This window comes from Mya arenaria, chromosome 6 (genome assembly GCF_026914265.1).
Source record: "Mya arenaria isolate MELC-2E11 chromosome 6, ASM2691426v1".
Lineage (NCBI taxonomy): Eukaryota > Metazoa > Mollusca > Bivalvia > Myida > Myidae > Mya > Mya arenaria.
Window position 1 is genome coordinate 44492450 of NC_069127.1, and position 72089 is coordinate 44564538.

The following is a 72089-nucleotide window of genomic DNA, read 5'->3' on the forward strand; positions in this document are numbered from 1 at the left end:
TGTGTATTTTGAAGTGCTGAATTAGAAAAATAGGCACTATAGATGACTATATGGCTAATTTGTTCTAGTCATGTTAGTCAGGACACAATGTAAAATGGGGCGAAATGAACTGATAAATAAAAAGTGGTATTTTTATTCAAAATTTGAAATTGAAACAATATAAATGTAAGTTAAAAAAAGAAGTGATTAGAAATGAGTGTGACATGATATTCAGAATGAAATCAACAATATATGGTTTTGAAACACAGATATGTGTCCTTCAAGTATGAAATATGCAACATACTAATAAAAAACTGAGAAATAGCAAACTTAGTCTTAAATTAATACACTGTAGTTTGAAATGGGAAAAATGGATGTTAATATAGTGCTTATTTATACCATTCAGACGATTGCACTTGTTGTCGGTGCGAACGACATTGGCCGTAGATCAACAGTGTGTGTATAAATGCTACGTCGGAAGGCAATATTTTGCTTCGAATGAAGACTTAAAACAAAAATAACTTCACTGTTTCTTCAGCATTTTCGATGAAACAGTTTACGCCTCTTAAGGAGCCCCGCCTTCGGTCTTTTACCAGAATTTGATTGAGAGTTTGGTTTCTTCAAACACTTAAACAAACCTTTTCACAATAATGCACCACTGTCAAAACATTATTTTGGAAACAGGTTTGTCGAAGTGTTCGATTAAACTATTTACCTTATCACACTTCGGTAATAAAACGAAGGCGGGGCTCTTTAAGCGGCATAGACTGCCCTTTGTTTGATTTAAAATGATGTAGTAAAAGAAAGGTTATCTTTGATTTAAGTCTTCATTTTAAGCAAATTATTGCCTTCAGACGTACGATATATGACTGCATATATCACGTGGTATACACACACTGGATGAGCGGCTGCAATTGTAGAGGGGAAAAATGGAGAGCCAGAAGGAAAGCCACTTAATTGTCAGACCTGGTGAACGTTCAGTAATTAATCACATGCCGTCAGTTAACAACGAATTAACGAAACAACGCAATAACTCAATCCGTAAAAGAAAGCATTAGTTACATATCCGTTTTTGTTTCAGCTTCTTCAATCAGAATGAAAATTCCGGACCAACTGAAATCTCCGAACTGTTACGAAAATCGTTCGGAAGTTTACCTAATTTCCGGACCAAATTAGAATACGCATTTCTATGTTTCATATATATTTGATTTATTTATCAATATATTTTATTATGTAAGGTTACAATAAAAATAATAATAATAATAATAATAATAATAATAATAATAATAATAATAATACAGAAAGGCAGACGCACAAACAGACAATCATACATACATACAGACAGTTATTCATACAGACGCACAGACAGTTTCACAGACAATCAAACATACGGACATACATACATACGGACGCACAGACAGACATATATACATACAGACAGACATACATATAGACAGACAGACATATTTACATGCGCACAGACAGCCGCACAGACAGCCTCACATACAGATGCACGTACAGATGCACATACAGACATACATACAGACAGACACACAGACAGACATAATAAATTATAATTTTATAATAGATTCAATATCTATAAAACATAGCAATGCGTAATATTATTTGGTCCGGTCCGGCCAGTCTTTTTATACCAACACAAAATTAGGAAAATTTCGAACGATTTCTGTAACAGTTCGAAAATTTCCGTTTGTCCGGATATGGTCCGGTCCGGCCAGTCTTATACCCAACCATTCTTTGCGCATGCTCAAAAATTGAAAGGAGTTATTGACCTCCGGGCCTTTGTTTATACGCCTCAAATTGCATTATTTATTTACACCTTTTGCCAATTAGGTTAAAGAAAAACATTTTTGCAAAAGATAAATCGAAATCACTCTTACAGTAGTCAAAAAAGTATCATTCTCTAATTCTAAATTTTCAACAACACTTGTCTGTGCATACACTTACAATCGAAAGGCTAAAATCAATCATTTCCGTCTTCAGTACGACCTCATAAACCAATCACTAAAAAGGCTAACGAGAAAGGTTACTGGTCATAACACCTAGCTCAGGCCAGCCTGGTGACAATTCCTCAGGCCAGTTGGAGCAGAGAAGACAACAGCGCGTCACTTTGGGAGACGACGTTACCCGGACTTGCCAAAATTGTGGGCGGAAACACCAACATCAACGCCAGTGTCCCGCAAAGGGAAAACAATGTCAAAAATGGAACCACTTTGCATCAGTGTAAATGAAGTTATTGACAATAACAATTCTGGTACTCACGATTTCAAGGATTTAGTGATTGACAATGTGGAGGAATGTTAGGAATGGTCAGGTGCTTGCAGAGTTCAGGGTAGGTCCTTCCAATTTGTCCGTACAGTTCAAGATTGATACTGGTAGTCAAGTGAATATATTGCCATACAAAACCTTTAGAGACATGGGCATAAAGTCAGTTCTGGAAGCTTCACATTCAAAGCTTTCAGCCTATGACGGAAGTACGTTAAATGTAAAGGGATACATTATTTAAGGTGTAATCATCCTGGAACTGGCCAAATAAAGGCTGTTTACTTTCATGTAGTTGACACACATTCAAGTCCTTTGCTTAGTTTCCAATCATCCCTTGACTTTGACCTCATAAATCTCACATACACAGTTATGTCAGATTACCAGGTCAAACCCCTCACTAAAGACATGGTATTAAAAGAATACAAGGAAGTATTTGATGGCATTGGTCTGCTAGCCGGTGAATGCAAGCTTTACATTGATCCCACTGTCCAGCCTGTGGTGCATCCCTCAAGAAAGGTCCCTATAGCATTACAAGAAAAAGTCAAGGATGAGTTACTCCGCATGGAGTCATTAGGTGTCATCGAAAAGGTCAATGAACCCACTGACTGGTTTAGTTCAATGGTCGTTGCCGAAAAAGCCAATGGCAAAATTCGTATATGTCTTGATCCGCGTGACGTGAATAAGGCCATTCAAGGTCCACATTACCCTTTAAGAACTCTGGATGATATATATTGCCTCAGCTTTTAGGCGCAAAGTACTTCACGAAGCTTGATGCTAGGATCGAGTGGTTATTGGGCATTGAAACTTCAGAGAGAGTCAGCGTTTCTTACATGTTTCAACACCTTATATGGAAGGTACCGATATATCCGAGTTCCCTTTGGTCTGAAGTCAAGCGGTGATCTTTTGTCCAAAAGATTGATGCTTGTCTTAAAGGTCTTAGTGGCGTAGCTCACGGTCATCGTGGATGACATACTAGTGTATGAGTCATCTAGAGAGGAACATGACTCCAATCTTAGGGCAGTTCTAAAGAGGTCTCATGATGAAGGCATTCGTTTTAACAATACCAAACTCGAGGTCGGGGTATCAGAAGCTAGTAGACTACTTTGGTCACTTTCTCACATCAGAAGGTTTGAAAATATCAACCACAAACACAGAGGCTATACAGAAAATGAAGCCACCCAGAAATAAATCAAAACTTGAAACCATATTAGGTATGGTAAACTATCTGTCCAGATTTGCCCCAAACTTAGCAGATGTAACAGCCCCTCTGAGACAACTACTGTCTAAAGAAGTTGAATTCTGTTGGGAAACTGCACAAAGTGATGCATTTGACAAAATGAAACAAATCATCACAGACCCGGATCAGGTTTTATCCTAGTATGACAAAAGCAAGCCATTAACACTGCAAGTTGATGCCTCCAAGTTTAGTCTCCGGGCAACCATAACGCAAGACGGGAAGCCACTTGCATATATGCACCAAAATCATTCACACAAACTGAGGTAAATTACGCACAAAAATTAAAAGGAAATGTTTGCTATTTTGTTCGGCTGCAAGCGGTTCCACCATTTTGTTTATGGTCACAAAGTCAACGTGCAAACTGATCATTTGCCGTTAATTTCTATTTTCAAAAAAAACAAAACAACAATCAACACAGCTCCTGCACGATTGCAGCGTATGCTACTACAGCTACAGAAATATGATCTTGACATCAAACATTATCCATCTTAACAAGTACCAGTTGCAGACACACACTGAGCAGAAACTTTCTAAATGGCGTGAGACCACAGTTATTTTTACTATATGTTTCATATAGACACTAACCTGGCTTTTGACTTTATACACACCCCAATTGAAAAACAAGGACATGGCATCTCTAGAACAATTCAAGACACAAAATATAATCACAAGAAAACACCATGTTGACCATTGACCCTGACTGTCAAAATTGAGTTCAAATACATAACCCTTCCGCCAGGGAGTCAATCGGCTACAAACAACTAATTTTCAGACTTCCACAAGCTATGATTTTTCCAATATTTACATTGAAAACTATCAATTTCATGCAATAGAGTGTCAAATTCAGTCAAGTTCTCTGCAAAAAGAACATTTTTTGCTTCTTTTTCATTCAATTTCAATAAAATATTGATACTTGAACACAAGCACTCTTTGTTTCTGTATTCACATCCGGATCTTGGTCAACGGGGTGCAGATAACTGTGGTCTTGAGCCTATTTAAGCAACATTTTTTCATTGTTTTAAAAACCCTAATTTATTGCTTATTTTAATAGCCAGCCTGGTTGCTGTAGCCACAGAGGAATTTTCAAGGACAAGAACCAGTGCTGGTAAAACTGGGTCTCGTGTGGTTTTCCATACCGGCTCTCGGCAAGGATTTTCAAGAAAGGAATACCATCTCCAAGTAAGAAGAAATTCTAAGCATGTCTGGTTTGAATGCTTGCAAAATGCATCTGGGTACTCAATAAGATGAGGATTTACCTTTGAGTTGTTAAAAACTGATTGCAAAATGTCCAAAAGACTATATATTCTATTAAATTTGTCCTGAAAATCTTTGAATTCATGAACTTTTCTGCATATTTATCACATTTATGACTATATTAAAGGTTGTGTATGCCTCAAATGAGTGTTTACAGGCCTTTTTCAAACTTTAACAGTAGTGGCAGATAGTTTTATTTGTGTAAAACATTGCTTTTGTGTCTTGCTTGCAGATCATGATGTGCCAATAAGCTCCAGTTAGCTGCGGCCTTTTCCCCAGGCGGTAGTCCTGCAATCTGAATCCAGGAGATGCAGCTCTGAATCCAATATTTCAGAAGAATGAAGATGTTAGTCAACTCTGTAGTAGCTTGTTTGTGTGTAAATGATTCCAATGAGTGAGATTTATAGCAAATCAGGTGTAAATAAGCATCTTATAGACAATAGTGAAGTGCTGTACTCTGAATTTAATGCCAAATCTAGCCTTCAAAACAGATTCTTAAAGTAATTTTTTTTAAAAATGGGCATAATAATGCTATCTCTGCATTTTCTACATCATGTAGCCACCTCATACATGAAAACACTAGCAGTTGTCATGAATCTTTAAGTTTTGGTGTGTTTTTTGCCATTTCCTTTGTTGCGCCATTTGTCCCGGAAGCCAACAATTTGGCATATAGTGTTGTTTAGACTGTCTATTAACACATTATCACTAAATTTCTTGTGTTAAACTGAACAGTTCTGTTACCTTTGTATATAAGTGGACCAGAAAAGCAAAAGTTTTGACAAGTTGAGGCATTTCAGTTGGGCTCTATGTCATTTTTTATATAAAACACTAAGCCGATGAAGTGGAAAAACCTTATTTTGCTTAGAAAAAATCTTAAAAGAGTAGGCAGGCCAGTTTTGTGGTGCTGTTCTATAGACACCATTAAAAGCTACAAGGAAAACTTTACTTGGTCAAATTATTCCAATGCATAAGGAAATAATGGCTCTTCAAAGGTTTGCGGCTTAACATTTGAGGGAAATGGCTGTTTCTGCTTTTTATGAAAATACCACAGGTGCTAATACTTGTCTCATTCATTTAGTGTTTGATATATCATTGCCAAACTTTCAGTATGTGTTGCATATAGCCTGAAGCTGAACTATAGGAGTTTTGAAGTCTGTTTCTGAAAAAATGTTGCTTTGATATAGAGGAAGCTTTTGGAGGGGTGGCCTATTTTAAATTGTTATAAATTCTTAATTTATACAGCTATCTGGTTGAAATTTGGCCAGTTGACAGTGCTTAGCCATAGAATATTGGTGTTTGAGTATGAAATGTGAAAATCTTATATTACATAATATAAATTAATAATATATAATTTTCTTATATATTTTTGACATTTTTAAAAAAAAACTACTTTCACTTTCAATTTAATGTTTGGAAATAGTTCCAAATGATGGTAACTAATGAATGAAAGCCTCACTTTCAATTCCAAAGTATAAATGGAGGGATTTTTTTAACATAGGAAGCAGACCCAGGAGGAACTGTCTGTTGAAGAACCCCCCCCCCCCCCCACCAAGCTGCCCACCAGAGGCCAAGCTGTACTTGGTGTTTGCCAACATGCTGTAATTTGTAAGTACTTCAAGATAATATATTAGAAAATGGTATCCAAACTGAAGTACAAAGTGAGACAGTTTGGTCATAAAAGCCCATTGAGACTGTTTGTTCCATTCCTAAATGAATTTCTTTCATGTTGTCAATCATTTCTGATGTGGCTTTGATAATAATATTATTTTCTAATGAAACTGCTGACTTGTATCAGTCTTTGGTCTGTATTGTGCATCTATTCACACATTTTGTTTGCTCTTTTAAGCAAACATTACAATAATTGCAAATTCTATAAGCAATTAAACAAAACTTACTGCACATAGGATGCAGAATGATGTTTTATTTAGTGTGCATATGATTTTCAGCTTATGGACAAGAAAACATATACTTTAACAATCACAGCAACACAATGAGATCCCAATTTTAAAGAAATAATGCCACCTTTCATTAATTCATTAATTCATTCTATCAATCATTCATATATATTCATTAATTCATTCATTTATTCAAGTTTATTCATTGAAAAACTTGACATTTCTCAAGGCAAAATAAATAAAAAGTGAGCAGCTTTCATAAAGAATAGAGCCTTTTCCCTTAATGCATTAAAAAACACAACCTTAATACAGTATAAATGTTTTAAAAACCCTAATTTATTGCTTATTTTAATAGCCAGCCTGGTTGCTGTAGCCACAGAGGAATTTTCAAGGACAAGAACCAGTGCTGGTAAAACTGTGGTCTCGTGTGGTTTTCCATACCGGCTCTCGGCAAGGATTTTCAAGAAAGGAATACCATCTCCAAGTAAGAAGAAATTCTAAGCATGTCTGGTTTGAATGCTTGCAAAATGCATCTGGGTACTCAATAAGATGAGGTTTACCTTTGAGTTGTTAAAAACTGATTGCAAAATGTCCAAAAGACTATATATTCTATTAAATTTGTCCTGAAAATCTTTGAATTCATGAACTTTTCTGCATATTTATCACATTTATGACTATATTAAAGGTTGTGTATGCCTCAAATGAGTGTTTACAGGCCTTTTTCAAACTTTAACAGTAGTGGCAGATAGTTTTATTTGTGTAAAACATTGCTTTTGTGTCTTGCTTGCAGATCATGATGTGCCAATAAGCTCCAGTTAGCTGCGGCCTTTTCCCCAGGCGGTAGTCCTGCAATCTGAATCCAGGAGATGCAGCTCTGAATCCAATATTTCAGAAGAATGAAGATGTTAGTCAACTCTGTAGTGCTTGTTTGTGTGTAAATGATTCCAATGAGTGAGATTTATAGCAAATCAGGTGTAAATAAGCATCTTATAGACAATAGTGAAGTGCTGTACTCTGAATTTAATGCCAAATCTAGCCTTCAAAACAGATTCTTAAAGTAATTTTTTTTAAAAATGGGCATAATAATGCTATCTCTGCATTTTCTACATCATGTAGCCACCTCATACATGAAAACACTAGCAGTTGTCATGAATCTTTAAGTTTTGGTGTGTTTTTTGCCATTTCCTTTGTTGCGCCATTTGTCCCGGAAGCCAACAATTTGGCATATAGTGTTGTTTAGACTGTCTATTAACACATTATCACTAAATTTCTTGTGTTAAACTGAACAGTTCTGTTACCTTTGTATATAAGTGGACCAGAAAAGCAAAATTTTGACAAGTTGAGGCATTTCAGTTGGGCTCTATGTCATTTTTTATATAAAACACTAAGCCGATGAAGTGGAAAAACCTTATTTTGCTTAGAAAAAATCTTAAAAGAGTAGGCAGGCCAGTTTTGTGGTGCTGTTCTATAGACACCATTAAAAGCTACAAGGAAAACTTTACTTGGTCAAATTATTCCAATGCATAAGGAAATAATGGCTCTTCAAAGGTTTGCGGCTTAACATTTGAGGGAAATGGCTGTTTCTGCTTTTTATGAAAATACCACAGGTGCTAATACTTGTCTCATTCATTTAGTGTTTGATATATCATTGCCAAACTTTCAGTATGTGTTGCATATAGCCTGAAGCTGAACTATAGGAGTTTTGAAGTCTGTTTCTGAAAAAAATGTTGCTTAAATAGGCTCAAGACCACAGTTATCTGCCCCCCGTTGACCAAGATCCGGATGTGAATACAGAAACAAAGAGTGCTTGTGTTCAAGTATCAATATTTTATTAAAATTGAATGAAAAAGAAGCAAAAAATGTTCTTTTTGCAGAGAACTTGACTGAATTTGACACTCTATTGCAGAAATTGATAGTTTTCAATGTAAATATTGGAAAAATCATAGCTTGTGGAAGTCTGAAAATTAGTTGTTTGTAGCCGATTGACTCCCTGGCGGAAGGGTTATGTATTTGAACTCAATTTTGACAGTCGGGTCAATGGTCAACATGGTGTTTTCTTGTGATTATATTTTGTGTCTTGAATTGTTCTAGAGATGCCATGTCCTTGTTTTTCAATTGGGGTGTGTATAAAGTCAAAAGCCAGGTTAGTGTCTATATGAAACATATAGTAAAAATAACTGTGGTCTCACGCCATATATAATCATTAGTACCTATGCTTTGCCAAAATTCTAAGTGATCTTTTAATCTGCCCTTAACAATCATATGTTTCTGACCCTGTTCATACTCGTAAAAATCATGAGTAAAGCGTCTATAATCATACTCATCTTTTAATGTCACATCAGAATTCTCGTTTTCTGGAACCGGAAGGCTGGTCGCCTTGGGCACCTGCCCGAACGTGGGGGCGGTTCCGCCGGAAGTGGGTGGTCTCTCCACAAGCGAAGCATGGGCCGGGCGCGGGTGGTCTGCCGAAGCCTGCGACTGCGTTGTAGCCGAAAACGGAAGTGGATCCTGGACCGTAACCGGAAGCGTTGCTGAAGGACCCGTATGGACGAAAACGACCTCGCCCACCTCCCGTAAGAAAGGGCGACTGCACAGGCTGACGAGTGTTAGCAAAATCACGCCCCTTACCCCTTGAAGAGCGTTTCTTCTTGAGAGCTCTGCTCTCAGCTCGGTGAATCTTGGTCTCATCTTCACTATCACTCGCTACCGGATTCGACTCGTACTGTCGTACCATCTCCCATCCGCCCTCGGAACTATCAGCAATCCTAATTAACTTATTCCTCTTTTGCAATTTGTCCGAAAACTCGCTTAATTGTTCAATACAATATTCCCTCTTTCCATGTTCTAACGCCCAAGTTGCTTGTTTTACAGCATCCAACAATTCATTGTTAAAGTTAAACTGAACTTTGTTTCCTTCAAAACGCCACTTTATGTCTTGCTCAGTTTTTAACTTTTTCACTTCTGATGACACTGAATAACTGTTACCATGTACTTCTTGTTTTAAGCTGCTTAACTCCGCTAAAATAGTACTTAATTGCAACTGGATAGGGTTCGAATCTCCACAACTCGTATCCTCAGTACTTAGAATGGACTCCGAAGTCATAATCTACCACGTGGTCGCCCACAGTGTAATCAAAACCGGTTTTCAAAAATTAACAAAGAAAGTTAAGTCTTGTCCGTTTGACTGTCCGAAACTGAATGACCAATTCACTGACCAATACCTCGTTTTCCTCGTGCTAACTTACAACGCCACCTAGCGTTCATTTCATTTAACTAAGGAACTTAATTTACTTCTAATTCGTAAACTCAAACTAAGTAAATTACATTGTAACATATTATACGGCAATGAATTAATTCCTCCCGCTATTTATAATTCACGTTGTATAATAAGGCCAGCCAGCCAACACAGGCGGTCAGTTTATCTCTAGCAGTCAGAGCTGTACCATCCTCTTCAATATCATATGTATCAATAATAAATAGTTAGAACACATATATGCAGTCGTTCTTCATAACATAACATATTCGACTTATACAAGTGTATGTACATCGTCGTAATACATATTATAGTTATATATATATATAAACATGTCACGTATCTATAAACTTAAAAACATAATATTATATAATATAATTTACTGAATGAAAATAATAGTTTATGTAAATTGAATTAAAGATAATTGTTATGTTAACATTGGCAGTGAGGAAAATTATCATAACTATACTATACAAATGTGTATTATTAAATGAGTTACGTATAACAAATGCTTTTTCATGTATTACAAACATTCATAACTTCCTTTTTATCACATGATGTCAATAATTGATGGAATTTGAATAAAGATGGATCAACGTGGTAATGTATGTACATGTATATGGTCCGCAACTCTTTGGATTGTACTGTAGCCTTAAATCTATCTGAAACATCATTAACTGACAATCTATTTCAACAGTTTATATTTTCAACCATATCATCGAAAACAGGTTATTTCGTGATAAATCCCATTGCGAAATTGTTCACGTAGCGTACTATCCCAATTAAATTTCACATCAGTGTGTGTTTCGTAACTGGGTGGAAAATTGTAACAATATAATGAAAAATGTTTGATATCATTGAAAGTTACCGTATATGCATGGGTCAATGAGTAATCTGTTATGGAATACCCGTTATGAAAGTAATAAGTATGTTTACAACTGTCACCATTTATATAATGTGAATACATGTAGATTTACAAAGATTTAACAATTTAATCCCATAGTCTAAATCGTCATAACAAGTGAAGTCAGCGCCCGGACGAATAACAAATATTATGTGGTGATTCGATCCAGAGGAATTTTGGGGGAGGATAATGTAATTGTAAAAAGAAACCTTAAACATAAATTTAATTAACATGTCCAGTGCATTTTGTTGGATGCATTTTGTTTGGATGCATACCTTGATATTTAATCAAATATACGACTTTGTGATGTTTGTATGTGTATTTAAAGCTTTATGCTTTATCCGTGGCAGTGCATTTCTTTTATGAAACCAAAGTTCCAGATAAGGTTTCATATGCAATTGAGTATTACTCCCTAATTAAGTAATTTTTGGGTTTTCTACACATTAAGTGAGTGTTTCAAGAGTCTGATACACCTTGGTTTTGATTTAATTGAGTATCAGCATAAAACTCTACTGGACTGTACTGAATAAGTATTTATGAAGGAATTAATGATCGAGCATGCACATTAAACTGTATCTTTAATAGATGTTTAAGTCAATTTGATTTACAATTTCATGACTTGACTCACAGAACGTAGCAGGTCAAAGGCCTTTCAATATAGTAAACGCTTTATCAGTGTGTGTATACCACGTGATAAATTGCGTCATAAATGCTACGTCAAACGGCAATATTTTGATTTGAAAAGTCTTAAAACAATGAATCTTCTTAAAACTTCACTATTTCTTCACGATTTTTAATGAAACATAGCGCAGTCTACGCCGCTTATGGAGCCACACCTTCAGTCTTTACTGTAACCAGAATTTGATTGCAAGTTTAGTTTCTTTAAACACTTCGACAAACCGTTTCATATTACGGCCGTCTGACGGAACACTGTCAAAACATTATTTTGGAAAAAGTTTTGTCGAAGTGTTTGAAGAAACTAATGTACTCATCAAATTTAGGAGTCAAAAACAATTGTGGGGCTCTTTAAGCGGCATAGACTGCCCGTTGTTTCATTTAAAATGGTTTTGTAAATGAAAAGTTATCTTTGATTTAAGTCTTCGTTTTTTAAAAGCAAATTATTGCCTTCCGATGTAGCATATATAACGTCATTTATCACGTGGTTTATACACAGCGCGTGGTCAGATGATTGTGCATTGCAACCGATATTTACATTTCTTTGGAATTTTCATTTGTAGTGGTGTCCTGTTCTAAAAATATCATCTATTTTTACGTGCAGCCAATCAAATCACATCAATACGCTGAAGTCACGTTGAACTAGGCATGGGAAATGTTTTGTAGCTGAATTTAGTTTAAGGTTCAAATTAGAGACGAATACATTGTGCATGTAACATATTTCCACATAGTATACCAACATGGGATAATGGAAGAAACGCCAAAAAGCCATGTTTTACATTGGTTCAGAAAAGGACTAAGACTTCATGACAATCCGGCTTTAAAGTCGGCACTCGACTGTGCTCATACATTCAGATGTGTTTACATTTTAGATCCATGGTTCGCGGGTGTATCGCAAGTCGGTATCAACAGATGGAGGTAAATTTACATTCATGTAATGAACGAATGTGTTTAAGGGTTTACATTAATTTATTTTTAAGTGTGTCATAATATAAGAAAATCGGCGCAGGCTTGCATGTAAGCACCTTTAGGTCATTATCTCAGCAAATGCATGATGTATTGCATTGAAACTTTAGATATGTTTTCCCAACTATCCAACCTAATTAATTAACAAAGTTAGATAACTCTAGTTTGCAATTAATGCAAATAATTGCCCTTCATTAATTTACTTAAAATTCTCAGGGTTCCCCCTGGGTTCTAAAAAGTTGTCGCCACTTTTTCGCAGGGGGTTAAGGGGGCTGCGAAAGGCCCCCTTACGGATCCAGGGCATCGTCCTTGTGGGGGCCAAGGGGGCAAAGCCCCCTGAAGCTCATGGGGTTTAAGCATTTAAAGAGCCTTAAATTGCATTTAATAAGCACATTGTCGTGCCAAAATATAGCATTTTGTTGTAAATGAAGCACAAGATATAGCAAATTGTTATTCTATTGACAAAATACTGTATGGACGAATTACGGACACTACGGACCATGGTCATTACGGACCAGACATTACGGACCAGATTTAGGGGCACTACGGACCAGATTTAAGGACATTACTGACCATCTTCAGAAACTTACAGACCATGATTTAAACAATGTTTAAAACTGGCAATTTCTGTTGCCTTAATTAGTGTTTATAAGTTATAATTGTACCAGTAATAATCGGCGGTATTTTACAAAAGAAACAAACATTATACTGACAACCTTTAATTGGCAATCATGAAAGTGTGAAAACCCATTGTGATGGCGCACTTTCACTGAACCTTTTAATTACAGCAGATGAAACGGAAAACAAACAAATTTGACGATCCAAAGTTTAATTCAGACTCACGCAATCGATATATACTCTTTATTTCTGGAAATACCGCAAAATCCATTGGTGCAAAATCTGGTGAGTATGGGGGATGCGTGACGGTCTCCAGGTCAAAGAGGCTGAGCTCAAGCTGGGTGGATGCAGCAGTGTGTGCTGGGGCATTGTCCACTTGCAGTAAAAACTGATCCAAGTTTACACCCGGCCTCTTTTTCGCGATCGCATGTGCCAGTTCTCTGCGAATAACCTTTGGATTATAAAGAAATAACATAATAAAAACGATTGCGTTTTTGAATAATATCATTTCAATTTTAATTGCAATTAATAATAGTGATAATAATAATAATAATAAAAACAATAATAATTATACCTTTGCAAAGTATTCTGCATTGACCGTTTGACCCTTTGGTACAACGTGGCTGAGAAGCATTCCCTTTCTATCCATGAACATGATGAACATGTACTTGGCTCCAGACTTGTTTACTCTGGCTTTTTCTGGAGGTGGTGACGGAAGAGGCTCTCTTCCAAACAGAGGATTGTTGCTTTGTCTCCGGATCGTAAAACCATAACCAGGTTTCATCGGTAGTAATGATCCGGTTCGTAAATTGTTCACCTTCTCGAGCATATCTTGGCAAAAATGCATTTGAGTCACGCACACGTTTTTCTCTCTCGTCTTCACGTAACAATCGAGGGACCCATCTCGCACAAACTTTTCTCATGCCTTAATCGTCCGTTAAAATCCTTTGGACAATTCTGTACCCCGCCCCGACAGCGCTTGCTACATCACGGACAGTCAAGCGGCGATCTCCTACGATGACGTTTTTCACCGACGTCACTAACGTCATACCCCTCGTTTTCTTCCGTCCTCTTCCCTTATTGTCGTCTAAGGAATCTCGCCCTTCCCTATAGCATTGGTGCCAGTTGAAGATTAATGAACGGCCCACAGCTGTTTCATTTTCGCCATCTACAAAGTCTGATGACGCCAAATTGTATCCAAGACTGTGCTTGTAATGATAATCAGATCAGAAAATAACGACTTTTAAACGGAAATGACGTCAGAAATTTGAACAGTATATTCGTTTGACGTCAGCGTTATATGTGACGTAAATTGGCGGAATTTCCTAGACGAAAGAAAAACATGTTGAGATAGAAAGAATTAAGATAAAAAAGGTTGTAAACGTAAATGTTTGAATTTTTAAATGATTTAGACGAAAAATATAGAAAATATGTAAAAAGTCCACGTAATTCTTGATTAGCCCTCGTAAGCACACATAGGTTAATATCTCAGCAACTACTTGATGTACATTTGTATTGCATTTAGACTTTATATACAATGGTACTCAACCATCCAACTTATTTAATTAACCTAGTTAGATAACTCTAGTTTGCCTTAAATTCAAATAATGGCCATTTTAAAAAAAATATAAATTCTGGTTAAGGTTTTGCATGTAACCACATTTTGAACAGTATATTCGTAACATCTCAGCAAATACATCATGTATTGCATTGAAACTTTAAACACAGGTTCCAAACCATTCAACCGTCTTAATTAATCAAGTAAGATTACTCTATCTTGCATATTATATATTTTTTGCCCCTTCATTATGCAACTTAGAAATTCTGGTTAAGGCTTTGCATGTTAGCACACATAAGTTATTAATCTCAGCAACTACTAGATATATTGCATTGAGACTTTTTACAATAGTTCTCAACCACCCAACCTCCTTAATTAATCAAGTGAGATAACTCTATCTTGCATATAATATATATTTTGCCCCTTTATTATTTTACTTAGAAATTCTGGTCAAGGTTTTGCATGTAAGCACATATATGTTAATATCTCACCAACTACTTGATTTATTGAATTGAGACAGTGATCCATGCATGTTTCGCTAAAACTATTCAATTCTTACAATAAAAAGGGGCGGAATAGTGGAGCGCGCTGTCTCTGTGACAGGTCTTGTTTTGTTTTATGAAAGCGCCACACCCAAATAAAAATTAAAATTCGAAGATCTTTTTTTTAAAAGTGTTCATAGCATAAATCAAAGGGTGATTTACTCTCAGTAAAATGAAAGTATTTCCACCAGCACCATGCCATTTTGAAATCCTCGCTTAAACCCAATATTTACTAAACAAAGTAGTGAAGTGGTTAGGAGAGCACAAGGCCACACTCTCTTCCAAGAGTGAAAAGTTTGAAATACAAACTTTACAAGTAAACATATCTTTTCATAAAAAATGTTTAAACAAATAAACAACTATGAAAATATAAAGCCATTTAGTAAAATTCAAATAATGACAACAGGCAAGGTGTTTCACAAAATGTTGATAGCAGCTGCAGAATTGGCAAATCATTTTGTCTTGTAAAATTTCCAATAAAACTGTTAACAAAGAGCATTCTTGAAATTGTGATTCAAACTTTTTCACACATTTTGTACATGTTTTTCATGTGAAAAACGTATGTCATTGTTAAACTGTTATATACTTCTGCTTCTGTCATCGCTTATATAACGGGAATAGGGAGTGGGAGGCAATGTCATTTCATCAAAATTAATTCCTAATGTTGTATTATTATTGGTTTCTGAATGAACACTTCACATATATTGTAAGTATCATTATTGTTTTCTATTTTATTTATATAAAATATATTTTGTGTCTTTGTCTGCTTGGGTTTCCTGTATTGTGCCGGACTGATATTGAATGTATAGTTTAAGCCCAGAATTTTGCTGGGTTCTGATGAAGCCATTATCTTATCTCTAAAATGACCATGAGGCAATTATGGGTCAGTTTGTTGATAGACAACATGTTGCCACTTAAGTTATGATCAGAGTTAGATAGTTTCCAATACTGCAGATTTATATATGTAATTTATTTGGAAAGAAGGAATTCAATATGAAATGGTAGATCATTACTTTAATACCGAGACCACTCACTACAACTCCAAAATCAGTTATGTTTCTTATCTGATATTTAATGTTTATTATGGTCACACCAGATGTCGCGAAAGTTCAGAAAAAGTCTGGGTCATTCAGACCGACAGCCTATGTTATTTTGTCAGTCCGAAAGAAAATTTGCTGGTCTGACAATTTTTGTTTGAAAACTTGCTTTTTCAAAGCCTTTGTTGCTAATTTTACATTTACAAGAAATATAAATGTATTAAGATATTAACCAGTCAGTGTTTTTTTTGTGCTATTTACTGCCTTCTAAAGGCCCTTGCGAACAAATGTCCATTTTTCCCAATTTTTTCCCAATTTGATTAATGTAGATTACGTTAATGAATATAAAAAGAAATAAATTTCTTGAAATATAAACAAAATCTTGACGATACTTACTCTTTCACTGCATAATGTATGTAAAAAAGTTAGAACATGTATATTTACCCTTATATTAGCTTTTATGGCCTGACTTTGTATTTTCCCAAATAATTCCGAAAAAAATCACTGCCAGTTAAACTTGAACACAAATGGCAGTTCACAGAGCTTTATTTGACAAAATATTATTAAACCAGCTTTTGCCAGGTTTTGCCCCGGAATAAAATGTTAAGGTAGCCATTTTTTCGACACTTGCACTCAATCGTAATGAAAATTCTGATTGGTCGATTTGTTGGCAATTTGTATTTTCTGGACCATACCGTTACCAGTTTCGTAATTAATAACGTGTTCCAAAGGATAAGATTATTGTTTGGAACATTCAATGGAACTAACATTTTAAACATTCAAATGTTCATGACAAAAGTTTTATCATTTTGGCGTTTCGCGCGATATATACACAGTAGTAAACATTATTTGGAAATGTATTGCAAAGGGAGGCAAATGCTGCATGGTGTTTGACTTAGTGAGGTATGCATTGTGACATCCACACTACCTGAAAATAACATTGGATTCGTAAACAAATGGTTATATGACAATATCATTGATAAAAAACTTGATTTTCTGTTAAACAAAATAAATTATTCTTAATTTATGAGCTGTTTGGTAATTGATAAAGATTAAATCTTCATGATTTTTTACATCTTGCCGTTGAAACTGTCGGTCAGACGGACTGATCCCATCACAAATTTAGTCGGACCGAGTCAAAATTTACCGGTCAGGACCGTAGGACCGACGGTTTTCGCGATGTCTGTCACACTAGGCTATAATCAAAACCCCCCACATAGCAATCAGTCCCTTATTTTCTGAGAATTCTTGGTCAATGTGGGCTTATATTATACTATAGAGTGTAGGTGCACCTGTAAGTGTTGACACCCAAGTTTGGATAGCCATAAAGAGCCAGTTTTGCCTCTTGGCAGGTTGCTTCTACCCAGTGGCCTAAAACCCCTTGCTAAAATGGTTTCAGGGCTAGTTTGAGACCCAGACTCAGAGATGCAATTATGATATTATTGTTTTAATTTATCAAAAATCAATTTATGTCATTAGTCTGGTTTATAAAGGTCAGAGTACACATGCTCGTGTCCGTGCTATAACTTACTTATGCATTGATGGATTACTATATTACTTGGTACAATTGTTGTCCTCATTGAGACGATGTGCAGTGACCTTGACCAGGGTCCATATCTCAAAGGTCAAGGTCACACAAGACATTTAAAGGTCAGAGTACACATGCTCGTGTCCGCGCTATAACTTACTTATGCATTGATGGATTACCATATTACTTTATCAAAAATACTTAAGGCTTGCTATTTCATGATTGTTTTAAATGAAGGACTTATTTTCCTTCTTTTTTTAGCCAAAATAACCTTGACATTGATCTTACCTACACTAAACACAATATGAATTACTTTAACAAACATCCTTTTATAATATGTTCATATATCCAAGAATATTAAGGTTACCGATCAAACAACTTGTATTTCCTATATTCTTAATCTTGACCAGTGGTTGTGTACAATTTTGGTCAGATTCAACGTACCAATATATATATATAAAGTTGTTTAAGTTAGAATTTGCTATGAAAAATCATGTGTTCCCACAAAATCTGATTTTACTTTAGTTTACTTTAGGGGTTACTTTAGTTGGCAGCACAGTGGCGGCTGCGGTCGCGTCCCGTTTTCACTTGTCTGGAGCATATCTCGTAAACTATTAGTTGTATCAACCTGAAATTTCATATGTAGATAGAGCACAAGAACTCTTACTCTTGCTTCCGTAATTATAGAGTTATTGCCCTTTGTTAATTTCATGCCTAAAGTTTTGTCCGGGACATATCTTGTAGAATATAAGAGTTATCAACTTGAAACTTCATATGTAGATAGATCTCATGGAGGGCAAGTGCAGTGCACAATAACAGTAACTATTGCTTTCTTAGTTTTAGAGTAATTGCCCTTTGTTAATTTTCATGCTTAAAGTTTTGTCCAGGGCATATCTTAAAGAGTTCAAGAGGTATCAATTTGATACTTTATAGCTAGATAGATCTCATTGAAGGCAAGTGCAGTGCCCAAGAACCGTCACTCTTGCTTCTGTATTTTTAAAGTTATTGACCTTTGTTGGTGTCCGCATCCTGTTTTCACTTGTCCGGGGCATATCTGGTTAACTATTAGTGGTATCGACTTGAAATTTCATATGTAGATAGATCTCATTAAGGGCAAGTGCAGTGCACTATAACAGTTACACTTAGTTTTAGAGTAATAGATCTTTGTTAATTTTCATGCTTAAAGTTTTGTCCGGGGCATATTTTGAAGATTGTAAGAGGTATCAACTTAAAACTTCAAACATGTAGCTGGATAGATCTTATTGAGGGCAACTGCAGTGTACAAGAACCATAACTCTTGCATCTATATGTTTAGAGTTATTGCCCTTTATTGATTTTCAAGCTTAAATTTTGTCAGGGGCATATATAGTAAACTATAAGAGGTATCAACCTGAAACTTAATAGGTAGATAGGTCTCATTGAGGGCAAGTGCAGTGTACAAGAACCATATCTCTTGCTTCCTATATCTTTAGAGTTATAACCCTTTGTTAATTTTTGTTGTTAATTTTTGTCCGACTTAACGTTTTTACCTTCAGTTCAAATGCCACCTACACTTGAAATTTAATTGGCAAAATCTTTGTCTATAAATAAATAAAATGCCAATCCGTTACAGCTAAAATGTCGACAGTATATAATTCGTCAGGCGACACATCCGACTCGCGGAGTTCTAGTTAAATTATAGAAATAAAAAAATCTTACAATAACAGTTGCAAGATCCCAAATATAAATTCCCTCAAAAATGTTACAAATTAATTTTACTGTATGTGAAATAGTAGATGGTTTTAATGTTGAAAAAATTCAGACAATTCTTTACATTTTTTTTCCATCTGTTGCCAGGTTCTTACTACAGTGTCTTGAAGATCTTGACTCCAGCTTACGCAAGTTAAATTCGCGTCTTTATGTGGTGCGTGGCCAGCCGGCTGATGTGTTTCCAAAGCTCTTCAAGGTATGCCTTACACTGAATTGTGTTGTATTTTGTCTTCCCTTTGACTAAATGTGTCTCCTCTGAAAGGAGACATGAATGGATTGTTCCTTCCTCCACCAAACGTGTCTAAAGCAGAACTCAGAAACTACATCAAGGAATTGATTGAATTTTGAAATGTTGATGGCTATGTGAAATTGTGCACAGTGTAATCATTATAACTGAGGGGCATTTTTAAAAAGGTTTTAAAATAATTTAAAGAAACTTGCAACATACTTATATGATAAGGCCTAATGAAAATGATGTTTTGATTCCAGATGTTGAGAAAAAAGACTAGGCACATAGGAAAACATTTTAATGTTATCCATCTGTCATTAATACCAAAAAACAGCTAGAGCGGGTGCAGGTTTTGCCGAATGTGCTTGCTTTTCCGACCATTATTTTCAATGCATTAAATAAGTTTATGAAACATGAATAATTTCATCGATGATGTAAAATTATTACGTCATACCCATTTTCCTATCGATTCGCCATTTTTTATTGGACACTAACTTTTGAATTCAACAGATTGCAGGATTTGAAGATTTTTGCATTCGGAGGTAGGTTTTGCTTATCATATTTGCTAATTTAGGTGGTTGTGGTTTTTAAGATTTTTCTATTTTAAAGGGTGTTAAAAAAGAAGTGCTTTTTTATCTATTTAAGGCCAAATAAAAAATAGGTACGTTTCAGGTAACGCTGCCAAAAAAAATAGGGTAGGTAGGTCGGAATATTTTATTATTTTTTTTGATTTTTTTTTTTTGATATATTGATTTCAGTAACTGTTGACTCAGAAAGTAACAAAAATAAAAGTAATCAATTTTCAGGTTTATCAGTAGTTTTTAAACATGTTCCATGCCTTAAAGGAAACATTCTGTATTTGTCTGGTAAATACTTTGACAATGATGGTTGGATTTCAACTAAGTTATGGTACACCACTCTGCTATTATTTAAGACTTTCCAGGAACGTTTTTACTTTTCTTTATGCACCCTTTTGCTTTCAATCACCCTCTGTAGAATGCTAACCTCCCTGTAACATAATTATATAAAGTGTGGGACAGCAAATTTACCATATAAGCCATCAGCCAAGGAAACCTCAATGCTGTCAAGAGGACCTGGGTGTTCAGGTTTTAAGAACAAGTAACATGCAGGTTTTATTGCCAAAATTGCACACTTAGTCTGACATATCAATCCGAAAGTCAGTATCTGACTCATTTGTATCTGACAAGAAAATATATTTCAAGAATTGAAATATACCTGCCACACAAGCACAAACTACCCGTAATTCACCTTAGAGTTCGGACAATCTGAAAATTCAGACAGCCATTATTATTTTCAAAACTAATTTATTTTAGGTACCTATTTTTTCGGACACCCAAAGGACATCAATCATAACTTTCACAGTTACCAAGTCTCACAGACAAATATTATTGATCTTTATCTTACAATGCCTGGCTAGATTACCTAACCGTTTACATCACTGTGATAAGTTAGTTAGTTACTACCCATCCTAAACGATTTATTGCCTGTTGAAAAGGATGTGTGATATATTTAATGGAGGATTAAAGAAAAAACAAGGACAATCAAGAGATTAAGAAAACACAGACATGACATGTTTGTAAAACGATCCGCCAATAAACTTTGAAACTTGTACCACACTTTTAATATAGACTTTATGAAGCAATAATCGTACAGTAATACTCATTGTAACATCAATAGAACAATAAAAATCAACACATTCAATGATTCAGGTACATGTAACTATTTAATGTGATGAATTAAAGTTAGAAATGCAATACTTAAGTTACAATCGACAACACCACTCAGAAACATTAATCCTGTATAGCAATATCCATGCTCTCCATGAGATCCTCGTGGGTATAACTGAGAGTTATGTGACGTCACATAATGTGACTGTTTGATCTGAAGCCGATAAAAGGTGTTTATTCATTTCAATGCATGTATAAAATAGTGTTGAATGGGATTTTAATTAACTTGATGAAGGAGTTGCTCTTATAGGCATAATAACCATTGATAACTACGGATAAATTAATAAGTGGTTTAGTAAAATGATATAATAACAACATTTTAATTTCTATTGCAGAAATGAGTTGATAATTTGGGCTAAAACGACAAAAGTATTCACCTTAGATTTTAGAGGAAGCAGCTGGGTTGGTGCGTGCTAAATCCATCAGCTTAGATCAAGCATCACAGAAATATGGTGTCCCTAAAATAACTCTGCAGAATGTGGTTCACTTTAAGTATGGTGGTCATAAGGTTGGTCACAAGACTGTCCTTGCTGAGTCTGAGGAAAGAAGGATTCCTGACTGGGCGATTCACATGGCCCGCATAGGTTATGGACGCACTCACCAAGAGCTGACAAATACAGTCAAGAAAATCCTTGATGACGATGGCAGAACTAGTCCTTTTAAGGATAACAAGCCCGGCAAGGAATGGCTCTCTGGCTTCTTCAGGAGACACCCTGAGGTTTCACTTAGAACCACTATCCAGTTAGGCAAGGAGCGCGCAATTATCACAACTGAAAAAATTAACATATGGTTTGAAGTTTTTTAATCTTACAGTGAAGATGAAGTTGGTGATAAGGATCTCCTTACGATCCATCAAGAATTAACAACACCGATGAATCAGGGGTTAGTCTTTGCTTGAAGGGGAACCAGGTAATTGGCTTCAAGAGGCACCTGTTTTATACCACTTTGGTAATTCGGACAAGACAAAGCTTACAACTATGGCAGCATGTAGTGCAACAGGACACTATGTGCAGCCTATGATCATATTCCCAGGGAAACACTTCTCCTACAATCCACTTGATGGCTTTGAAGAAGCTCCTCTAGGCCGCCCAGACACCAGTTGGATGGACTCAGAGGTGTTATACAACTGGCTTCAAAATGTTTTCATTCCAGTTATAAATGAGGGACATGTAAAGAAGCCAGTTTTGCTCCTAATTGATGGTCATACCACTCATGTTACCATGGAAGCCTCTGATATATGCATTCAAAATGGAGTCGAGCTGTATTGTCTGTTAGAACATGTATCCCATGTCCTTAAGGCTCTAAAGTTCACTCAAGAAATCCTGGAAACAAGCTGTCAGAGACTGGCAATCTGACAATGTCGGTCAGTATGTGACAAAACAGGCATTTGCACGAGTCTTTAAGAATGCTTGGACGAAAAGCACTACAGTAGAAGCTGCCGTGAAAGGTTTTCAGGAAGCTGGCTTGTTTCCTTTGGACCCATCTGTTGTCACCAAGTCAGTGATATTGGAGCCAAGCAAAGTATTCAACGCCGTTAAATCCTCAATTACCAATGTACCCCACCAGAATTCATCACACATTGCTATGAAAGGGCCAGAAAATAACATGGTCACAATTGCTGTAGGAAGTATTCAAGACAATATGAATAATGAAGAAGCTGAAAATGCCACTGAAACAGAACATCAGACAGAACTTCCAGAAAACATAGGAGACAAACCAACACATTCGGCAACACTGCAGACACCGACATTTGAAAAGTGTCGCAAAACAGCCATCCTTCCCTGTGTTCAAAGCATTTAGTAATGCCATCACCAAAATCAATTAATTCTAAATCAAAAGTTGTAAGGAAAATAAGCATGCCAAAAGCTATCATGGGAACTGCATATAGGAAGCTCATGGAGGAGGAACAGGCAAGAAAGGAGGAGGAAGAAAAGAAAAAGGAAAGAAGAAAAACAGGAGGGAACAGGAGTATAAACGGAAACTCAAGGAAGAAGAAAAGATCAAAGAAAAGGCCAAGACTGAATCTAAACATAGGAAACTGGCTGAAGAAAAACAGAAGAACAGGAATTACATGAATCTGATTGTGAGTCAGATGATGCGTTGCATATTGAAAGAAGCAAATGTTATGCCTGTGAAAATTCATCCACAACAGAGTATATTGAGTGTGTTCTTTGATTGCGCAGATTTCACATAGAGTGTGTAGAAGACGAATACCTGAATATTGAAGGGTTACCTTTTTAATGCAAATATTGGTAAATATGCGATGAGATGATGTATCAGTTGTTATCCCCCGCCGAATCGAAGATTTCAGGAGGGGGATATTGTTTTAACGTTGTCCGTCCGTCATTCTGTCCTTCCATCCGTCCGTTTGGTACCATATCTTGGTAGGCATTGATCAGAAAAGGTTCAAACTTGGTCAGAATGTTCCCCTTGATCATATCTCGACCATTTTTAAAAGTGGGTCACATGGGTCAAAAACTAGGTCACTAGGTCAAATCTTAGAAAAGTCTTTGGAACATACTAGAGGCATTATACATGGTCAAATATTCATGAAACTTAATCAGAATGTTTTCCTTGATAAAATCTTGGACTTATTTAAAACTGGGTCACATATGATTGAAAATTAGGTCACAAGGTCAGGTCTTAGAATTTTTTTGTCCGGAATGGAAATGATTGGTCGGATTATGTTCAAACTTGGACATATCTTACAGAATCTTTGAAACACTCTAGAGGCAATACATCTGCTCTATTTTCCATGAAACTTAAACAGAATGCCTCGATGAAATCTTGGAATAGTTTGAAACTAGTATGACACGTGGGGTCAAAAAAAGGTCACTGAGTCAAATCTTAAAAAAAACTTGTGGACACTCTAGAGGCTATATTTTCCAAATAACTGGACCGATCTTCATGAAACTTGATCAGAATGTTTGCCTTGATAAAATCTTAGATTAGTTTGGAACTGGGTAGCATGGAGTTATAAACTAGGTTTCTTAGTCAATTCTAAATGTTACGTTATATACAATATTTTTTTTTATTTCAAACAGTTGCAATCAAACTCATATATATATATATGTATATATATATTTCATCAACAATTGATTTCCATTCCTTGACTTAGCCCAATCAGGCGGGGGATATCAATTCAACGAATTTGCTTGTTAAATACAATCTCACTGTTTGTTTACATTTGTTAATTACCATGAATTTGTTACATAAATATTGTAACTAAAGTTATGATAGTTTTTTTTTCAGATTTCATTCGTCATTTTTTTAAAAACATTTGAGTGGTCGGATAAACAAGCACATGTGTTTGGAATTACAAGCATTGTTTGGTTTTGCAAGCCATTAGGTCCCTGATTTTATAATGACCTATCTATCTTAACTTTACTCATATATCGATAACTTTTTACACCAAAATGTTGCTTATAACCTGTTTTAACAATTTTATGACGAATTTCAATCTCAGAGGCTGGTATTACCGAACATAACATTTTTTCAACCTAAGCGTTCGGAAATACCTGCACCCGCTCTACTGGTTAAGTTTCATTTTAACATTTTGGATTTTTTAAAAGTTTTTACCGAGAGCTTTTTAAGCTCGACTATGAGCCTTTTTAAGCTCAACTATTTGAAGAGTAAGAGATATACTACTCGCCCAAGTGTTGGTACCACACCTTGGTTAAACATCATGGGTCGTTTTTATGAGATGTAAAACAGACTACTGTACTGGGACTTGATCTATTTGCTTGATGAACCAGGATATTCCTTCCATATTTATGTGTATTATATACTGGAACATCAATCATCGGCTTTTTAATCAGGAAATGTTTTTTTTTTATTATGAGAGGTATAAAAAATTGATCAATCCCAGCATTTTTTGACCAATTGATTGAATGAAATTATGAACATTCAAAGTACTGGTTTGGAGTCCATCCTCGAAATGCATTTACAGATGAAACAAAATCATTTAGTATTTTATCATTGACACAATTCATTGGATTATTTAATTATTTGTTATATATTTTCACATAAAAAAGATTTGACCACAATTAATGCCATTAATATTGATCTTATGGTCATACTGGTATATAAATTTGCACTTTTCCAATTTCCCTATTTAAATTTTTTTTTTTACAGATAATTAAATTATCTAATAGATGGTGTCAATGGAGTCAATGGTGAAATATTTGTAAATGCATTTCCAAGATGGACTTGTACTATTACTTTGAAATGTCATCATTTCATTCAATCAAGGGGTAAAAGAATGCTGGGATCGATCTAAATATTATTACCCCTTTCATAAAAAAGACCCATCGGGATATAAAAGCTGACCATTTATGTTTAATTAAGTGAATACACAGAAAGATGGCAGGAATATCGTTTGTCATCCAGCAGATTGATCAAGTCCTGGGTGTCTGTTTTATCATGATGTCCAGTGTCACAATGTTTAGGGTTATTATACCCCCGACAAACGAAGTTTGAAGGGGGTATATTGGAGTCACCCTGTGGTTGGTCGGTCAGTCCGTCGGTTTGTCGGTCGGTCCCTTGCAATTTCCTTGTCCGGAGCATAACTTAAAAACTACTTGATGGAATTGGATTAAACTTCATACAATGATAGAGCATAATGAGAGGAAGTGCAGTGTACAATAACCATAACTCTAATCTTGCTTATTACTGAGTTATTGCTCTTTGTTACTTTTTTTGTCTGGAGTATAACTTGAAAAGTACTGGATGGAATTCATTGAAACTTCATTCAATAGTAAAGCACAATGAGAGGAAGTGCAGGGTTCAAGAACCATAACGCTACTTCAGCTTATTACTGAGTTATAGCCCTTTATTTGTTTTTTGTAACTAATAGATGGAATTTATTAAAACTTCATACAATGGTAAAGCACAATGAGAGGAAGTGCAGTGCACAAGAACCATAACTCTTTTTCAGCTTATTACAGAGTTACTGCTCTTTGTTACTTTTTTCTTGTCCGGAGCATAACTTGAAAACTATTGGATGGAATTTAATAATACTTTATACAGTGATAGATCATAATGAGAGGGAGTGCAATGTACAGTAACCACAATTCTATTTCAGCTAATTACAGACTTACTGCCCTTTGTTACTTTTTCTTGTCCGGAGCATAACTTGAAAACTATTGGATGGAATTTAATCAAACTTCAGACAGTGATAGATCATAATGAGAGGGACTGCAGTGTACAGGAACCGCAATTCTATTTCAGCTAATTACAGAGATACTGCCCTTTGTTACTTTTTCTTGTCCAGAGCATAACTTGAAAACTATTGGATGGAATTTAATAAATCTTCATACAGTGATAGATCATAATGAGAGGAAGTGTAGTGTACAGGAACCGCAATTCTATTTCAGCCAATTACAGAGTTATTGCCCTTTGTTACTTTTTTCTTGTCCGGAGCATAACTTGAAAACTACGGGATGGAATGTAATAAAACTTTATACAATGGTACAGCACAATGAGAAGGAGTTATTGCCTTTTTCTGTGTTGTTTTTTTTTTTGTCAAACTTTTGTCCGCACAGTAACTTGAAAACTACTAGATGGAATAGCATAAAACTTCATATAATGATAAATCATAATGAGAGGCAGCGTTCGGGGGTATTAATCACCTTCAGTGATAGCTCTAGTTTTGTTTTGTTTTTAAAGTATATTTTTGTAAAGTTAATGTATATCTTTCTATTCTCATAGAACGTAATAAAACCTCATCTATTAAAATATCATAATTATGGTTACATAAAGTGTATAATAAAAGAAATGAAAAGTATAAAGTCACAGCGCGTGACTCATCATCTGGCATGGGGGTGCCAGATGGAGTTTTCCAGTAGGCTGAATTCACCGGAAATGTCTATCTGGTATGCTAGCAAAATTGTTTACCTGACCTATTTTGCTGGACATGTATCAGCTTCACAGCGAATTTATTCATTATTTTCTCAGCTACATATTATTTCTATTGTTTTTTAATCAAAATTTAATCTTAAAATAATTATAATCTTTATTTATTTTAGTGCTAAAGGGATCTGAAGTTATATATTAGATGATTTACGCATCAATGAATTTGGGGGATTTTCAATATGGCCGGGCCTTGTGCTCTTATCTCACAATGGAATATCACACCAGTCCTGTGATTGGCAGTATAAATAATTAACTTCTAATTTTATGAGCCGATATTTCCAAGGGAAATTCGATACCTATAAGCTTTACTTTTATAAACATCCGGATATTGTTTACAAAAAGAAAGATGCAAAATCGAAATATTAAAATGACCCTTTTGAAACACAGGCGATGCTTACATCCAGTAGAAGATAGAGGTGGCCAAATGCATACGTATACATGCGCTAATGGGCAATGTCGGCCAAACTTGTATGCATGCGCTAAAGGGTTAATGTCATTGGGCCGTGATATACTTGATAATCTATTTACCTTGCAGTTGCAAAGATAAACAGTAAATCTGATATAGTTCATGTATTACAAAGGAATTGAACTTTTCCCTACAATTTCTTATGTTTCCTTAAAATAAATTTGTTTGATTTGTAATACATAGACAATATATAATAATGTAGGTATGTCGGTAGTCCAGGTCTTGTTTGCACAATTATTTGAGAGCTCTTCATGTAACTTCAGTGGTAGGTTGCCCTTGGTCAGCAGATGACCTCAATCATTTTTTAGGTCAGTAGGTCAAAGGTCATAGTCATGGTAAAATATCTTATGAAAGTCTTGTTCACACAATAACACAACATTATTTGGACCTAGGTCCAAGAAATTTCAGTGTTAGGTTGTCCATGACCAGCAGATACTGAAAAGTTTGGCCGCAAAGTAATTAAAAAAAGCTTGTCACCTAGAACCATTAAATTGGTAGGTTCCATGCAGTTTAAAGTTCAAAATGTTTGTCTTTCCCTTCATAAAAACTTTGAGCAAACTATTATTAATCAGTGCATTTTTTTTAAACAGCTTTTTAAATCTTCCATATTTTATTGGCAAAGCACTTTATGTTATTTTGGACATGAATCTTCACCTACAGGAATGGGGAATCACAGTTTTGTCGTTTGAAGAGGATCCAGAACCTTTTGGTCGGAGTCGGGATGCTGCAATTACGGCCCTTGCACAAGATGTAGGGGTCAAGGTCATAGCTAAAATATCCCACACCTTGTACGACCTTCAGAAGTAAGTAAAAGCTCTCGGAAATAAAAAAATAAGGAGGATTTAAACAAACATTATTGGTTAAAATTAATAATGCATATGTCAAATGATTGTAAGGCTTGTTGAAATTCATGGAGTTTTATAAAGCTACAGAATTACAGATAAAGTGTGTATTAATTTGTCAATGCACAATTAAAATGAAAGAAAACTCAGTTATTTTAAAAATGGCCATGTTACAAAAAATGCATTAAAGGAGGCAAAATACGCAAATAAATTGAAATAGATTTGTAAAGAATTAGAAATAAAAACTGGAAACTAAATTCGTCTTATTCAGTAAACTTGACAAATAGAAATAAAAACTGGAAACTAAATTCGTCTTATTCAGTAAACTTGACTTATTTAACCTCAGTTAATAATAGGTCATCGTTTCTGATATTGGCTATCGCTTTTGTAAGCCAATCAAAATAATCGGATACCCCGGTGTTGGACTTCAAAAGCTTTTTGTTGATTACCGAGTAAATATGCTGCTTTGTGATAATAGATGGATTCAGGCAGAAAATCAAATGTTTTTATGCAAGCTTTCCCTCAAAACTGTCAAAAGAAAGAGGATGAAAAAAAAGTAGTAAAAAACAATAATATGATTGGACAAATTCTTTGATCCAAACATAATTTGAGATGATAGTAGGGAACATCTTAGACAAATTCATAATTAGCTTGTGCCTGTTTTCTATCAAAGTAATAAAATACATTTGTTTTTGTTGATGCTCAATTAAAATCAAAACAATGGGGTAATGAAAAACAATGTGGTTATAAAACATGATATATTAATTGATAAAGTGACATACCCAATTTATTTCGAAAGTGTGGAGTAATACTCATTTACATAGGACATCTCATCTGTTACTCTGTAGCTAGACTTTTTATCTTTTTAAAGCCATGTATTTTTTTTAAGGGAAATCTGGGATTCTATTTTTTTAATGATTGATCAGTTTGACAGAACTTAGGGTTTAAAAAGACAGAACTTAGGGTTTAAAATTGTCTTTGGTGGACACAGTACCGGTACTTACCATTACCGCTTTCGTCTCAGGACCGACATTTTCGGCCTGAAATGGACTTGAGAAAAACTGATAAAATCCTCATAGCATAGAAAGGACACAGGCAATTTTTTAGATGATAATCTGGGGTAAAAAGGTGCATCCTATGCATAGTATAATACGGTAGCTCAAGGTTGACAGTTGAAAGCATCCATAATATTATGAGTGTGAAATTCCATGAAGGACCATGATGACCAAGTCTTAAAATTATTGAAATAAGAGTGTGTTTCTATATTTATCCTTATATCATTAATATAGATATTGCGCTTTATTTCACTTGAGTAAAAATCCCCTGGTGTAATATCAAAATCCCCTGGAATTTAGACCAAATTCACCTGGGAAGACTCAGAAATATGGCATGTATGAACCAGGTTTTCGAAAAATTTAAACCTTTTAATTAGGATAATGTTCATTGTTGTTGGGACGGACAATCGGCCTCAAACTTACCTTTGGTATTGAATATTTAAAGTAAGGTTTGACATAAAGTGTCCAAACTTGGTAAAAGAGTTTATGGAGACATTCCATAGGATTGCGTTAAGGGCCCCTAGGGTCAATGTCAAGGTCACTGTTACTTAAAATAGAAAAATTGCTGCTACTGAATAACTTTAGCTCGGGTTGACATATTGCGACCAATTTTGGTATATAAGAAGAGTTTATGGGGACCTTATAAGGGATTGCATTCAGGGTCACTGTTACTAAATATAGGAAAACATTTGGTACTGAATAGCTTTAGTTGACATATTGGGACCATACTTGAAACACCTATAGGAAAAGTTTATGTAAAACTTTTCACAGGAATGCATTTTGGGCCCCAAGGGTTAAAGTCAAGAACATGTTACTAAAATAGAAAAAAAGGCTGGAACTGGATAACTAGGGTTGACATATTGTGACCAAACTTGATTTATAGGAACAGTTTAAGACTTACATAGGATCCTTTTGGGACCCCTAGGGTCAAGGTTAAGGTAACTGTTACTTTAAAAAGAAAGAGTTGAAACTGAATCTCACAATGAAGACTAAAGTTCTTCAGTCAATCATTGAACAACTGTTTTTGTCGCATTGCGGCATTTCTTGTTTACATATTTATTTTAATGTGTATATGGTATTAGTCATTTAAGATTTAATTATTGTCACAGCATTGTCATACTTGTTTGTTAATCTTAGGCTATTGCCAGAAAGCGTTAAGTCCACTGTATGATGGTGAATTTCATCAAAGGATCTGCTTGTAATTGGAGATGACAGAAATATCAGAAAACGTTAATTATTAAGCTAAGCTGATATTGTCTTCAAATTCTGAGACAGTAATTCCACAATTGTAATAACACTCACACTTTCAGAATTATCCAGGAGAACAATGGAATGCCTCCGCTCACATTCAAACGTTTCCAGACAGTTCTGTCTCGTATGAACCCGCCTCCAAAACCAGAAGACCAGATCACCCTGGAAACCATTGGTCAGTGCCAGACCCCTCTGGGCCTGGACCACGATGACAAATATGGAGTGCCTTCTCTTGAAGAGCTGGGTACGTGATAGTCATGATAATCATGGCTTAGTTTGTACCAAAATAATATCATGGTCATCAGTTTTTTTTGCTTAATGAAGATTTTGGAGAGAGCAAAGAAGTGATGAATAAAAAAATAATCTTAGTAATTATTGAAATAGCATGATTTTATACTCAAGTTAATTTAATTATATTGTATATCAGTTTATCAGTAAGAAAGTTCAACATACATGTACTCTGAGTCATTTCAAAACAAAATATAACCAGTTTTCAGTAACTGTTAGTCTCAGTTTTGTGTGAATTTCTATTTTTGTGTCGCCTGACTAGGCGACATATAGGGGATACTTTTGTCGGCAGTGGCGTCCGCGTCCCATTTTCACTTGTCCGGAGCATATCTTGTAAATTATTAGTGGTATCAACTTAAAATTTCTTATGTAGATAGATCTCATTGAGAGCAAAATTTTTGTCAGGGGCATATATCGTAATCTATAAGAGGTATCAACCTGAAACTTAATAGGTAGATAGATCTCATTGAGGGCAAGTGCAGTGCCCAAGAACCCTTACTCCTGCTTCCATATTTTTAGAGTTTTTGCCCTTTGTTAATTTTTGTTGTTAATTTTCGTCTGGAGCATATCTCGATATATCTATAAGAAAATGCCAATCCAACAGCTATAATATCGACAGTAAATAATTCATCAGGCGACACATCCGACTCGCGGAGTTCTAGTTAGTTTATAAGAATGGTAATGTTTGATATGCCCTGGCACACATTTGAACTTAACGGGTAAGCTGAAATTCACATAATTCCAATGGAGTTTGTGTTTTTTCTATGGGAATAATTGTGTTCAGCAAAAGGCAATATTACAGTTTTCATTTTGTTGGCTCATCTGTTTTTCAAGGAAAAGAGTTCAGGTACTTTAATAGCCTAGGTGTTGACAATGTCTTAAAAAAAATTAAATGTTGTCCATAACTCAAAAAGAGTTTAAGATGTTTAAATGAATCTGGGAATACATTATGCCAAAGGCAACACTTAAAGCAAGGCCCATAACTCATCACTTAAATAGTTGTTCAGTTATTCCCCTTTTTCAAAAAACAAAACAGAAGCGTTCACTACAGGTTATTTTTTGGTTCAATTTCATTCACATGTATGTCATATGTAAAAACTTTAACATAAGTGATAGTTGAATTGCATACTCTAATAACATTGAAGATATACATTCTTTTAACATTTCTGCTAAACATTCTAACAATAAATTCACATTTGAGGTCATATCTTGCTAAAAATCCATTGAAAATGGCAAAATAAATTGAAATATTTGTTTCATGGCAAATATGATTCCAAGAAAGGAAACTTCATTATCAAATTATATTACACGGAAGTTTCTCAGTGTTATCAAGTTGAATGTGAAAGATGATCTATCTCCAGTAAATTATGTCTATTTCACACAAAATTACGGGTTCCCTATAAAATTCACCCTGTCTGTCTGTGCGTCCATCCATCGGTCTGTCTGTCAACATTTTCTATGATTTTAGCTCTACTGGCCAAAGGCCAGAAGAGTTAATGCAATGGCGCAGTGTCCGTCATCAGAACGTCTGTCTTTCTGTAACCAATTGCTTGTGAAAGTGAAAGAGTCTTTAGTTTTGTTTGTATCTTAATCAAACTTATACAGAAGCAAGATACCTATGAGAGCTCTGTTCCTTTCGAAAACCAGTCTAAGAGAGACAACCTCTTTTCAGAGAGTGCTGTTGGTTTTTAACCAATTTTTCAACAAAGACCAGAATATAAGAATGGGGATGTTGCTGGGCAGGCTACAAACATTGGTTTCTGCCCAATAACTTAAGCTAGCAATGATGGATAGTAATGAAAGTTGGTGTGTAGGTAGCTTATTATGTTAAGAGCTTGATTAAGATTGCTTTTTAGGGGTGTGTGGTCAAGGTCATGGTCACTGTAACTAAAAATCGAAAAATGGTTTCCGCCCAATAACTTATAACTTGACATATTTTGTTTCTCCATATTTAGGGTTTGACACAACCGGTTTCATCATCAAGGTGTTTCGGGGTGGAGAATCGGAGGCTTTACAGAGGCTGCATCGGCACCTGGAGAGAAAGGTGGGTGTTGCCAACAAATGGCTTCTTTGAACTGTTTTTTTATGCTCTGTGTTGAAGAATTATATGTTATTTATGAGTAAAAAAGGACCATGGTTTGATTATATTCTTTGACCAAACAACGTTTGGCTCACGCAAATGGCCTAAGTTTTTTAGTGTTTTTTTTTTGACATTGGATGGATTGGAATTTGTGGGGATTTTTCTCCCCCACTGTGGGATATGGCATGTGTCAAAGGCATAACAACTACATTTCAAATGTATTACTTTTCATTTTTGTATGCTTTTCTTGAATTATTTGAGGAATTAATGCCATTATTCATTTCAAGTAATATTTTACTATTTTTAGCCGTTATTATTAAGGCATTCAAATAAGAAATATCTACATTTGGTCTGAGACTAGAATTACAAAATGATATTGGTTAAAATCAAAGTAAACAGTTATATTACTCTGGATTCAATGAAAACAAATGCCCCCATGGGATTGTTTAAAATCTCATGTTTTTCTTGTCAGAAACCACTATATCTTTATGTGGTACACAGTGGAAATTTCTCATAAAAGATCTGCCTGAAGCTACTAAAAAGGTGTTTTTTTTCCCATCATTGGAAAACTTCTGCAAGCTTACCAAGGAAAAATCAATTGTGAATCTAAATTTGCTTACTCTAATGACATCAGCTGAAGAATATTGACATTCTACACATTCACTCATTTTGTTTCCCATTATCACCCTTTTGTTACAGTTTCTTTGAACCGAATGAATTAGTTTTCTAAATAAATAAATCAGCTAATTGTTTAATATGCGACTGTAATAGCATCTTTCATGTTATTTATGGTGAAATAGTTAAATGAAAATAGACATTGAAATATAGACATATATGACAATGACAGACAGTGCAGTGCACAAAAGCCATTATCCTGACCAATATATTTCTTTAATTATCTCCCCTTAACCTGATCTTTTTCGGAAATGGGTTCTTGTTCGGGCCATGTCTTGGAAAATAGTTATGGGATTGAAATGAAACAAATTAATTGAAACAGATAGATGACAATGAGAGGTGCATAAGAACTAAAATCATCCGCGACAGTGTCGCTGATTTTTCTGTCCTTGTTCTTTTCATTTCGTACTTATAATAATTTATCAAAATTAATAATCAATTGATATTTAATAGAAAATTTGCTCCAAATTTTTGCCAAATGACATCATACCAGAAATGACAAAAAATGGTTTCTCTTCCCAACACTGTGTGCGATACGTTTGTTGTTTACTGTGAAACAGTATAAATAAGTGAGAAAGTGATATTATATTTTGATAAACTTACTGTTTCAAACATTGAATTTATCAGGATATAATCCATTTCATTTTTTTTTTATGAAACCACCGTAAAGCATGATGTTATTGAATAAATTTAGAAGCATAACAGTTCAAAATAAAACAAATTTGATTAAATAATAAGATAAAGTAGGGTTTTTTTTCAAATGTAAGATAGGCAACAATCTTTGGTTACTGCAAGATCACTGAGGCATCAATATGTAACGAGTGTTTTAAAACAAGATAAACAAAATTCATGATAATATCAGAATTTCTCAACAGCAAAATTTGATAACATTCAAATGTTTATTTTTCACAGGTTAAGTCAACCTCATTTATATCAAGTTTTCTTTTTTGGTTACACTTTTTACTACCGGGCAGGAATGTTATAAGAAGTGTTTAAGAGGTCTTATGCAACCAGAAGTTATTTTGTTTTTTCTTGAATACAAATAAACATAATAACCAAAAGCAAGAGTGAAGATTAATTAATAAAAAAGGACTTGATTTACAAATAATTATTCATATATCAATTGATGTATTACGACGTTTTTTTTTTAAATTTACAGAATTTTTAATGTGAAAAATCCCAAAACATTAATGTTTTTGCGCAATTATTCAGGCGTGGGTGGCCAGCTTTGAGAAGCCCAAGATGACTGCCCAGTCCCTGTTTCCGAGCCAAACAACATTAAGCCCATACCTGCGGTTTGGCTGTATATCTCCCAGACTTTTCTACTGGAAACTACATGAACTATACAGAAAGGTAAGTAACTACAGCACGTGCATATCCATATCGGTACCCTCTTTGCGAAATCTACTGAAACGGTACCCTCTTTGCACATGCCCCGGTCATTCTCTGCTGAAAACAAATCGGCGATGGACAACAAGCCAGTAAATGTTCATTCAACTGATGAAAGGAGGTATGTCATGTGCAAAAGAAGTATACCACAGAACACTAGAATGTTATAGCTATGTCTTATTTAGTAATGTGCCCATTTTTCAATTACTGCAACTCCACAATAAGCTACACAATATTGATATGTCTTGCCTCGCCTACCGCCTCTGCATGTTCTGCGGGCTTAAATGAATCACTGGTTTGATTATGTACACCCCATACATATGACATGTATTCATTTATATAACATATTCATACAAATGGCAATTAACAGTCTAAAATATGTGGTAAATTCATAAAAACACCCTTCTTTCGGTTTTGCAGCGGCACAGGATTTTGCTTTATCAGAGAGCCCATCTACATGGGTTAAAGTTCTGCTGGATTTTCCTTTTTTCCTGGTCTCGAAGGGTCGTTTTTCCAAAACATATGGGGTATTACTGAAATTCTTTATTTCAAAAGATAATATTACTCAAAGGTCATGAAAAGTTTTGATTTATTTTGTTATGGAGAAAAGCAATACTATCGGACTTCCAACAAAATTGATTGAATGCTATTAGGTGGAAAGATTTTAGCACAAATAGCTGAGCATGATTAGATGCAGTGCAAGTGTTAGTAGCTGTCAGAAGATTCAAATATTTTGATCACATGTTGCCAAAATTTTTTAGTAGGGAGGTCATTCAGAGTTAAATTAAACATGAATGGGCTCCCTTTATGACCTTTTTGTAACCTTTATCTTCAACCACCACCATCACCACCATCTCCTGAATGCTATTTTAATGCCATGATGATTACAAGAAAGACCATTGATGCAAAGCATGAAAGGGCGCCGTTTAATAGTTTATGCATTTGTTATATGTTGAAAAACAAGGAATAGTCAAGGCCAACAAGCATATTATGGTGCATCAAACCGCATCCATGAAATTCTCAAAATAGTTGTAGTATTCTGCTTAACAACATAAGTAAAAGCATTAAAGTTGAAGAGTTTTCAAGTTGAAGATATCATTAAGGGTGATACATTAATGAACATGCCAGAATCAGGGTGCTTGTGCACTGTACTTTTTGTCATTGCCACCTACCCATATACAAGTTTTATTACAATACCATAAGTAGTTTTAAAGAAATGCTCTGGTCAAGAAAAAGCGGCAAAGGGTAAAAATTATGTAATTAGCTGAAATACAGCTATAGTTATTGTGCACTGCACTTCCTCTCGTTGTCCTTTACCATTGAATGATGCTTAATGAAATTCCAAACAGTAGTTTTCTAGTTATGCCCCGGCAAGGGGGGGGGGGGGGGCACGTCACCATGCTGGAATGACAACTTGAAGGGAAAATAAGTTTCCTCTTTATATTGGGGATTCATCGTGAAGGGCTGATGTGAAATAACAATTTAACAATTAATAACAATTTTCGAAGTACTTTAATAAACATTATTCTTTCGTCTGAAAGTTGCAAACATAAAAAGTAACAATATATATAACAGGAAATCTATATATGAAAACAATACTCCTTAAAGGTCATTATTATTTAAACTGAATTAATGAAAGTGAAAGATTTATGAAGTTCCCGCGAAAACATCTTATCACATGACTTACTCGTTTTGTGCGCACTGTGTAGTGTTCTAAAAATAAAACCACTCGGGGGCAATCGTAATGAAATTTTACTAATGTCACCTTCAACACATTAACAAATAAAGTTAGGTGAACATTTTCTTCCGATATTGTTTAAATTAAAGAAAACAGCTTACCTCATGGTTTATCAATGCAGTAAACATAACAAAACAAAATAAAACATAATCATTCACATTCACATAATTACCGGTCCACACATTTTACATTTCCGGCACATGATTACAGGTAACCAATCGGAAAACGTAAACGAATCGGGAACAATTATGAAACTTATTTGTCGTTTTTCCGAAATAATGTTTTGAGGATAAATTAAAGACAATCTATTCAACCATAAATAGCATTTTTTAACACCCATGCAATCGCCATCTTTTTGCATTTTTTAATCATAATAAAATAACAATAAAACCCAACTGTCAATCAAATTAAAAACCGCTCCCACCACTAACTAAAATAAATTCCCATTCCATAAAAGGCGCCCACTTCAGTGCGGCGCCAATAAAATAATGTTGAATTCTTCAGTGTCCCACTCACCCAATATAGAAATTTCTGGCCAAACCAAGAAATTAGCTCTTTTTTTACCAATTGCCATATTAAAAAAATAACGAAGTACATTGTTTTCACCAAATACCATATAAGGCCACACCAAATTAATTTTCTGTTCTCACGACTTTTAAGAAAAATGAAAACTGCATTCTGAAGGTCAGCAAAAAGTTGTATATATTTTTTACCTTCAAATATTTTATGCAAAACACATTTTACTCTGATGTCTGCAGGTTTTGCATATCACCATTATTTATACAGGTACAGCATGACATCAAATCACCATAGCAGAGGTTTTACATGAATAGTGCGCTTAAAATTGAAAGAACACTTCACTAAGGCCTTATTTTTAGCTCACCTGTCACGTAGTGACAAGGTGAGCTTTTGTGATCACTCTTCGTCCGTCGTCCGTCCGTCCGATCGTCCGTCCATCCGTCCGTTCACAATTGCTTGTGAACACAATAGAGGTCACAATTTTGACCTAATCTTTATGAAACTTGGTCACACTGATCATCTCTATAAAATCTAGGTCAAGTTCGATATTGGGTCATCTGGGGTCAAAAACTAGGTCACTAGGTCAATTAGTAGAAAAACCTTGTGAACACAATAGAGGTCACAATTTTAGCCTAATCTCAATGCAACTTGGTCAGAATGGTCATCTCTATAAAATCTAGGTCAAGTTCGATATTGGGTCATCCGCGGTCAATAATTAGGTCACTAGGTCAATTAGTAGAAAAACCTTGTGAACACAATAGAGGTCACAATTTTAGCCTAATCTCAATGCAACTTGGTCAGAATGATCATCTCTATAAAATCTAGGTCAAGTTCGATATTGGGTCATCCGCGGTCAACAACTAGGTCACTAGGTCAATTCGTACAAAAACCTTGTGAACACAATAGAGGTCACAATTTTAGCCTAATCTCAATGCAACTTGGTCAGAATAATCATCTCTATAAAATCTAGGTCAAGTTCGATATTGGGTCATCCTCAGTCAATAACTAGGTCACTAGGTCAATTATTAGAAAAACCTTGTGAACACAACAGAGGTCACAATTTTGACCTAATCTTTATGAAACTTGGTCAGACTGATCATCTCTATGAAATCTAGGTCAAGTTCGATATTGGGTCATCTGGGGTCAAAAACTACGTCAGTAGGTCAATTAGTAGAAATACCTTGTGAACACATTAGAGGTCACAATTTTAGCCTAATCTCAATGCAACTTGGTCAGAATGATCATCTCTATAAAATCTAGGTCAAGTTCGATATTGGGTCATCCGCGGTCAATAACTAGGTCACTAGGTCAATTAGTAGAAAAACCTTGTGAACACAATAGAGGTCACAATTTTAGCCTAATCTCAATGCAAATTGGTCAGAATGATCATCGCTGTAAAATGTAGGTCAAGTTTGATATTGGGTCATTCACGGTCAATAACTAGGTCACTAGGTCAATTAGTACAAAAACCTTGTGAACACAATAGAGGTCACAATTTTAGCCTAATCTCAATGCAACTTGGTCAGAATGATCATCTCTATAAAATCTAGGTCAAGTTCGATATTGGGTCATCCGCGGTCAATAACTAGGTCACTAGGTCAATTAGTACAAAAACCTTGTGAACACAATAGAGGTCACAATTTTAGGCTAATCTTAATGCAACTTGGTCAGAATGATCATCTCTATAAAATCTGGGTCAAGTTCGATATTGGGTCATACGCAGTCAATAACTAGGTCACTAGGTCAATTATTAGAAAAACCTTGTGAACAAAATAGAGGTCACAATTTTAGCCTTATCGTAATGAAACTTGGTCAGAATGATCATCTTAACATAAGCTAGGTCAAGTTCCATATTGGGTCAACCCAGGTCAAAAACTAGGTCACTAGGTCAATTAGTAGAAAAACCTTGTGAACACAATAGAGGTCACAATTTTAGCCTAATCTCAATGCAACTTGGTCAGAATGATCATCTCTATAAAATGTAGGTCAAGGTCGATATTGGGTCATCCACGGTCAACAACTAGGTCACTAGGTCAATTAGTACAAAAACCTTGTGAACACAATAGAGGTCACAATTTTAGCCTAATCTCAATGCAAGTTGGTCAGAATAATCATCTCTATAAAATCTAGGTCAAGTTCGATATTGGGTCATCTGCAGTCAATAACTAGGTCACTAGGTCAATTATTAGAAAAACCTTGTGAACACAACAGAGGTCACAATTTTGACCTAATCTTTATGAAACTTGGTCAGACTGATCATCTCTATGAAATCTAGGTCAAGTTCGATATTGGGTCATCTGGGGTCAAAAACTAGGTCAGTAGGTCAATTAGTAGAAATACCTTGTGAACACATTAGAGGTCACAATTTTAGCCTAATCTCAATGCAACTTGGTCAGAATGATCATCTCTATAAAATCTAGGTCAAGTTCGATATTGGGTCATCCGCGGTCAATAACTAGGTCACTTGGTCAATTAGTAGAAAAACCTTGTGAACACAATAGAGGTCACAATTTTAGCCTAATCTCAATGCAAATTGGTCAGAATGATCATCGCTGTAAAATGTAGGTCAAGTTTGATATTGGGTCATTCACGGTCAATAACTAGGTCACTAGGTCAATTAGTACAAAAACCTTGTGAACACAATAGAGGTCACAATTTTAGCCTAATCTTAATGAAACTTGGTCAGAATGATCATCTTAACATAAGCTAGGTCAAGTTCCATATTGGGTCAACCCAGGTCAAAAACTAGGTCACTAGGTAAATTAGTAGAAAAACCTTGTGAACACAATAGAGGTCACAATTTTAGGCTTATCTCAATTCAACTTGGTCAGAATGATCATCTCTAGAACAATATAGGTCAAGTTCGATATTGGGTCATTCGCGGTCAATAACTAGGTCACTAGGTCAATTAGTAGAAAAACCTTGTGAACACAACAGAGGTCACAACTTAAGCCTTATCTTAATGTTACTTGGTCAGAATGATCATCTCTATAAAATCTAGGTCAAGTTCGATATTGGGTCAATTACCGTCAATAACTAGGTCACTAGGTCAATTAGTAGAAAAACCTTGTGAACACGTTAAAACTTTTGTGTCTGTTCCAATCTACTGGTAGTTTTGCTAGAATCTTAACAGTAGTATGTAAATACATAAATGTTGTCTATGTTACTGTGCATTCAATTATATGCTGACAACTTAAAGGTCACCAAGTCATCATTGGATAACACACGTGTTAATGTTAAGTTAGTAATATGCTAGCAAAACAACAGAACATCAGATATTATAATATCATGTGACCTTCACATGACAAAATGATAATACACTTGAGAACATTTGGATAACCTCAAATGATCCTCTTTGCCCAAGTGGTTCAAGTCGCTGACTTCTCTTCTCATCACTTGTCTTTCACTGCTATTGGTTCAAGTCTTACTCGGGGCAGATGATTCATGTGAAAAACTATCCAACTACCTTACAATGGGTTAGTGGTTCTACCAAGGTGCCTAAGCAATTAAGGTCTTTTTCCACTATCAAAACTGGAATGTCACCATATGACCTAATAGTGTGTTGGTGCTGCGTAAAACCGAATCCAAAAAAAAAACATTGGGTTACCTCAACCCATTTTTACTAAGAAGGACAGGTATATCAATAAACTAACCATACCTGCTGGCAATATGCACTTGTCAAACTTTGCCAAAATAAATCTAGATAAAATAATTAACATTCATTCTAATGCACTGTCAAGAAACTTCCTGAAATGACTAGAGGATACAAACTTTTCTTCCAGTTACTCTCGTGCAGAGAGAACATAAATGTTGTCATTAAGTTACAGTTACTCTTATGTTAAAACTCGTTAAATATTTCCTGTCAAGTATAGTTTTGAATCATTGTTAATGAGTAACTCTGATACATTAGCTCTATTTTCTGTTAAACAACATCTAACCATTACTTTGTTGTTTAACACCCTCCAGGTCGGATGTATGTAAATATAAAGTACTTATACTTCTTTCAGTTGTTATAATAGAAAATTTTCCGCATGTGTGTATAGTTTACTAGGTCATTTAAATGAACATACATCTGCCACTGGTGTTTTACTGAATTCATTTTGGCTCCGCTGGCCGAAGGCCATAGAACTTACGTTGTCACAGATCGTCCGTCGTGAGTTCCTGTGTGTATGCGTAGACTTTTACTTTAAACAACATATCCTCTGAAACCAATAAGCAGATTTTGACAAACCTTCACAGAAATGTTCCTTAGGTGGTCCGCTGCACAACATAGCTGCCAGAGCTGAAAGATGAAAAAGCCTTTAAACGACTTCTCCTGAGAAACCAATGATCAGATTTTGATGACACTTTGACAAGTGTTCCTTGGGTGGTCCTTGACCAAAATTGCTCAAATGGCTCCGGTTGGCTGCACAACATGGCCGCCAGAGCTAAAAATAGAAAAACCCTTTTTTGACTTCTCGTCAGAAACCAATGATCATATTTTGATGAAACCTGACAGAAATGTTCATTTAGTAATCCTTAACTCAAATTGCCCATATGGTTCCAGTCCACTGCACAACATGGCCGCCAGAAATAGAAAAATCTTTAAACGACTTGTTTTCAGAAACCGATTATCAGATTTTGATGAAACTTTGCAGAAATGTTCCTTGGGTGGTCCCTGACCAAAATTGCTCAAATGGTTCTGGTCAGCTGTACAACATGCCTGCCAAAACTAAAAATAGAAACCCTTTAACGACTTCTGGTCAGAAACCGATGATCATATTTTTATGAAACTTGGCAGAAATGTTCCTTGAATGGTCCTATACCAAAATTGCCCGAATGGTTCCAGTAGGCTTCACAACATAGCCGCCAGAACTAAAAATAGAAAAACCTTAAATGACTTCTCCTCATAAACCAATGATCAGATTTTGATGAAACTTGACAGAAATGTTCCTTGGGCAGTTCTTAACCAAAATTCCCCAAATGGTTCCAGTCCGCTGCACAACATGGCGGCCAGAAGTAAAATAGCAAAATCTTTAAACGACATTTCTGAAACAGATAGGCAGATTTTAACAAAAACTTGACAGAAATGTTGCTGGGGTGGTCCTTGACCGAAATTGCCTAAATGTTTCTGGTCCACTGCATAACATGGCGGCGCAGCTAAAAATAGAAAAAGTTTTAAACGACATCTTTTCAGAAATCGATGATCAGATTTTGATTAGACTTAACATAAATGTTCCTTGGGTGGTCCTTAACCAAAATCTATCAAATGGGTCCATTCCGCTGCACAACATGGCCGCCAAGACTAAAAAATGGAAAAACCTTTAAACAACTTCATCAAAAACCAATAATCTTATCTCAGTAAACTTGACAGAAATGTTCCTTTGGTGGTCCTTGTTAACTCAAATTGCCAAACCGTTCTGGTCCGCTGCACAACATGGCCATCAGAGCTAAAAATAGAAAAATCTTTAAATGACTTTTCTTCAGAAACCGATGATTGTATTTCTATTTAACTTGGCGAAAATGTTTGTTAGGTGGCCTTTGCTTGAGCCTGTAGGCCAGTGCAGCACAGGCACTGATGTGCCTCTTGTTTGCAAAAATCTTAAAAATATGTCACCAATGTGCTACTATTCAATATAATTTCATGTTCTCATTTGCAATTGGCTGACTACTATTGAACGTTTCACATTTGTACTCAACAGTATGTGCAGTCTACACAAATAATAGTGTACATATTTGTACATTTTTGTTAGCCTATCTGTCTGTCATAGTTACCTTGGCACAAGAATACTATTACTGACACATTTAAAACATTCAAAAACCAAAGAACTTAGAGCTCAGTTGTTTCCTGGAAAAAGTAAAAATGTTGTCACCAACTACATTGTGTCTGCATTGATGTTATCATTGTCATTATTGATGTAGTTCCCATTCACTTACAATTGTGACCATCACCTTCATGTTACCTTGACGTTAAAAGTCCAGTGTTAGAACTGTTAATGCCCTCAGTATTTGCAGCTAATACCAATCCCTATTCAACAAAACATTTCTTCATATCATTCCCTTGAACCCATCTTTTCCATCATACTTTTCAAGGTTTGTTCCCACAACTTTTTGATGCATTCTGTTGATTTTGAAGATGTTTGTTTTTATAGAAAATTTGGCACAAGTAAATGTTTAATAAACACATTAATAAAACCCTTTGAAGATGTTGTTTGTATTTTGTTTGCTCATTAATATACTATGACAACTTCCATTCATTCATGATTGTTAACAACAAAGTAAACTTGTCGCCTGGTGGCATCCATTAATTACTAACAATTAAGGAAGAACCAGTAACTCAAAATATTGATGCATTGCAATCCTGAAAGTCCCAATAGTATGGATCGATGGCAGGTAAGCGATACAGGGCCACCATGGCCCTATGGTTAGCTCACCTGTCACGCAGTGACATAATGAGCTTTTGTGACCGCTTGATGTACGTCGTTCGTCAACATTTTGCTTCGAACAACATCTCCTTAACCCCTTGGCCAATCATGATGAAACTTGGCAGGGATGTTCCTTGCATGAAGCTCTACCAAAGTTGTTCAAAGACATGGATTCCATGCGAAACTCTGGTTGCCATGGTAACCGATAAGAAAAACTTAAAAAAAATTCTCCTCCAAAACCACAAGGCCTAGAGCTTTGATATTTGATATGTAGCATCACCTAATGGACCTCTACCAAGATTGTTCAAATTATGCCCCTGGGGTCAAAAATGACCCCGCCCCGGGTCACGTGGTTTACATAGACTTAGATATGGAAAACTTAACAAATCTTCTCCAAAACTAGAAGTCCTAGGGCTTTGATATTTGGCATGTATAATTACTTTATGGACATCTACCAAGATTGTTCTAATTATGCCTCTGGAGTGATAAGAGGCCCTGCCCGGGGGTCGCAAGTTTTACATAGGCTTATTTAGTGAAAACTTAAAATCTTGTCTAAAACCACAAGGCCTAGGCATTTGATATATGGTATGTAGCTTTACCTTGTGGTTCTCTACCGAGATTATTCAAATTATGCCCCTGAAGTGATAAGAGGCCCCACCTAGGGGGTCACAAGTTTTACATAGGCTTATATAAGGAAAGTGTTTAAAAATCTTCTTGTCTGAAAATGCAAGGCCTACGCATTCAATATTTGGTATGTATCATAACCAAGTGGTCCTCTACCAAGATTTTTCAATTTATGCCCCTGGGGAGAAGAGGCCCTATCCTGGGGGGAGTCACAAGTTTTGCATAGGCTTATATAGAACAAAAAACTTCTTGTCTAAACCAACAAGACATTGGCATTTTATATGTGGCATAACCTAGTGGCCCGCTACCAAGATTGTTCAATTTGTGCACCTGTGGTGAAAAGAGGCCTCACCCTGGGTGTCACAAGTTTTACATAGGCTTATATAGGAAAAAACTTTAAAATTTTCTTGTCTGAAGCCACAAGGACTAGGTCTTAAATATTTGGTTTGAAGCATTGCCTACTGATAGGGTCATGTGGGGTAAAAAACTAGGTCAGTGGGACAAATAAAAGAGTGGCCTCTAGGGGCCATACTTTTCATTGGATCTTTATGATAATAGGTCAGAATGTTCACTTTATTTAGCAAAGCTACAGGTGAGCGATACAGGGCCATCATGGCCCTCTTGTTATTTTTTCTGCTGCCCGTTTCTTCGATCTCCGATAGAAAATGAAAGTTAGTGTTATTTAACCTAATAATAATTTCACAACAAAAAATTATGCGCTCAATTTTCAAGATGGCGGAAGCCATTGTTCATTGCTTATTTATCATCAAGTAAGCGCTTTTAAGGAAATAGAGGATATTTGTTGAATTCAGTGTAAGATCTTTTTTTATTTCATGAGTGGTCACAGAAAAAATATTTTAACGAGTGGCGTAGCCACAAGTGGAAATATTATTTTTCTGTGACCACGAGAGCATATTAAGACGATGTGTTCCTACCTTGAAGGTAAAGTCACACTGAGTGTTTAAATACTATGGAATGCTGCATATAAGGACAGAGAGTATAGGTGGTCATGTCTGGGCTGTAACTTTCTCATGTTTGGACAGATTTTAAGATAACATGCCAGACGTGTTTGACATACCAAGATGACATGGCGTGCAAGACCTGTGTCTGTACCTCCAAGGTCAAGGTCGGACTAAGTATTTGAATACTTTGGAATGCTGCAAATGAGACATAGAGTATAGGTGGTCTTTTCCAGACTGCAACTTTTTTGTGTATAGACAGATTTTAAAATAACTTGCCAAGTGTGTTTGACATACCTAGATGTCGTGTCACATGTAAGACCCTTGTCCCTACCTCTAAGGTCAAGGTCACACTTAGTGTTTGAATACTATGGAATTCTGCATATAAGGACATAGAGTATAGGTGGTCGTGTCTGGGCTGTAGCTTTCTCTTGTATGGACAGATTTTAAAACAACTTGCCACATACCAAGATCACGTGACACATGCAAGACTAGTGTCCCTACCTCTTAAGTCACATGTAGTGTTTATTCACAATGTATACATGTATCGTTAATGACGTATATTGTGCGTTGGTCGTATTATTGGTCATTTCACCTTTAAAGTAAAGTAAACTTTCATTACGTATTTTTACTATTTTAACAAGCGCCAGGCAAGGGAGCTACTTGTACCAGCTTTTAACGTCTTTCGGTATGATGCGGTCCGGGATCGAACCCACAACCTCCCGCTCCGTAGTCGAACGCTTAACCACAAGGCCAAGGAGACGGTTTCGTACTGTGTAATTGTTGTTCACTTCATTGATATTCATAATTCTTGATTTAAAATATCAACCAATCAATTGTGATAATCATTGCAAAAATAGTTAAAATACGCCCATTAAGATATCAATTCTCGTAACGGTCGATACTCTGTCGCTCGTTAGCGTCCATTGTTTGGTGAAAGGTCTCTAATTGGTATACAATAGAATTGTTAGGTGAAAGTACCGCTATCAAAACTTCGCTAATTGACATCAGTGCTAATTTGAAATAGGGGTCATTTGTTGAGAGTTTGCAACTATCACAACAACTGTCAACTAATTGATTGAGGTCAATTGTGTACACAGCGGGGATTAGAGGGACCGTAAATTGTCCTCTTGGCAACTAACCAGATCTGATATTTTGTCTGTAAATCGTGTATTTGGTGATTTTTATAGATTTTTTTCCGAGTACTCGAGTACCAAATCACTACTCGAGTACTCGGAAAAAAATCGATGTTCGATCGAGTACTCGGGTACTGGTTGCCATCCCTATTTATTAGGAATGCTGCATGTGAGGACATAGAGTATAGTTGGTGGTGTCCTGGCTGTAACTTTCTCTTGTATGGACAGATTTTAAAATAACTTGCCACATGTTTTTGACATATAAAGACGATGTGTGGTGTGTAAGACCCATGTCCGTACCTCTAAGGTCAAGGTCACACTTAGTGTTATTCACAATGGAATGCTGCATATATAAGGACATAGAGTATAGGTTGTCGTGTCTGGGCTGTTACTTTCTCTTGTATGGACAGATTTTAAAATGACTTGCCACATGTGTTCAACATACCAAGACGATGTGTGGTGTGTAAGACCCATGTCTGTACCTCTAAGGTCAAGGTCGTGCAGGCAAAAAAAAATTCTTTTTTGCATTTTGGAAAAAAGAGGTTCGGTTAATCCAACGAACAAGTGAACAGTCTGTTGTGGCCTATATAAAACTGAGTTAAAATTTTTACCAACTGCACTATCAGTTGATGAAAAATGGAAATTACGTACTATGTAAGTGGCAGTTGGTCAAAATTTTTTTTATCATTTTTCTTTAAATGCTGCACTAAACCATGGCATTTATGGTAGAAGTTGGTGGCAAATGAAGGGAAGAGTTATCAGTGTATAAACAGTATACCAAAAGAAGAGTTTACATTGGCATTATCTCACTCAAACAGTTTGTGCATGCCAAGAGGAACTGATATAGATATTTCTGCCAAGATACATGCTATAACTTTATGCGCTGCTGTTGCTATAAAATGCTTCTCGTATTACATGCAATATTTTCAATTCTATTTATGACCACACAACACAAGTAACTATATAATGACATAAATGTCACCAGTCGCATTGAAACTAGTTGGGCAAATAATCTATGTGATCAACATCTATTCTGCAAGTGAACAAACTTGAAAAAATTAGATGAAGCATTTATTTACCTATAGATCATTAATAAGGACATACAAACAAATCCATTATATTGATACATTAACTTCACCTCAGATAAAGAAGCAGAGTGACCCGCCCCTTTCCCTTCATGGCCAGCTGTTGTGGCGGGAGTTTTTCTACACTGCAGCCACAAACAACCCAAACTTTGACAAGATGGAAGGAAATGCCATGTGTGTACAGGTGCCCTGGGATAAAAACCCAGAGGCTCTTGCTAAATGGGCAGAGGTAGGCTTCTTATAACAAGTGTGTAACCTGTAATTTAATTGAAATTCTGGTCAGATCTTTTATTAAAATGATGGATTGCTCAAACTCTATATAAATTTAGCTTAAACTTATGAAGGAGCAGAACCAATATGAAGTGAAGATCACAAGAACCAATAACCCAATTAAATGATATTCAATTTCCAAGTATTTGTATCCAGGGTAAGACCGGTTTCCCGTGGATTGATGCAATAATGGTGCAGTTGCGAGAGGTTGGCTGGATCCACCATCTTGCCCGTTACGCCATCGCCTGCTTTCTCACCCGTGGTGACCTCTGGATCTCCTGGGAGGAGGGATTTAAGGTTGGTAATAAATTGACACATCAAGGCTAGGTGTCATGTGCAAGACCTCGAAGTTCAAGGCATCTCAGACAATTGGCTACTTTCCCCCTTTATATGATTCCTGACTGGTTTGTGATTTCAAAAACAGGTTGAACATGCTGGATCTACTTTTTTCACAATGTTTTTACATGAAACCTGTTTATTAGAATGGCGTATGTGTCTATGTTCTGGCAGGCGGGCAGGCAGCAGGTGGTCTCAAACTTACCTTTGAAACTGAATAACTTTTGTTAGGGCTGACATGTCTTGTCCAAACTTTGTATATAGGAAGAGATTATGGAAAAGTTTCATGGGATTGTGTTTGGGGCCCCTATGGTCAAGGTCAAATAAAATTGTTTCGTAAAAATAAATGAAAATGATACTGTATCTGATTGTATTGACGAAAACACTCCCCCTTGAACACAGGTAAATATGTGGTTATCGAACAGCTGGTAATGCAAATAAATGAGAATACCAAATGAAGTTTTATAACTTGGGGTTCATTGACATAGAGGTTCTGTCAAAGACAGAGGAAGAACACGTGCCTCCTAAGACTGTCAATGCATGTGATGTTATGATGTCAATGACTAAGACATTTTTTTGAAGTTTTAAATTATTAATATTAGATTATTGACTATCGATTCCTATCTTACAAAAAAATTAAAATAAGATTTTGAAATTTTATTTCTAATTTGATTTCCTCTTCCTACATATTCATTACTGGCGGTTCGTTAGACAAACAATACCTGTTCACACATGAAAAGCAAGTGTCACACTAAAGACACTAAATCACTCAAAAGGTCAAGGTCAAAATTACCTGTTTGGTGTGTATTGTGTAATGGTTTACTTAGGATGCATTTTTTCCTGCAAATGACAGTTCTTGTTAAGTGTTGTGAGTTCAAATGGTATTGTTTTTAAAGAGATCGTTTACCTGCAGGTGTTTGATGAGTTATTGCTTGACGCCGACTGGTCGGTGAATGCTGGCATGTGGCTTTGGCTCTCGTGCAGCTCTTTCTTCCAGCAGTTCCTCAACTGCTACTGTCCTGTCGGCTTTGGCAAACAGGCAGACCCAACTGGGGACTTTATCAGGTACTTGTTAATATACAATGTAAATTCTAAAGAGAGATGTCCACTGTTGGAAGTGCTATGGTGGCTATTTCAATAAACTGAGTCATCAGGTTACTTTATAAAGTACTGTATGTGTTGTAACAAAAAAAGAACTGCAGAATTACGAGAGAAGTTGACTTGGAGTTTGTTAAGTGTTGTAGAAAAATCAGTGCTTAATTATAATGTGAACATGGAATAAAATTCCCTATGAAAACATGATCTGAAATATTATTAGTAGTTGTTAATTTGGACAAACGTTTGGTGTTTAAGTTGTATGAAGAATTGTGTTGTTTAGTATGTGTTTATTATTGATTATGGATGCTTCATGATTTTACTTTGACTTATTAACCACATAGGCATTACTTGCCAATACTGAAGGGCTACCCACCTCAGTACATCTATGAGCCCTGGAATGCGCCTGAGAGCGTGCAGGTGGCTGCCAAATGCATCGTGGGCAAGGACTACCCGGTGCCCATGGTGAACCACGCTGACTCCAGCAAGCTGTGCATGGATCGCATGAAGCAGGTCTACCAGATGCTGCTCAAGAGGAGAGCTAAAGGTACTTGATGTAGTTAATAACTTGCCCATCATAAAGTTAGAGAATGATCATAACTTAAAAAAATGTTCATAATATTCTTATGAAATCTGAGTTTACTTGCAAGAAAATGTTCATTCAGTTATTTTGATAAAAAATATTAATTCTTCTGTAATATCACCCTAAAATTTCATTTTGTCATTTGGTTTAAGTTAATTTAATATTAAAAATGGTAAAAAATGATGATTTCATTTTGAGAACAGCTTATTCATACAGATTTAAGAGCTGGCTTGAATCTTCAGAATGGGATGCTGATGATTCCAGCTCCTAAACTCTGAACTGGTTTCTCAAGTATGCAACACATATAAACATCTATTTCCTTCATTGCTTTTATTTACAGTACAACTACCAAAGCAGATTGTGTACAACTCAGACCAGGATATATCAGAGGATAAGCCCACAAAAGGTACTTCACATTGTATCTTTGCTGTGAAACTCTTCATATATATTTACTTTTTGCGTAGGTCTGCAAAGCCTGCACAGGTAATAAGTTTCATGGGATTATTTGCCAATATATCATTCAGGTCCCTATTTTTGCTGCTGCAATACAGAATTGCCCTTATACCAAAAACTGTGTATTGTTGTTATTTAAAATCCTGGAATTACCATATAATGCTTGTTGCATTTTAGCTCTTTTTTTCCAAAGAAAAAATGAGAGATTGTCATAGCCTTGTTGGCGTCGTCAGATTGCAAAAACTTCAAATGAAACTTGGTTTACATGTAGCCTTAAACAATATGCACATATACATCAATGACCATAACTCTGGTTTTAATGAACGTTTAGTTATACCACTTTCAAATGAAAAAACTACACACAGCAGTAGGATGAAAGGTGGAGTTCACTCTGCAGCATTCAGCTGTTGAAGTTATATAATACTCATGGCTGTTGTTCCAAGAATCTAGCATCAAAGACTGTTCTGGAATACATCCAGAATGAAGTGATGTACATAATTATACTATAATGGCAAAACAAATATTTATGCAGTAACAAACTAGAAAAGAATGGTAATCTTCGTCTAGAATTGGAATTAAACTTGTAATTGAGAACACTGAAAGGAACGTACACCATCATGCATTCATTTCTAGCTTAATGTTAAAAAAAGCAGCAGAAAGTTTAAATACATTACTTTTGTCAGTAAAACATGCTATTAAAGAGATTAATGTTACAGTATTGAAGACAAGATTTTCATACATGACCTTTTAATATTTCCACAGTTAAAGCTATTGTTTATAGCTATAATAAATCTGTTAATTGAATTAATTCCACAGTTTATATCTGTAATAGGTCTGTTTAGTGAATTAATTCCAAATTAAAGCTATAATAGGTGTGTTTAAGTCGCATTATGTTTTAGTGATGTAAACTTATTGTTTTGTATGTATATCAAAAAAATTCTCTTAACCATTTTGAACCTCCAGAATAAAAAAAAAAGATGCACTTATCGTAATTTCAAAATGCAACAAAACCGAATATATAATCTAAATTTAGTGCACACAAGGTCATTTCGAAATTTGCTTATCATAAGACTTTCTGAATACCTAAAATTCTATGTTGCTCTATACACTAATTATTTGCATTTTTTTAACTTAAGTTTTGTGGTATGATAGGAATATTGCAGAAAAAAACAAACACTTTATATTTGGGTTTTAGTGGGGTGTGAACCCATACCGGTAAAGTCAAGAAAACATAATCAAAACAACACCTGAAACACTAGACGACGACTAGACGACGAAGACTTTCATACATCTGGTTGATATTTTGACCTCAAGATTCAGTTTCATCTAAGAACTTGAATAAGGCAGTTTTCTGTTGGTCAGTGCTGCTAATAACATGCATCATGTACATTAGGGCTGTCACCATATACCGCAGCCTACATAAATGTACCAGTATTTTGCAGTATTTTCATTTAACCCTTGAGCACATAGGCAAGTGGCCAGATAACACCTACCAGTCAATTGCCAACTTACTGATAAGCAGTCCTTATTATACCCCCCAAAACAAAGTTTGTTATACCCCCCAAAACAAAGTTTGGGGGGGGGGTATACTGGAATCGGGTTGTCCGTCTGTCTGTCCGTCTGTCCGTCCGTTTTTTTTTGTCCGGGATTCATCTTTGTCGTTATTGAACAAATCTTTTTCATACTTTCAAATATTAATGACCATGATGAAAACCTGTGCCTCCGTGGATTTGGTCAGAGTCGCATGATCCTGAGTGGAGTTGTGGCCCCTTAATGAGTTAAATTGGGCAAAATTAGCTTTGTCCAGGATTCTTCTTTGAAGCTATTGAGCAAATCTTTTTCAAACTTTCAAATATTAATGGCCATGATGTAAACCTTTGCCTCCATGAATTTGGTGGGAGTCACATGATCCTGAGTGGAGTTGTGGCCCCTTAATGAGTTAAATTGGGTAAAATTAGTTTTGTTCGTCCTACTCCTTCGTCATTTTTGAATGAATCTTTTTCAAACTTTTAGCCATGGTGAGAACATTTGCCCCTGTGATTGTGGTTGGAATCACATGATCATGTCTCCAATTATGGCCCCTGAATAAGTTAAAATAGGCAAAAATTATACAGCTTTGTCTAGCCTAATCCTTGGTCATTTTTTCTCATTTTTTCTATAAATCTTTTTCAAACTTTCAGATGTCAATGACCATGATATGAACTGTTGAATATGTGATTTGGTGCACCTGTATTAATCAGAATGTTTGCATGGCCTTAAAAAGACCTTTAATTGATTTTGTCCTTAAAAAGACCATCAAAAGTCCTGAAGTTAGGTGCATACAGGCCTTAAATTTGTTACAATATTCGCTTTGGTGGCCCACTCCTTTGTCATTTTTCAATATATTTTTCTCAAACTTTCAGCTATCCATGACCATGATGTGAACCTTTGTATATGTGATTTTGTGCACCTGTATTATTTCCTTGGTACTCATGTGTGGGGGGGAGGTGGTGGGGGTGGGTAAACAGAAATTGGGTTGGCAGACTGTCAAATTCACCCATCCACCTTCATTTTGGAATATCCTGTCAGGAGTCATGACCCCTTTATGGTGAAAATGAGAGAAACAGGTTTGTTATCTCCCCTGAGGTGGGTGGGAGTGGGGTAATATTCGCTTTGGTGGCCTACTCCTTTGTCATTTTTCATCATGACCCCTTTATGGTGAAAATGAGAGAAACAGGTTTGTTATCTCCCCTGAGGTGGGTGGGAGTGGGGTAATATTCGCTTTGGTGGCCTTTCTAATGATACCATAACTAAGGCCAGGGCAAACAACCTAGACAGGGAAGGGTTGGGGGGTATTCGTTAGCCTTTGGCTTACAGTTCTAGTTTGTATAGGCCCATTTTAGGCATACTGGAAAAAGTGCATTTCTTTTTACCAGTTTGACCTGAGATCAATTTAACTCACAGTAATTGTGGCCAAATCTGTTTTATGTGAATATATTTTTTTTACAGGTAATTAAATAATCTAATAAATGGTGTCAATGATAAAATATTAAATTATTTCATTTCTTCTGTAAATGTTTTTTAAAGATAGACTTGTACCATTACTTTGAAACTTCATTATTTAATTAAATCAATGGGTAAAAAAAACCCAGGCCTTTTAATCCGGTGAATGATATATCAGTGTATAGTACAAAGAAATACGGCAGGAATATCCTGTGTCATCCAGCAAATTGATTGAGTCCCGGGTGTCCGTTTTACTTTATGACCCCCTCATAAAAATGCACCTCTTCCTGATAGAGAAGCCGACAACTGATATTTCTGATATGTATAATCCAGCCGAGTTATCCAGAAACGGGCAAATTTGCCAAAAGACAGATTCGTTTGTTTACTAACATATTTTACAACTGGAATCATGCTAGACATGTATGCAGCTTCACAGTGAATAAATTCATTATATTCTCAGCTACATATTATTATGTCTCCCCCATTCATGGGGAGACATATTGTTTTTGCCCTGTCCGTCAGTCAGTCAGTCAGTCTGTACGTCACACTTCCTTTCGGCTCAATAACTATAGAACCCTTAGACCCAGGAACTTCATACTTGTTTTGCTAGTTGGTCATGACTAGTAGATGACCCCTATTGATTTTGTGATCAGTCCGTCAGTCAGTCAGTCAGTCTGTACGTCACACTTCGTTTCCGCTCAATAAATAAAGAACGCTTGCACCCAGGAACTTCTTACTTGGTATGCTAGTTGGTCATGACTAGTAGATGACCCTTGATTTTGAGATCAGTAGATCAAAGGTCAAGATCGCCATGACCTTGAGGTGCAGAAACGGTTACCCGCTCAATAACTAAAGAGCACCCAGGAACTCCATACTTGGTATGCAAGTTCGTCATTTAGATGACCCTTATTGATTTTGTGATCAGTAGGTCAAAGGTCAAGGTCACAATGAATTAGTAATTAATAGTTTCTATAAATGCATTATTTAGTAAATAGTTAAAGGTTTATCAGTCAAAATTTATGTTTGTTATACATGTGTATGTATTGATTTTGAATAAGAGTGTCACTTTTAGTGTAAAATTATTTGCCTTATTGACTGAAAAGATCCAACAAGTGTTGATGTTCTCTCAGCAGGGCTCTTGTTATTAAGCTGCACATAATTTTATTTATATTATATCTGAATAATTTCTGTTATAGCTCTAGTTGAATTTTTTTAAAAAGAATAATCACACCGACTTCTTGTAGTGTAGTCTGTAATATAAGAACAATATGATATAATATTTGAACATTGCAAAGAATTACAACTATTATACTTCAGGGAACCACCCGTCCAAGGCTAACATCATTCCAAATGTGGAAAATGTGTTACTGGGCCACAGATCTCACAGCTCCGGGAGTGAGAGGAGTGAGAGTGATGGACAGATCTCAGTTAAAGCATAGTGCAGCAAACGATGGGAATATGTTTTGGTTACAAAATACTAAAACTCCCTATTGGGTGATACACAGTGTGCACTAGTATTGGTTTTATATGTTGTTTGGTAAATAAAAGGGGTGGGGGGAATGAATAGCTGCAAATGATACTTAATTATAACTCACTTTTGCTGAGAAGAATCTGCCAAAATTTACTGTGTATAGGACGCTAGCATAGATAGGACGTAGACAAAAAAATACTTGCAACAGCTGGTACATTGCACGTAAATGTTCTCAACATGTCAACACCTTCAGCTAAGTATGACAATCATGTGATATAATGCAACAAACAACACTGCCATGGCAACAGTTTGTACTTTTGGAATGTTTCTATAGTAAGGCAGTGGCAGTTGTTCACACCTTCACACATTGACACTGCACAATGAGGCCACTATTATTTTAAAACAGAATCTTACTATGTAAAATAAACTTTTGTTCTGTTTGTAAAATCTATCGTACAATATAGAAACTTAAAAAAAAAAATAAACTCAGTTTATTTATACTCATTTTATGTATTTTGTTTGATGCTTATTGTTCTCCATTGTCCACTACCGATAATTAAATTCCATCAGTCAATGTGAGTTATGTCCCTTTGAAGTAAAAATGTAAACAAACACCAAACTTTTCTTCCTTTTATTTTTCTATTTAAGCAAGCATTTTTTAAAATTGAAATCCGGGGCAAAAAAGTGAGTACTATACACAGTGTAATTCAGTAATCTTTTTTACGTAAACCTATAATAGTGAATTTTCAAGTTCATGTACCAAAACCTAAGAGCAAAATCAGCTCATTGTTTAAAATAAATGTGACACAATATTGCTGCTAATCAAATCATTTGAAATCCTACTGAAAGCATGTTACATACAAACAGTTCTTCACATTGTGTTAAAAACTTCAATTTAAGAGTGTTGTAAACCACTGGCTCATTGCATCATGAAAAACATATGGTATAGTCAAGTCACAAATTATATCCCCAACTCACAAAATGAAGTTAGGGCTATATAGGAAGCATGCACTTGGTCACGTCTGTCCATCTGTAGGTCCGTCTGTCCATCTGTAGGTCCGTCATACCCATCCGATCCACATCTTTCTCATTCATGTTCAGATTTTAAGATTATTTGGTGGCAGTAACCACAATAACATGAAGATATGTCGCACACTAGACCCGTGTCCCAACCTTCAAGGTTGAGGTCACAGCAATTTTCTGAATTTAGTATATGTATGATGGTCCATCCCATTTTTGTTTGGTCAATATCTTGCTCATTCATGGTCAGATTTTAGAAATGATTTGGCAGAAGTGACCACCATAGCATGAGGATGTGTTTCACACAAGTCCTGTCTCCCTACCTTCTGGTCAAGGTCACAGCAACCTTTTGAACTATGTATGTTTCGCTATATTAGCCTTACTGATGATAGGTTGTGTCCGCTCCATAATTATCTTTGTCATACTAGATTATATTTTAACATTGGGTCATGTTGTGTTTTTACAATCGGGGTTGTCAATATTTAATAACAGACTTACTTTCAACTTCCAGAAGCAGATGCACATTTTTATGACCTGATTAGCGACTAACAGAAGTGACACATGTGTCCCATATAATGATTTATGGCATGACCTGTGACGTCACACGCCCATGATCAATAAAATATTATTGATAGTTAATTTTAAATTGCAACCTTGTGGAAATTTTCCTCGAAATAAACTAGGCAGGAATGCCTCCATACCTGCGCAGTAAATGTTTACACATCTTTGATACCTATGACCTTAATTTGTGATTTTTCAAAATTGTATTTAAGGATGTTTATACTTCATAAAAAAGTGTTTATAGCAAATAAACAAGCAGAAGGTATGAAAATAAATGACCCTACATAAAGAGTGCGTAAAACTCCAAATCTATGAACATATCGATCATGCGTAAGTATCCATATCTATGAACCTATTGATCATGCGTAAATATCCTTATCTATGAACCTATCGATCATGCGTAAATATCTATCCTTATCTATGAACCTATTGATCATGCATAAATATCCTTATCTATGAACCTATCGATCATGCGTAAATATCCTTATCTATGAACCTATCGATCATGCGTAAATATCTATCCTTATCTATGAACCTATTGATCATGCGTAAATATCCTTATCTATGAAGCTATCAATCATGAGTAAATATCCTTATCTATGAACCTATCGATCATGCGTAAGTATCCATATCTATGAAGCTATACATCATGCGTAAATATCCTTATTTATGAACCTATCGATCATGCGTAAATATCCTTATCTATGAAGCTATCAATCATGAGTAAATATCTGTACCTATGAACCTATCGATCATGCGTAAATATGCTTATCTATGAACCTATCGATCATGAGTAAATATCTGAATCTATGAAGCTATCGATCATGAGTAGCTATCGATCATGAGTAAAGATCCTTATCTATGGTAATTATTTTTCTTTTTATTGGTTTATCGGTTAAAATAATTGTTGTTTTCTTTAATTTGTAGAAGTACATTTTTTAGTCAATAATGAATTTAACATTCAGACTTTCTATTGAACTAGACTATTGTACAGATTTGTACAGATCCTATATTTTGTTTGGATGGTTAATACATCTTACAGCAACATGATTTTAACACATTTATACTCTAGGATAACTATGCTGTGTATGTTGGAGGTAGAGTAACAAAAATATTTTTGGTAAACCTGAAGTGTCTAGGCTCGTATTTATTTTGAATAGCTGGAAGGCTTTTAAATATAAAGATGTTGATTCATAAGACGTCACTGTTTTATAAGTCAACTTCGCCGTCTTTTTCTCATGTAAAAAATTGTCACACTTTCGCTAGGAAGAGAAGTCAATAGGCCTGGTTCAATTGAGATTTCAAAATTATTTTAGCCCTGGAAGGAAGAGTTTATGGAGGACTTTGCATTTGGGGTGCCTAGGGTAAATAAATTGTAATGAACCCCATAACAAGTTTTGCCTTTTTTCTTTACTTTATTGTTCAAAAAGTGCTTTTAAGGCTCTGAAGGGTAGCTTATAGTAATCAAACCATCTATACATCCGTCCCCACTGATCAATACCTGAAGAACACATTGGCCCTGAGACCTCAAACTTGGTAGGCAGGTTGTTCAGAACTAGATGTACCATATTGATTTGAGGTTAGTGGGTCAAAGTTCAAGGTCATGGTGACCTTGAACTGTAAACAGGTTGGTAATGACACTTAGATGAACCCTCTTGAGTTTGAGGTCAGTGGATTAAAGGTCAAGTTGAGCTGAAAATCCTTTTCCAACCAATGCAGATTGGTCATGACCAGTAGATGAACCCTATTGATTTTTAGGTCAGTGGGTCAATATTGAATATAGAAGAACTCTATTGATAATGGTTACTAGGATTTAATTTTGTTAAACATGATCAAGTCATTTACCCACAAAATTCACTTAAAAGTTATTCAGTGCTTGTTAATTTGTTTCTTCATTCCCTTCAACATTAAGGTTCTTTTTTTCATACCATTTATTCTGTTTTAGGTTTTCATTAAAAACTTGGTTCTTTGCAAAAATATCATTATGTGATATATATTTCCATGCATACATGTTCAATATTGCCAAACAATCGCATTTAAAAGAATAACAGACAAGAATTGGCATCCACTCAATCTTGCGGTGACTTATCATCTCTGTGTACATAGTTTGCTCTTTAAAAATGTCAGAGATAAATATTTTTAAACTCCATGGCAAGTTCAAGAGGGTTGAAAAAGTGATCAATAGTGATGGCTCTCTGTCCAAAGAGGCCTTTCGGCGACATTTTTCATGACAGCTCTTGTTATAATATTGTAATATATGCCTCTGTTGCCATTTGGAATTGCATCATCATTGTAGGGTAAACTTCCATACCATAAATCCGATGTTTGGATTTTTGTGTTGGAGTAATCATTGACTAAATCTCTAAAGTACATGGAAATATTTTCCGATTTTAGTAATTCCCAAAGTTGTCAAGGAACTGTCATCTTGTTTATGTTGGAAACTGCATAGGGTGTCGTATTTTGCATTTCCAAATCCAGCTTTTATTGTCATTTGATTATTACTTATCATGCTCTTTGTTGAATGCAAATATGCATTTGATTACATGCTACAGTTAACTGCCTTGTCATTGCACTATTTATCAAAGTGAAATATTGGTGCATTGTAAATTGTGCTGTTACTGTTAATTTCACAGTTGCTTGAAGTTTGTACTGTTTGTTTGAACTTAAGACTTTGGAGATATAAATTGAAAGTTATTAAAATGACTTTGTTTTTTCTTGTCCCACATTGGATAATAAGACGCAATCCTGACAGAGATTGTGAGAGCCAGATGTTTTACAATATCCATAGCAAATTGTCAATTGTTTTGAATCACAATTGATTGTTAGCTCTACTGGCCAAAGGCCAGAAGAGCTTATGCGATGGTAATGTGTATGTAGTATGTGCGTTCGTGCGTTCGTGCATCTGTAAACAATTGCTTGTGAACACGATACAGTCTTCAGTTTTGATTGTATCTCGATGAAACTTGTACAGTATCTAGATATCCATTAGAGCTGGGTTCCTTTCGAAAACCAGCCAGATCCGCCCATGAATGCCTAGATTATGGGCCATGAAAGTTTTAAAGAAATGCTTTCTTTTTTTAGCCAGGTCTGCATGAGTGAATTCTATTTTTAGCCATGTTTACATATACATGTAAATTCAAGTCTAGAGTTAAGAGAGACAATTTGCAAGTCTAGGATTTTGAGAGAAAATTTGCTTTTTGCTTCTGCAGTTGATTTTGTGAATTACTCTGCCTTGTTCTTGTTGAAAGCCCAAAGGCCATTTTTATACGCCCGAAGGGTCGTATTATGTTATGGCCTCCATCGTATGTCCGTCTGTCTGTCCGTCTGTCCGTCCGTCCGTCCGTCCGTTAGCAATTCCGTGTCCGGGCCATAACTTGGTAACTAATAAAGCGATTTTCAAATAACTTTATACAAATCATCACTACATTAAAAGGATGTGTCGCGCGCAATTTCCAGGTCTATACCTCAAAGACTAGAATCACCATGGGGGTGCGTTAGCAAATCCGTGTCCGGGCCACAACTTGGTCACTAATAAAGTCATTTTCAAATAACTTTATACAAAGCATCATTACATTAAAAGGATGTGTCGCGCGCAACACTAGAATCACCATGGGGAGGACGTTAGCAATTCCATGTCCAGGCCATAACTGGGTTACTACTAAAGCAATTTTCAAATAACTTAATACAAATCATCTCTACATTAAAAGGATTTGTCAAGCATGCTTTCCAGGTCCGTACCTCAAAGGCTAATTTCGCTGGGGGGCGTTAGCAATTCCGTGTCCGGGCCATAACTTGGTAACTAATAAAGCGATTTTCAAATAACTTTATACAAATCATCACTACATTAAAAGGATGTGTCGCGCGCAATTTCCAGGTCCATACCTAAAATACTAGAATCACCATGGGGGTGCGTTAGCAAATCCGTGTCCGGGCCACAACTTGGTCACTAATAAAGTCATTTTCAAATAACTTTATACAAAGCATCATTACATTAAAAGGATGTGTCGCGCTCAATTTCCAGGTCCATACCTCAAACACTAGAATCACCATGGGGGACGTTAGCAATTCCATGTCCAGGGCATAACTGGGTTACTACTTAAGCAATTTTCAAATAACTTTATACAAATCATCTCTACATTAAAAGGATTTGTCAAGCATGCTTTCCAGGTCCGTACCTCAAAGGCTAATTTCACTGGGGGGCGTTAGCAATTCCGTTATTCCGTGTCCAGGCCACAACTTTGTGTTACTACTAATAAAGCAATTTTTAGATAACTTTATACAAATTATTGCTACATTAAAAGGATGTGTTGTGAGCACTTTCCAAGTCCTGCTACTTTTAAACTTGTATTCTCAGATTTTCTAAGGAAGTTTCAGATATTCTATTTTTTTTATAAATATATTTCATTACATAAAATCTGATTCCATATTAGTACATCATTCATTGCACTACTTACCAGTATGTATGTTGTTTTACAATTATTCTATGTTGTAAAAAATACTGTTGAACAAAGGTTTTTATTAGCACTGCTAACTTAAGTATCATTAAAGTTTCAATATTGGAAGTTTAAGCCTTTGTTGTAAACACTTCACACCTAGTAAGCAGTATACTAGCATAACCTAAATGTTTATTAAAGACCTCAAGCCGAATCTTCTTCGGGCGTATAATGCTCCGTTTCGCGGTGCTCTTGTTTAGCTTTAAGTTCTGTAGTTTGCGCATTCATGTTAACAAAATTGGTTGTGAATGTTTAAGTTATGCACCTGGTGTCATTACTGTCCACACCCAGGGTTCACAGGTTTGGTAAACATAAATCTGGAAAGGTTTGAAAATCTTTTTGTGTGTTCGTGCATCTATCTCAGCACAATTGATTGTGAATGTTTGTTCAAATTGATCAATGTTGTCCTAGGATGCCCTTGACTTTGACCTTTTGACCAACTTTTTTAACTTTTAAAACTACAGAAATTTTTACTATGAGTACAGTTTTGGAAGCATTTTTTTTGTCAGATGACTTTTACTTGGCACATATTAAAATAGTTCATGCAACTAATCTGCTTACAATACTTTCTGGCTCAGATGTTGAACGTGCTACGTTTTCAGGTAACCCAAACACAAAACATAAACTATATGTCTGTTGCCTTTTACTCATACATACATGCTCTGGATTGATATGACCACAAAAGCCATGCCAGTAAAGCATAGGCCCTTTTGGGCCTCTTGTTTTAGTTCCGTATTTTAAATTATAGACACGAAATGCTGCAATGCAATGATTTTGAAAAACCAGCTATTCATCATTAGGGCAAAACGTTGCTTTTGAAATTGATAGATTATATACATTGATACAGATTGAGAAGAGAAACTCTGAAAGCTTATATACTTCCCTAACTGCAGCACCCATTTTTATCTCGACTATTCGAAGAATAAGGAGAGCTATCCTAGTCACCCGAGTGTCGGCGTCAGCGTAACCACTTACGTTAAACTTTGCGTACCACCTCAAATATTTTCAAAGTCCATTGACATCTGGCTTTGAAACTTCGCACGCTTGTTCACCATCATGCCCCCAACCTGTACACAGGAGGAGGTCACTGTATCAAGTATTTTGACAGAATTATGCCCCTTTTTCGACTTAGAATTTACGTTAAAGTTTGCGTACCACCTCAAATATTTTCAAAGTCCATTGACATCTGCCTTTGAAACTTTGTACGCTTGTTCACCCATTTAACCTTCTTATTTAATCAAGTAAGATAACTCTATCTTTCATATTATATAATTTTTGCCCCTTTATTATGCGACTTAGAAATTCTGGTTAAGGTCTTGCATGTTAGCACACATAGGATAATATCTCATCAACTACTTGATGTATTGCATTGAGACTTTATACAATAGTATTCAACCACCCAACCTAATTGAATAACCAAGTTAGATAACTGTATTTTGCAAATAATGGCCCTTTATTATTAGACTTAAAAAATCTGGTTAAAATTTTGCATGTAACCACATTTATGTTAATATCTCCGCACATCATGTATTGCATTGAAATCTAATCTAACAGTGATCCATGCATGTTTCGCCAAAACTTTTCAATCCTTACACTGAAAAGCGGCGGAATTGTCGAGCGTGCTGTCTCTGTGACAGCTCTTGTTACCGTTAGGTGTGACCTTGACCCTTTGGTGTACAGACATGAGTGGTGCTAGTGATACACAGTCGTGTCATGGTAAAAATATTAGCCAAGTTTTTTTGAATTTCCCAAATGCATGAAATGACAAGGAAAAAATAATTTTGAGCCATGACCCCTTACCTACTGATATGAGTGCAGTCATGGAAAACATTTGTGCAAAGTTTTGACCTTTGACCAACAGATTATGGCTCTTGCAGGCGACATATTGTCTATTTTTGAGAGCATTTGTGCCAAATTTTATCAAAATCATATACATGGCCAAGTAACAGCCAAGACAAGACAAAAACAAGATTTTTTAACAAATGACCCTTATGTGAATCCTTTGACCTATATATACAACTAAAATGATACAAGGGACACATGCAGGCCTTAGTCTTAGTCATAATGAACATTTGTGCCATGTTTTTATAAAATACCCCAATGTGTGAACTTACAGCTTTGGGATGTATACAATATCATTCTTATCCTCATCCATAGTCATGCCTGAGTGGTTCATTTAATTGGACACTTGATTAAACTGGCCATTCAAAAAAATATTGAAAAGTTGTTTATTGAATGCACTCCCAATCCCAACATTTTTTCCTAACATGGCAGATAACTTTTGTGCTTGAGTGCAGGCTAAAAGTTGTTGTAAGTAAATTTATAAGTTAAAAAGAACAATAACAGCAATAAAATACCATACTTATGTACATAAGGGTGAACTGTAATGTTTGTTGGATGGATGTTTGAGAGCTTCGTCATAATTTATTAAATCTTGGATGAACTTGTACACTTATAGCTGTACATGGCATTGCACAGTTGATCAGAGTCGCATACTAGTATATATATACTAGAAACTTTATCGGAATAATTGATTTACCACCTATGCCAATAGAATATCAAAGTATTATCTCAGCGAAAAAGAAAAGTCTCCTATATGTCAGTGTATGTATACCACGTGATAAATTACGTCATATATGCCACGTCGGAAGGCAACATTTTGCATAAAATGAAGATTTAAATCACATAACTTTTCTTGTACTACACCAAATTAAATAAAACAAAGGGCAGTCTATGCCACTTAAAGAGCCCCACATTCGTTAAATTTGGCGCTAGGACAAAACCCCCGCGGTCACCCGGCCCTGCGACCCAACTTGTCTGGTTTGTATAGGTGTTTAAGCCTAATTCTTATGATTAGCCAAACTGTAGAACAATAAAGGTGCTAAAATATAGTGACAACAGTCAAAAGTAAGAATTTAGGGTTGGCTTAAGAAATTACTGAAGATTTGCAAGTTGCAAATATGATGACAGAAATACAAAATATTTCATATAATGTTTATAATATAAAGTTCTAGATCAGTAGACAATTATTTCTATACTAAATATGATAGGTTAATCAAAGTTGAATTTTGTTACATGTATACTGAAGACATTATTATATAGGAGTGAGCTTGTCGGTCGGTCGGTCTGTCGGTGTGTCGGTTTTCATGGTTTCCGGACGATTACTCATAAAAGGCTTGACAGATTTGAATTTTTTTTGGTACACAGGTGTAACATCAGAAGATACAGGTCAAGTTCGATATTGGGGCTGGTGGGGCCAAGGTCAAGGTCACTGTTACTAAAAAAAGAAAAACGGTTTTCGGACGATAACTCATGAAAGGTTAGACGGATTTGAACAATTTTGGTACACAGGTGTAACATCAGAAGATACAGGTCAAGTTCGATATTGGGGCTGGTGGGGCCAAGGTCAAGGTCACTGTTACTAAAAAAAGAAAAACGGTTTCCGGTCGATAACTCATGAAAGGTTAGACGGATTTGAACAATTTTTGGTACACAGGTGTAACATCAGAAGATACAGGTCAAGTTCGATATTGGGGCTGGTGGGGCCAAGGTCAAGTTCACTGTTACTAAAAATAGAAAAACGGTTTCCGGACGATAACTCATGAAAGGCTTGACAGATTTAAAAAAAAATTGGTACACAGGTGTAACATCAGAAGATACAGGTCAAGTTCGATATTGGGGCTGGTGGGGCCAAGGTCAAGGTCACTGTTACTAAAAATAGAAAAACGGTTTCCGGACGATAACTCATGAAATGCTAAACGGATTTGAACAATTTTTGGTACACAGGTGTAACATCAGAAGATACAGATCAAGTTCGATATTGGGGCTGGTGGGGTCAAGGTCACTGTTACTAAACATAGAAAAATGGTTTCCGGACGATAACTCCTGAAAGACTTGACAGATTTGAACAATTTTTGGTACACAGGTGTAACATCAGAAGATACAGGTCAAGTTCGATAGATCCTTCAAAAACTAAATGAGCAAATATTTACCTTAAACGTAATTGACACTTGGAAAGATGAACAAACAAAACAAATCCAGCATGCTTCATTTGAACCAGATGCCAGTTGAATTCCAGCAAAACTTAAGTATGGCATATTTGCCACAGTAGTGCTTACTACAAATATTGACCTGTCAGATGGACTTGTTAATTCGGCTTCAGGAACAGTCCCGGGATTTATTCCCAGGTGGATAAGGATGCATTCAAGCCCAAATATGTACTTGTAAAATTTGATGATGATCGTGTTGGAAGAAAAGCTCGTGAATGCTCTAGATGTCTTATTCCAGAAGAGATCAGCTAGAGCATTAGCTAGTTTTTCTTGTCAGCAGTGTAACTTCTAAATTACTCAACAGATTTAAAAAAAACAATACATGCATGATAAAAGAAGATGCAGTTAGCAGTAACCTTAGAGTTATGGCCTCTTTTCAGGAATGGGAATGGTTTGCCATTCCTGTGTCCAGGCGGCATTTGGGGGGGGGGGTATTCGTCACTCCTGTGACAGCTCTAGTTATTCATTATTTTGCAACAAAATATAATGCAACAAGAATGAACATAATAGTTGAAAATGGAATAACTTGATACAGAAAATTCTTAGCATAAAGTTAGTTATTCAGGTAGTAACTTAGCTTGATGTATTAAATGATCTGCACCATTAGGCTGAGCAATAAACATGTCTTTTGACAAAATAGAAAGGTAGCACACGACCTGCAAGCCACGTCCGTCTCTCAACAGTTCAAGCAGCTGGTCTACACATGCACACCTCGAGATATAATCTTCAAGTTCACAAGTTATCGCTTGGGAAACAAAATATAGGAACAAAAAATTAAGGTTACCGGTTACAGCAGTGTATACTTCAATGAAGATCTGATGCGCTTTAGTTTTCCATGCACAATGCATGGACATCTTATGGCCTAATCATAATAAAAAGATGATTGGAAGTATCGGCTCGAATCTCTGGAGGACCTTGACACCTTCAAGCAGAAGGCCATTGCCTACGTATATTAACTGTGCCACTTACTTTGTGGAGAAGTGTTGTTTTTAGCTCGACTTATCGTAGTAAAAGGAGAGCTATACATGTACTTCTCACACTGGTGTCAGCATCTCACCTTGGTAAAGATTTTCCATTTAAGCACTTTTAAGCCATTATCTCAGCAAAAACATCATGAATTGCATTGAAACTTTAGTTCCCTACTATCCAAACTACTTAATTAATGAAGTTAGATAACACTATTTAAAAAAAAACGCAGATTACGGACCTTTCTTATTGACTTTATTCTGGTTAAGGTTTTGCATGTTAACACAAATACATGTAGGTTAATATCTCAGCAACTACTTTATGTATTGCATTAAGACTTTATGCAATGGTACTCAACCATCCTATCTACTTAAATATGTTATTATACACATGCTATTGACACTTATGTAAAAACACTTATATGGCATTAATAAATGCCCTATTTTCATTCAAAGCTTGTGTTACGTTTTCCCTTCACCCATACGAGTTCGATCCGGCCTGTCATATAGTCCTTGACGTTGAGCAATACATAAAAATAAATAAAGTTCAATAACTGTATTTTGCATAATGCAAATTATGGCCCTTTATTTTTTTTATTTAGAAATTCTGGTTTAAGTTCTGCATGTAACCACATTTAAATCAATATTTCAGCACATGTATCATATATTGCATTAAAAAAATGTCAATTAATGCCCCTGGGTTCAAAGCTAGATATACCCTGCTATGAAAATCTTCGCTGAAACCACAAGGCCTTGTTGTTTGGTATGCAGTCTCATGATAGCAACCAATGACTTTCTTAGTTACAATAGACTCTTAACCACTTAACTCTTTAGCAACTACCCACATCCATAGCAACAGCAACCTATGATATCCTAAGCTATCATAAAAACAGAACAGAACAGAACAGAACAGACATTTTATTAAGACTTATACTAACGTACATTGTCTAATCACATATAATAATTCACTTAAATATGTCATGTGTTTGTACAAGGTAAGTTTAAAAATTGAACAAATATTTGTGTTACAGGAGCGTTATGCAATTATAATTAACTAAGCAACCAATGACTTCCTTAGTAACCACTTCCTTGTTTAGCAAACCATTTATTTCCTTAGCAACCAATGGCTTTCTTACGACCTATATTTCATCAATAGCAACCAATGCAGTAGCCGTGAATATAAATATAGTCAATTTTGCTAAAACATACGCCATGTTAATTCATTAGAAGATGAGTTCCACATGTTTTTGATATGTCCTTTGTATGATACATTAAGACGAAATATGTTTCCTCACAAATCATTTAAAAACTGAACATTTATTTACCAAAATTATGTCTGTTAAAAATGAAAGAGAGATTTTCATTGTTGCAAAATTTGTATGTATATGTAGCAAAGTACGGGAAGAGTTCATGAAGAGGTTGATTTCCTAGAATTGTCCTTTCAATTTTGTGTTCTATTACTATTGTATAAGACTTACACAATTATCATTCGTTTTGTGTCGCATTTGCCATTGTATTATATTTACCACTTGATCAAATAATGTTAATACCATGTAAGATATTAATCGCATGATAATAATTTAAACGCTTCAGTAATATCATATATTTTACTCTTGAAATTACATTGTAAGTGTTGTAATTTTCTTTGTGATATGATTTGTTATTATCATGGATAAACATGCTATTATTATGTATTTATAACACAAATCTGTCTGTAATTTAGGCTGGTGGCATTTCATTAAATTAAGCATTCGTGTTCGTATTCGTATTCATCAACATCCTTAATAGCCACTGACTAGTCGGTCCTTTTAATCAGATGAGCGATATAGGGCCATTTTGTCCCTCTTTCTTAATTACTTTAATACATCAACCTTTTGACACACTAGTTCGAGTTTTGTATTTAGTATCATAATTTGTTTCTAGCCGATGTGCATTACATTATTTCGTATTCTGGTGCTTACCGTATTGATAATGCTATCATGTTTAATGCTACGAAAATTGGAACAGCAATTGCATTAAACGTTCTTCTTACCCTATAAATAGATGCATAACTCTACTTGATTGTAGTCCAAAAAGTCACCCATTTTTTATAATATTAATACGCTGTTTTTCTCGATTATTGAGGAGACGCCTGGTATGGGTGTGGATGATTGGCAACAAAATCGTTTTCGTGTGTTTATTAAGTAGCATAATTAAGCAGCTCAGCAAAATTTTGATTGTTTTGACTATTTTATAAACTTATGGGTTTTAAGGCCTCCCACATTGCAAAATTAGTGGGTCGAGAAGGCCAAAAATTAAAATGTTTGAAAAGTTCATGTTTAATTAAGTTTGAGAAACGATCGTTTTCAGGAGTAGAACAAACAACCTTTGCAATATGTTTTGCGGTAATAAGGAGTAGAGCAAATTTTACGAAAGAAGATTTTATCCGAGTTTGGTCAAAAAAGCATTTGCATTTTTCGGAAAAGTCTGTCGACAATATAAATATATTGTTGTGTCAAAATGCTCCAGACTATCCAATCAACAATGTCTTGTGGGTTCTTGGTAATATGTTTTCTAATTAAAAAATAAATATTTAAGAAAATAATGCAAAATAGTGGATCAAATTCATTTCCTGGTAAAAACAAACACATTTCTTTCTCAGATACCTGTACTAAAATCCTGGTTAAAAATAAAAACCACATTTTATGAAGAGAAGTCGAAAATAAATGTAAGTAAAACAATAATTTGGAATAACAAAGAGATAAAACAAAACGGCCACACACTGTATTTTAAACAATTGTATCAAAAGGCATACAATTCTTCGAACACATATTCGTATATGACTACAGGGTTAAATGAGTTTTACAGTTTTGAAGAAATAAAAAGCTTATACGACATAAATAAAAACGATTTCTTAAAATATTTGACACAAGTTAATTGTATCCCAATTCATTTGAAAACGAAGATTTAAATCCGAGAATATCAATCAAAACAGACCCCAAATAATTACAGATAAAATAAAGGAATCGAAACAAACAAATAAGTTTCTATATTCGACACAACAAAAAAACAAAATCAAGCCATCATCAGAAACTAAATGGCAACTAACATTACCGAATATAGAAAATATTGGATGGAAAAAATATATAATACAATCTATATAAGCTCGATTGATACATCATTACGAAGTTTTCTATATAAATTCTTACTAAGAATAATACCCACAAATACATATTTGCATAAATGTAGAATAAAAAATTCTAACTTATGTGATTTTTGTAGCGTACAAATCGAGACAATAGATCACTTATTTTGGGACTGTCAGAAAGTTAAACCACTATGGAGTGCCTTAAATGACTTTATCAAACAGCGATCGATAAATATCGTTATAACGAAAGAAATAGCATTTTTCGGTATCCATATCAAATTTAAACACACACCAATATGTAATTTCCTTATTTTATTAATGAAATTTTATATATTCTCAATGAAATACCGAAACACTATCCCATCATTCAATGCCTATTTACAATACTTAACTCTCAGACAAAAAAAAAATGAAGGAGATATCGCAATACAAAACGATAGAAATGATTACCACACTGTCAAATGGAATGTATTAAAATTATAATAACCACATATAGTAAAATCATCAATAAGTGAAGGGGAAGTGTGAGAGTGCGTATGTGTGTGCGTGTGTGTGTGTTTTGTTTTTGCGCGTGCAAGATTAGTTTTTGATATTCTAAAAATATGAAACAATATAGATATGTTTTTGATTTATAATGTGTTTGAGATTATCATTCAGTTATTATATTATCTATCTTCAAAATAAATGAGAAAAAAAAGATACCTGCAATCACCACAAAGCCGCAAGACATTGTTGACTGTTTTGACACAAAGAACATAGTAATTTTGTATAAAGACATTTCTGAAAAAAATGCTTTGATACAAAATCTGATAAAATCTTATTCCATAGAAATTGCTCAACTCCTTTTTACACTAAAACATGTGTACAATGGTCAGGCTGGGGATATCGAGAATATCGAGATTGATTCAAACACAGATACCGGAAGTGACGTTATTATGTTTAATGTTGTCACAGTTTCTGACCAACGTGGGTTTACAACTGAAAGTGCCATGTTCCTGGAATCATTTAGTCCGGAGCCCGGAAAATAAACATTTCTGTTTTAGTGAAATTTATAAAGTATTTTCGCTTTATCACTATTACTTCTTTAGAATGATTTCGTGTATTTAATACTAATGTTATGGTTTTAGTATTAAATGTCTAAATTTAGTTAGTAACCCATACATTGATACGAAAGAAGTTATATTCTTAATGGTTTTCTACTTTTTCTAAAGATTGATCAACCTGACACCCCTACTCTGTAATGTAAGTTATATATAATGGTTTCGCCCATAGGGTTTGTTAAAATGGACCATTCATTTTTGGTCACGTGATGTTAGGGTATAAAATCAGCGAAAGGCTTAGGTTAGTTCGTGCCTCGACGCCGATGTGAGAACATCACGTTAATATATAGGGAAGCTTTGAAGTACTTTTTTGTACTGTTTAGGGCGGGTTCTGAACTATTGGGAACTAGGAGAATTCAAGTGAAGCATTGCGCTACAGCTTCTAGTTTTCAGGTTCGGACATCCGTGGGGTTTCTGTTTGGCCTCTTAGTAAGCCTGGATCATTGCGATACAGACGGAACAGGGTCAATGGTTTGATTCCCCGTACGCTATACAATAAGGGCTGCGGGTTTCACTGATATGTAGCATGGCAACACCCGGACCGCAGCGGTATGTTCAACCTATGAATATGTCCAACATGAGCAATATGAACGCTTATCAAACTCCGACGGGTGCCTTCTACACACCAGCTTCGCTACCCCCGTCCCCCCAGTATTGTAAACCACATGACGCGTTTCAGCAACAAATCCTAGACAAACTAAATTCGATGGATAAACGTCTTGTGAGACTTGATGTCAATGAAAAGCAGCTGTCGGATGTTTCATCCAAACTCTCTGGAATGGACCGCCGTGTCGTGTCTCTTGAAATTGCTTCCCACGATGTCAATAAACGATTAATCGAGCTGGAAGCGACACGTGCATTTGAGTCAAGTGTTAATGACGATATAGCCAAAAAGCAATCTGCCATTGATAACACCCTAAAGGCCGAACGAGATAAAATAGCTAGACTCGAAAAGGACCTGGCAAAAGTTAATTCGGTGCAGGAGGACATTACTAACTTGAAGTCCCGATCAATGTGAAACAATTTGTTATTTTTCGGTTTTCCTGAGAAAAGTTCACCTGATGATCGGAAAAACGAGGAAAAATTATAACCATTTCCGGGATGTTCTTAAAATTGAAAATCCCCAGGACTCAATCAAATTCGAGCGGGTACATCGCATTGGAAGATATGAGCATTCAAAGAAACGCCCGATCGTAGCAATGTGTAATCATTTTCCAGACTAATTGATAATAGTTCTGTGCACAAAAATAAAGTAGTTTGGAATACAGAACAAAGGGACATATTTTATGAGAATTTACATAAAAATTCCGAGTTATTTAATGAAATAAATGCTAATTTGTTGTCTGGTAATATGTCTCTTGATGAATGTATGGAAACATTTTCAAATACTGTTTACGATATATCGTTTAAATGCTTTGGTAAAACATATGTTACAAAGGCTTCAAAATCCCGACACAAATGTCCTTGGTTTGATGAAAATTGTAAAAAGAGCAAGGATTTATTTTTTTAAAGCCAAGCGATTATTGTCTTTAAATAACAGTGATATAAATAAGATTGCATTTCTTACTGCACGACGTAATTTTGCTGCAGCTAAGAGAAAATCTAAAGGACTGTTTTATAGCCAGGGAAAATCAAGGTTGTCTCAAATGAGTAAATCTTCTCCACGCAAATTTTGGAAATATATTAAAAAAATCAGAAGTAC

The 72089-nt window shown here is 35.5% G+C and overlaps 1 protein-coding gene and 1 pseudogene across 2 annotated transcripts; both read left to right on the forward strand.

The window, feature by feature from the left end:
• Positions 1-4450: 4450 nt before the first annotated feature.
• LOC128237229 (cryptochrome-1-like) lies at positions 4451-59347 on the forward strand. Of its 2 annotated transcripts, XM_052952577.1 has the most exons (16): positions 4451-4681; positions 4989-5102; positions 6255-6361; positions 7007-7135; positions 12356-12401; positions 19569-19677; positions 28498-28640; positions 31045-31229; positions 33229-33317; positions 35241-35381; positions 47941-48111; positions 48309-48449; positions 49402-49553; positions 49928-50130; positions 50507-50572; positions 54919-59347. In XM_052952577.1, the coding sequence occupies exons 2-16, from the start codon at positions 5095-5097 to the stop codon at positions 55038-55040; spliced, it is 1812 nt and encodes a 603-aa protein (XP_052808537.1). In that variant the 5' UTR covers positions 4451-4681; positions 4989-5094; the 3' UTR covers positions 55041-59347. The 2 variants fall into 2 exon arrangements, with proteins under 2 accessions (XP_052808537.1, XP_052808538.1); XM_052952578.1 differs by lacking the exons at positions 4451-4681; positions 4989-5102; positions 6255-6361; positions 7007-7135 and adding an exon at positions 10803-10830.
• Positions 21808-23982, forward strand: LOC128237230 (uncharacterized; annotated as a pseudogene).
• Positions 59348-72089: the final 12742 nt, after the last annotated feature.

Excerpts from the sequence above, each read along its gene's own strand:
- LOC128237229 (XM_052952577.1), top strand. Across the intron at positions 7,136-12,355 it reads GAAAGGAATACCATCTCCAA|ATCCATGGTTCGCGGGTGTA; the intron begins GTAAGAAGAAAT and ends TTTACATTTTAG. Across the intron at positions 31,230-33,228 it reads GCCTTCTCTTGAAGAGCTGG|GGTTTGACACAACCGGTTTC; the intron begins GTACGTGATAGT and ends CTCCATATTTAG.